The following is a 72,089-nucleotide window of genomic DNA, read 5'->3' as shown; positions in this document are numbered from 1 at the left end:
CTTTACTACAAACTCGGCAGAAAGCTGTGCAGGAGAGACTACCTCAGGTAAGAATCTGGGAGAACTTCTGAACAGTATTTAAACGAGACCTGATAAACGGGCGGACTTTGTGATTCGGGGGCCCACGCATTAAAACTTTAAAACGCTCTCTTCCTCTATAGATATTTTGTCTCTGTAGATTTGTTTTGTAGTTTTGTAAATAAACTGCGTGTTAAAATATATATTTTAAGTGGAATCTTTATTTATTCTCTTCATGCAAAATTAAATGCTATAAATTCACAAATAAAAAAGAAGTTCACAAACTAACCATGCACAGTTAATTAGCCATATTTCTGATTAAATCTAAATATTTGCATTGCAGTACATAAACGTTCCACTATTCATGGGGGCCCCCGGTTTTAAAAAAGAAGTAATAACATTAAAATCTTAATGGTTATAGAGAGATTTTACAACATATGATAGATTAAAATTAGATCAACATATTATAAAGTTATAAAAGAACTATATGATTGATATAGGCCTCTTGGCATTGACTGGCCCCTCCTAATTCCCCGGGGCCCTAAGCAGCTGCTTACCTCGCTTATTGGTTAAGTCCGCCTCTGCTGATAAATAGGGGATCAAGTCGATGAAAGTAAGTGAGTGCATAAAATTATGGAATCATTTACTCCCACAAACCTGTTTCTTTTCATCTATTAAACACAAAAAAGATATTTTGAATCGTGTTGGTATATGCCGAATTCTCAACCATGCAAGATTGTTACTTCCCTCTTAAGACCCTGTATAGACCTTCAAACAAAATTGAAGCATGAGCCAAAATGAGTCACTTCAAACAAATAAAACGGCCAAAACAAAGTCCATTTGGGTTTGTTTTGGCAGTTCAAAACAGTTAATTAAAGCAAACCATTTTGGGGGAGTTTGTTTTGGCTCTTAAACGGTATTGAGCCATTGGCCTGTGACTATTATGCAATCAGTGAGTGTGTTTATGAACTCCACCTTTTTGATGTGTGATTGTTTCGTTTCTCATATCCAATAAGGGATGGATATGCAAAGAGATTTTAAAGACTCAGAGGGGCTCACCCTCCAGACGATTGCTCACCACCACCTTCGCTCCGCATCTTCTAAAATTCTAAACACAGTTCAATTCAGGGTCTATACGCTGCAAATAGGAATCTATGTTTAAGGCCCTGGTATATAGTTACAAACGAATGAAGTTAACAAATTTGAAAAGGCTGAGTGAAGGTATACTGTTTTTCGAATCTTCTGACAGATCCATGCTGCAGTAGGTGGCGGGGCTGTAAATGTGTCCCGCTGCTCACATCAGTGGACAATGGCTTAGGCAGATGAACAGTTGCACGAGAATCGCCACTTCAGTGAATGTTTACATTGTTTTGTTTTTTTTGTCAAGGCACTTCTTGTCTGTTGCGTGACTCCCTCCAAGACTTTAAAATCACTTCTTGAGCAATCATATGGGTGCAGATACATCAGTACCAGTGTATTCATGTGGCTTGTGTTGTTTTGTTGAATGTTGTTCTCCTGTCTGACCTCCATAGACGCAAAGAAGGCAGAGTTTCAGAACACAATCACTGATTGCGTAATCGTCATGAACCAATGGTAGTCCTACAACTCCCACAAAAGTTTGCTTTGGTGAGCAATTTCAAACTGCCCAATCAAACATTTGGCTGGATTTTGTTCAAAATAACGTCATTTCTGTTCATTGTTCGATTTCATTTGAGGTATACCGCAGCCTTTAGGGTTAAGGGTTGTAGCGTGTGAGGGGTTAGGATTAAGAGTGAGGTTGAGTGACAAATGACCCCATGCGACAGTAATGAGTTTATTAGCACAATTACAACAAAACCTGGAAGTGATGTATCAACTAGACAACTAGAGCTTAGGATATTTTTACATACAGCATGGTATCCTGTTTACTCATTACTTTGAAAAAGCACCTCATGCATTCTTCTGTGATATTTAGTGTATTCTGCAGCTCTGTCTGTGCTTGTTTACAGCACCACATTTTTTATCTTTTCATCAAGACACAGACAATTCTTGTGTATGGAGCCAACACTTTTAGAATCTGCAAAAGTAAAATAACAAACAGATCATTGCCTTCTGAATGAGCCTCAAATATGGAAGTAATAGCTTGTTTTGCTACAGTGGATTGTTATTGTTTACCAGCATTCTTCAAAATATCTTGTTTTGCGTTCAATAGTAAAAGAAACTCATAAAGGTTTTGGAGTATATGTGACAGTGAGTACATTTTCATGTTTTAATGGAAAATCCATTATAAACCATTGCTCTTGTGAGCCATTAGATGTTTTTTATGAAGCAGTTTGCTCAAAAATGAACATTTAAAGATTAATTGATTGATTTTCTGGCTATACAAGATGTGACTTTCTTCAGCTCAAGAGAAATAGAGTTTTTAGGATAAAACTTATCACCATGTGATGTGAAAAAAGTTTGCTTTTTAAAGTCCAAAATCAACAGTCATGTAGACATGGGACGATAACCGGTTTCAAGGTATACCATGGTTTGGAAAAGTCAAGGTTTTAAAACCGCTAAAGCTTTCTGCTATACCGTTTCTACAGTACATGTACAAACATTTTTTTTAGGTTTTCATTTTAGTTTTTTAGGACAACAATATCTCCAGCAGATTAGATATCCAATGATGCCATTTAAATTGTAAAGAAATGTGTGTTTTGGAAACTAATGAAGACGGCAGAAGTCAATGATTTATTTGAATTATTTAGCCTGACATGTTTGCTGTTCCAAAATATTTAAATGTTTCAAAAAATAAATATATACTTGCTGCGTCCTAAATCGCCTACTACTTAGTTGGAACGAACGATTAAAAATGCATTCTGTACAGTATGAATGTGAGTAGCATAAATAGAGCTCTGACATAATACGGATACCATTTTTGTCATCATCACTTGATATACCCACTTCACTCCCAATCATGATTTCTCTCGTGGTGCATCATGGGATAGTATAGCATCCATCTGATGTGCACTTCAGAATCTCACCGCCAAGTAGTAGGTCATCTGGGTGCTTCTCACATATTGTTTTTCGAATTTTATGAATTCGTACATACTACTCCCCTTGCATATTGTTATTAGCGTACTATATAATATGGAAGTTTGCGATTTCGGACGCAGCCATTGTGTTCAAAGCAGAAAAAAAGTCCTTGGTTTTTACTTAGACATTTAAAAAATACATATTTTAAAGCAGTAATCACAATACCATGAAACCGTGATATTTTTATGCAAGGTTATCGTACCATTAGAAAGTTATACTGGCCCATCCCTATATTCATGCAGCTTTAATGTGATCAAAATAAGGGGCTTTATATAAAATGATGAACTTTTTAATTACAAATGTTGTAGCTTCACAAAATGTTTGATTGTAGACGTCATTGAATGGTCAGATGTCATGTAGGTGGCAAGAACCAAAATGTTGTTAACAAGGTTCAACTGACATTAAATCGATGTACATTTGTGATAGGGCTTTGTTTGAGCGTTGATATCGCAATGTGTGTATCCCATTTCAGTTTATTATTATTTATTAAAGATTAAAAGATATATATTATAAAGATATATATATATATATATATATATATATATATATATATATATATATATATATATATATATATATATATATATATTTTTTTTTTTTTTTTTTTTTTATTATAAATTTTTCAATGATGACCATGTTATTTTACATTTGATTGTTCAATTTCTGTACTTGCTGTTACAGTTACTGTTAGACTGCCCTGAAGACCATAAAGCACTGTTTATTTATTTTTTACTGCATGGTCAAATACTTGATTAATCCAGTCGATCTAAATTAACAAAATCTTCTATCTTCCAAATAAAGTTATTTAAATCATCTGATGAAATTTTATTCATATCATGATGAATACAATTTTTTGGAACAATTGGAGTGAGAGTAAATGACATAATTTTTATTTTTAATTAAATATCACAGACTGTAAAAAAATGGGTAAATATCCCTTTCATAAATTTAGCTCATAGCTCCCTCTGTTGGTGAAAATAATCACTACATTGTTTCCTTCCTTACAGACTGTTTGGTCAGGACGGACTCTGTGCTTCCTGTGAAAAGAGGATCCGGGCCTTTGAAATGACCATGCGTGTGCGTGACAAAGTCTATCACCTCGAATGCTTCAAATGCGCTGCCTGTCAGAAACACTTCTGTGTCGGAGATCGTTACCTGCTCATCAACTCGGACATTGTGTGTGAGCAGGACATTTTTGAGTGGACCAAACTCAACGGCAGCATAGTATAGTGTTCTGCCAAAATCAGAAACAAAATGTAACCTGTCAGCATTTGCAACAAACCCTTTACTAATAGAACGACAATAACAAAATATATTTGAAAGAAATAATCTTTCTGGCTGTAGTAGCTGTGCTCTGAGTGCTCATCTCTGTTTGTTATTTAAACTTGAGAAAAATGCCACCAGGTTTCCCAGAGATGGGTTGCAGCTGGAAGGGCATCCACTGTGTAAAACATATGCTGGATAAGTTGGCGGTTCATGCCGCTGTGGCGACCCCTGGCTAATAAAGAGACTAAGCTGAAAAGAAAATGAATGAATGAAAATTGCCACCAGCAACATGAACCTTTTTGTTTTTGTTAGAATTGGTGTATTTTTGAAGAACAGCATTATACAGTTTGTAATGTATTGCAATAAAAAACTGATTCCTTTTGCTACTTTCACAGAACTACTTCGATTTGAACTATAGTATTATTTGTTTTGAAGTAACACAATTGCAATAAAATGTCAGACATCTTAGAAAGATGCTTCTTATTCTCTCAAGCTGCAATTTGTTCAATGGACAACTGTTTTCTATGTCAATTTTAAAAATGTATTTTATTTCTGTGATGCAAAGCTGGATTTTCAGCAGTCTTTACTCCCATCTTCAGTGTCATATTAGCTTTAATTGAAGCTCAAGAAAAAATAAATTCACATGATTTTTTTATTGTGCGCTGCTTATTTTTTGTGAGCTATATGTTATCAAAGGGCCAACAGTGCACACCCAATACTCTCCAAAAGAAAATATTGTTTACATTTCAAACATATTCTGTACATATTGTATGTCAATTTCTACCCGATCTGACACCCAAAACTTATTGTTGGTGTAGTTATATTTACTCCTACCAAATTCAGTCATGTTAGATCATTTTTTTCACCTCAGTCCAGATAAATTAGATACTTATCTGCTATGCTCTTCACATGAAGTAAACACAAATATTATAAAGTGAGAAATGAGAAGAATTAAGATACCATCGCATAGCCAGATTAAGGTCTGATGTTATAGAAAGTTCTCATTTACATTTGATCATGTGGCTTGAACTTTAAAAAAGACTGCAACAAAAAACAAGCAGTTGAAATAAAATCCATATAATGTTATATGGCAGTAACTAAATTAGGCAAATGGATACCATTCAAGAAAATGGGCTAGAATGGTAATTTTAATGACTGGCTGAATGTGACATGGATGTCAGTGCCATATGGCTCTTGTAAGTATATTTCAGAAACTTAATTTAATTTATTTTTTATTCACAGTCAACTCAAGTATTTATAGAGAATAGTCTGAAAACAAGAAAATATCCAGTGAGGGGAAGTTTTTAGGGTTAAAAATGCCCAGAATTTGTTGTAAACATCATGAAAGCAAGAATCATCATGTCACCCTGATAGCACACAATACACACATCACTGAAACTTTTAATTGGTGTTAGTGTTTACATCTAGAAGACGTAGAGTTCAAATCAAAATTAAACGTCAATTTTTGGGCGTGAAATTTCAGTTAGATTGTCTAATAACATTAAAATGTTTGTTAAGCAGAATAAAAAAATACGATTACCTGACATATGAACAGAGCAGATGTTTTCCAGACAAAACTATCTCTAAAATAATGCAGACATTCGTATACTGCTGGGTAATCATTCAGGCTGATGGTGGTTTAATGGTGTGTTTGGATTTTCTTTCTATCCTCCCTCTTACATTAAGTAGGAAATTGAGCATTGTTTAAATGCTACGACCTACCTTTTGATGCTGATCATATCCATCCCTTTATGACTGTAGTGGATTCATAGCCATTACCGAGGAGTTAACTTCTGCTTAACCTCATATAATCATCCAGCAGGACAACGCCAAAAACTGGTTTCTTAAACATGATCACGAGTTTGAGTATGCCATCGAAAGGTCACGGCAGAGCTCACAAATACATGGAGGATTAAAGACTACAAATAAAATGGTCCCCCAATTTGAGTTTGAGGAAAACCTGTGTATGAATTAACTGTACTCACAGTGAACATAGATGCTGGGAAGACTTTAAGACAATGAATAAATAATGTAAAATTCTGTCAAATGTGTCGTTTGTGGAGATCTTATAGCCTCTACCAATTATTCAGAGGGGGGCGCCAAATATCCAAACAAATGTGCATTAACACGTAAAATATTCTATACAGCATGTGACTTTTTGATATCTAAGTTATTTATAATTTATTTACAATTATTGGACAATTAACAATTATCGTACACATTCAGATTTTGGTTAATGACACTATTTTAGATGTTATATTTGCTAATGTATACAGTGCCTTAAAAGAAATCTATTGTTTACAGTTTTATTGTTTATTTGTGTAACCATAAAAGAATGAGATTCATCAAAATTAAAACTATTATAATTATGAAATAAATTATATATTTTGTCTGTTTAAGAAATTTCATGTATCATTTTTTTTCATCATATATCATATTATTTATTGAACATAAAACAATTAGATTGTCCCAAAAACCCTTTAAGAACTGTGATGTTTCAAGTCATTTTAAATAAATAGTTTAAAAAAATAGTTTAAACAAGCAGTAAAAGTAATTATTTTGTGTGATTTTCAATCAAATTAATTTAATTTAATGTAATGTGTAATTATGTGTATTGCAATATAATAGCCATATATATATATATATATATATATATATATATATATATATATATATATATATATATATATATATATATATATATATATATATATATATGAGAGAAATGTAATGTAGGCTCCTGTACTGTATTGGTAGTGCGAATATCGGTATTGGTACTGGAATCAACCAAAAATGTTTTGTCAAACTCCTGATTGGCTGAATGTTAAACGGATCCAATCCATATTCAATAAAAAAATTTTAATGCAGAAAAATAGTGTTCTGTTCTGTATTGGTACTGTAATCATCCAAAAGTTTTTGTTGAAATTTAAATTGGCAAAAAATATATAAAAATCCCATCGATTCATCACTTTAAACTTTCATTAAAATACCCACAGATATGAAACCGTATGAGAAAACATCATGCAGAATAGATGCTGACGCAGCTCTATACTGCAGATCATAAATCTTCCTCCATTCCATCAATGGCTTTTACACATGTTTCTGGAGTTGTAAGTTATTCTCCCCATATGTAAGTGTTTCTGGACAGGACTGACCCACAACTGGAGCTTCTTCTGTAAGGCCCTGCCTGATGGTGAAGATTAAAGGTTTTGAAGGCCCGCATGAACATTTGAGCCACAGAAACTCTTTGAAAACCTTTCAGTTCTGCTGGACTTAACCTAAGAATTTGACGCATCATCTAAAAGGCGCACACATTAGTGTGATGGCAGATTTTAAAAAAGAAGAAGAAGAAAAAGAAGTGGTCTGGAGTCCAGCTGTCTAAAGCCTTGAGGCTCTGTAAGATCTCAGCTGCTGATTGAAGATACAGTTCATATATGGGATAATATTAAAACTGAAAACTGAAATAGTTCCAATCTGATGAAGAACTTGAAGCTAAAAGCATGTCTGATCTCATACATGTGAATTCCATTCAGGTTCTGGGGTCAGCGTAAAAATACAGCTGGTGGCAAATTTATGAGCCCTGCTATGAATTGTTAATTATTTTTGAAATACTTAGCAAGTGCTGTATTTTTCAACACATTTTAAACATAATCATTTAATAAATAATTATTTCGTCATGATGATAGTAGATAATATTTTACTAGCTATTTTAAGTACAAGTGCTTTTTAAATTTAAAGGCTAGTTTAATTAGGTTAGGCTAATTTGGCAAGTCATTAAACAACAGTGGATTTTTGTGTAGACATCAAAATAGGTATACAATTTTATATTGATTGTAAAAATGGTTTAATTAATGTAAAAAAAAGGTTTTATTCCTGCCAAATAATAATAATAATAATAATAATAAAGAATTTCTCTAGAAGAAAAAATATATAATAGTAAATATTGTGAAAATGAACATCACTTGGAAAACATTCATTCATTCATTTTCCTTCGATTTAGTCCCTTTATTAATCAGGCATCGCCACAGCAGAATGATCCGCCAACTTATGCAGCATATGTTTTACACAGTGGATGCCCTTTCAGCTGTAACCCAGTATTGGAAAACACCCATACACTCTCACATTCATACTCATACACTTTGGCCAACTTAGTTTATTCAATTCACAATTCATGTCTTTGGGGGAAACTGGAGTACCCAGAGGAAACCCACGCCAACACGGGGAGAGCATGCAAACTCCACACAGAAATGCAAACTGACCCAGGGACTTCTTACTGTAAGGTCACTAATTTTAACAGGAGGGCTAAAAATGTACCTTCAACTATATGTAGCAAACCCCCATCCAAGACAGAATTTATCTTTGTATCACTGTTTTTAACAGAAAATAAACCAAACGCTTTTCATGTGGTAATGTCATAATAGGGTATATGCCGAAGCATGCTAATAGGACTTTGAATTTGCCAGTAACCCAGGTTAAGCGCTTCCGGTCAATTGTATGCCAATGCAAAAATCGGCGCATTTAAGGTCAGTTTTTAAAAAAAATCAGCGATCTCCACTAGCTGAGTGATATCCGATATAAAGTGGGTCTCAGATTGTACACGAAGCACTGCATTAGATAACATTTCCCCTGTCGTGTCTTTATAATATGAGCATTTATTTTACCCCATTATATTCAATGGAGCTTCTGCGCTAGCCTGCCGATTCTGACGGTCGCGTGCAAGTAAACAGCTTTTTATCTCGTTTAACGCTTGAACAATTAAATGAATGCCAAAGTTTATTTAACTGAATGTATTTTACTTACATTACAACATCGATGCTGTAAAAGGAACCGTATAAAATGGAAAAAAACTCACAATAACAGGTCACCGGAAGTTTATCAGTATGGGAAAAATACTAGCTCGGCATATACCCTATTGGAGCCCTGAAAACACAGCCTTTTGAAAAAGATACAAAGAAAAGAAATACCATTACTATGGTGACATCATAGACATGTGCATTACTTGGTCAGTGAGAGAAATTGAAGAGTTTGCCGCTCTACCTTTGGAGATCCCATTGGATAAATCATTGGATAATGACTGATTTTCATGACAATCACATTGCAGCTTTATTATCCAATGATATTCTGATTTGTGTATTTTGAAGAATGTTGATACGTGGTAGCCACTGACTTTGACTTCAGGAAAATAATTCTATGGAAGTCAGTAGCTAGTTCCAACATTCTTCAAAATATATTCTTTCTTCATTCATTCATTTATTTTCCTTTGGCTTAGTCTATTATTTATGCTGCTGTTTATCTGACGTAATACATGATAAACAGACACGCATGTGGGAACGGTGGGCAGAACCAACTCATTTACATTTAAAGACACACATTACAAATACAGCTACACTTTGGTCTGAGCCCAAAATGGGCAGATTCTGGACAGCATAATAAATAACAACCCAGGGTCATTCTGAAACCGTAGTCCCGTGGACATTTCTGGAGACCACGAAATACGTCCAGGGAGGTACGTATTTTTGACAGTGCTTTTTCGTATCTCGAATGTCTCGAGAGCGTTGTTCGCGCCCGTGCTGTTCTCGCGTAAACCCACCAGAGGCTGCTGTTGGCCGACAGTCTGTCTGACTGATTGAGTGATTGAGTTGGCGACCGGCCAATCGACTGATCCACCCTCCTCCTTCCCTGAACCCAACCAATTTTACTGATTGACCGGCCCACCCACTTACTTCCCTAAACCCAGCCGACCAGCCAACGATTTTACAAAAGGCGTCCAGAAAAAGAAAAGCCCTTGTCTGATTTTTACCCCGTTTTCAGATTTTCCACCACATTCTCAACTCTGTTTATTCACTCGTTCATTTTGTTTTTTGGATTCTGTTTCTAGAACCGCTCTTCCACGGACTCGAACCCGGTCGCCATCGTCAACTCCTCTCTGCGTCTCAAGTCCGCTGACGTACACGACGAGCTAACTGGACAAACTGGTTGTGGCGGGAAAGCCCTCCACACGGAGGTAAGCGCTCAGCCAGTAAGCCGCACCACAACGTTCGCTTAAAAAAATATGTACCTCCGGCTACATAATTCGCGGTCTCCAGAAACGTCCGCAGCACTACGTTTTTAGAATGAACCTGTGTTGATAAATAATCTGATGGGTATTTTGAGCTGAAACTTTACTAGCACATACTGGAAACACCAAATAATTTTCTTTAAATATATTTGAAATATTTATAACATTTTATATTTTTAATATAAAACGGACACATTTTTGTTTCTTGAACGGAGCATAAAAGTCATGTCATTTTGTGGCTAGAGGGGGCATATTTACAACAAACAAAGGTGTAGTTTAATGACGGCCTGACTGAGTGTGAAATCGTGGGAGTTGTGATCTTCATTACATCCAATGGGCCTCCTACAGAAACCATGTTCATGGATGAGCTAAAGTATTCAACGCTTATTATCATGGTAGTAAAAGCAATAATAGCAAAAGTAATGTCTCATTCAGACTAGCAGTGACTTTGTAGCTGCCTGTCGCTCCGGGTGGCGATCTGCTGCAAATGCAGGTCTGTGTAAGTCTACAGCACGGAGAATAAAATCGACCTGAGAGAGGATCACGTGAGCTCTACTGATGCTCCTATTGGTTGTCACTCAAGAAAGTTGCTCTTTATTTGCATAAAACTGAAGGATTCTTAACTTTGTCGCGCCACTCGACACGCCCATCTGGTCGCCGGAGGTCGCTGTTGCTCACATAGAGGGAGGTCACCAGAAGTCGCTCAAATTCCATTGAAATGAACGGTCGCTTGTCGCTTTCCCACTGCGAGTTGCTCGTAGTGTGATTAAGGCTGAAGGCTGAAAGCTGTCGAAGTGAAATGTAGAGTTAAAGCGATAGCTGATGAGAGACGAGCACAATGCGGCACAAAAGCAGCGGAGATTTTATTATGCCACATCATTGGTTCTTCCTGTCATGATCATGTTATGAAGAAGCAGCATTTATTTTTATAATTCTAATGCATGTGTTATAATGCTGCTCTGTGTAGTCTACAAAAATGCACAACAATGCTTAAAGTATCTTTGGTATTTCCCTGTTTTCTATAAAACCAAACCACAAATTGAGTGTGTGTGACATCATTAGCACTTTCGACACAGCCTGTGTCACTAAAATCTGTTGGATTTTAACATTCTTCAAAACATCTGGGATAATTTAAGTCAGCAAAATATATTACACTATTTTAGAAGTCTTTTGATACTTTCATGAAAAATATGAAAACTGAAAACAAAAATGAAACTTCTGTCATCATTTACTCATTCTCCACCTGTCACAAACCTGACTTTCTTTCTTCTGTTGATCACAAACACTGAAGAATATTCTGAAGAACCCCCCCCCCCCTCTCCCCAAATTGTTCAGAATATCTTGTTTTGTATTCAACAGAAGTAAGAAATTGATAAAATACTACTTGAGTGTAAGTAAATGGTGAGTCAGCAAATATTTATTTTGGCGGGAACTATTCCTTAAACTAAAGAATATACACTACTGGTCAAAAGTCACCTTTGTTTATTATTCATTTTATTAAATAATTCAAATAAAATCATTCTGTTCATCAAGACAGCATTTATTAAATGTAAAAAAAGTGTTAAACTGTTAAATACTTATTAATTAATTAATTCATTTTCTTTTCGGCTTAGTCCCTTTTATTAATCTGGGGTCGCCACAGCGGAATGAACTGTCAACTTATCCAGCATATGTTTTACACAGCGGATGCCATTCCAGCTGCAACCCATCACTGGGAAACATCCATACACTCTCATTCACACACATCCACCCACACGAACACGGGGAGAACATGCAAAATCCACACAGAAACGCCAACTGACCCAGCCGAGGCTCGAACCAGCGTGCCTGTGAGACCTTCTTGCTGTGAGGCACCACCGTGCAACCTAAAAACTTATTTATTAAACATTTATTTATTACTTATTGTATGTAGTTTCAAATGAAATTATTACTCCAGTCATTATTGCTTTTATTACTATTACCAATAATAATATTAATAATAATAATAATAATAATAATAATAATAATAATAATAATAATAATAATAATAATAATAACAATAATAATAACAATAATAATTAAAATTTCTGAAGGATCATGTGACTCTGAAGACTGGAGAAATGAAGATGAAAATTCATCATAAAAATCACTGGAATAGATGAATAAATTAAATGATAAACTACTTTTAAACAGTTATTTTATAGTGCAATAACATCTCACAATTTTACAATTTGTACTGTACTTTTGATGAAATAAATGAAGCCTTATTAAGCTGGAGAAGCTTATTTCAAAACATTTAAAAATCCCACTTACTCCAAACTTTTGACCGGTAGAGTATGTATAAAGTTTAAACATAAATTGTAAAAAATCCATCATTTTTTAAATAAAAATATTAACTAAATATAAAAAATTGTAAAAAAAAAAAAAAAAAAAACACAATAAAATAACACCAGTCTAAAGTGTCAGCATAAAATAATTTCCAGTGTTGCTATCTTTAAAAAAATTCGTAAATCTGGACATGTAAAAGTAAAAGTATGCTGAATATCCACATGAGCATCTGTAGTTTATTTCAATCTGACTACGCTTTGTTCAAAGGTGCTGTCATACAGTCTTTTGAAACTCTGTATTGATGTGCTCATTGTGTTCCATAGAGTTCTTATTTGCAGCAATTATTTTTAGCCTGCAAACTCTTGGGTATCATTTTTCAAGTTTGGATCAGCACATAAGATGATTCTACGTGACTATTGAACATTCAACCAAGCCTATAATAACAGAGTAAATGTTCTGTGAGAGAACTGGCTCAGGTCAGTTTAAAAAAAACTGGGATAAACAGACGGGTGATAAAACATCACAAAACTAAACCCTCTCCACAGCGGCAAAGAAATGTTTTTCATTATCTTGGGAATTTTCTACAATCTATTATTTGTTCCATCTGCATCTTTCTGACTCCACTTTATCTCCGTAGCTCATTTCTCTGTGATGCAGATTCTTTATGGATCGTGTTTGTCTATATTGTTTTCTAAGCTGCCTCGCTGCATTTTGCATAATTGCGTAATTGTTTACAGAAATCCAACTCTAAACTTTACAGCTTTCAGATTTTCAGTGTTGACTACATTCCAGATCTATAAGTGATCTGTTTTGTGCTGCAGTGCTGCAACGGAGATTGGCAGCAAGAAAGAAAGAAAGACACACACAGATGGATTCATATAACAGACACCCAGTCTCTGTGAAGATATGATACACTGTTTTTTCAGGAAGTTGATTCACGTTGGAGGATCCAACACTTTCATGGCAATTCATAACTTATTGGTTTAGTGGCTAATCCATATGAAATTGTACGATCTCATTCATACAGTTTTGTACAATTTGCTTATCCCCAATGACGATTGGGATAGGGGTGGGGTTGGGTGCCACGCCTCTTTTTAAAAATGATACAATTTTTTTACGACTGAGCTCATATGAATTAGCCACTAAACTAACAAAACATAAAATAGTTATGTTTCCTTGTGAGTTCAGGCAGAAGGATCAGAACATATGCGCATAAAAGAGATTTATACCTGCAAAAGACATTGTTCAGGTGTAACAAGGTTGATTAAAACACTCAAAATTCAATGAAAGAGATGATCATCACTTTTATATGTTCAAGTGCATAGTGTGGAGGATATCATGAGGTCTTGAGGCAATCAGATGTAAAACACAATATTTGTGTGTGATTTAATTTGTAAATCGGTCAGATTTGACCCGAACACTACAGGAAGGTTAAATTATGTCTAAGCTTGCATGCAAGTCTGATTCTATTGAAATGGTCAGCAATATCAGATTTTCTAAATCTGAATCTTGAAAAAAATTAAGAAAGTTGCTTTTATTTAATTTTAGTATTTTGAAATGATATATTATCTATGTGTGGGGGGATGCACGGTGGCGCAGTGGGTAGCACAATCGCCTCACAGCAAGAAGGTCACCGGTACAAGCCCCAGCTGAGTCAATTGGCATTTCTGTGTGGAGTTTGCATGTTCTCCCTGTGTTCGCATGGGTTTCCTCCAGGTGCCCCACAAGTCCAAAGATATGCGCTATAGGTGAATTGAATAAACTAAATTGGCTGTAGTGTATGTGAGAGTTTGCAAAAGTGTGTGGGTGTTTCCCAGTGTTGGGTTGCGGCTGGAAGTACATCCACTGCATAAAACATGTGCTGGAAAAGTTGGCTAAAAAGAAAATGAATGAAAGAATGAATGAAAATATAGGTCTGTTGTGCAAATGAAGGCACAAAAGTGTGGTAATACTTTGGTTTCTTATTGATTATATTCAGGGCTTGACATTAACTTTTTTGATCACCAGCCACAGTGGCTAGTAGTTTTCCAACCTTACTAGCCACTCTGCAAATTTCACTAGCCCCAATTTTGTTGTTGGGAAAATATATTTTATATGCATAAAAAAGACTTTGACATGCTAAAATACTTGATTTAGATTTTGTGTTATGTCCACATGCCTCCTCATTCATTTCACTTTTTGTGTGTCGTGTATGAGCAAATGGGTCATGGTTTCACAGTATAATATTGCAATTAGCCTTTATTTCACATGACTTTTCACAACTCAAAATGAAGGATTTACCAAATTTATCTCTGACCACACCAAACAATAATTATTACTTAGCCACAAATTTTAAATGTGTCAAAACTAGCTAAATATATCTGTATACTATACTTTTTATCTAACAAAACATTTCTTTAAAAAACAAAGAAAAACTATTGACTTTTAAAAATAACTATTGTCATGTATCAAAAATATGCACAGAAATCAGTTAATAGAAACGAGTCATTAAACTCATGTTGAAGAAATCTTCTCTTCGTAGATTATATATATATATATATATATATATATATATATATATATATATATATATATATATATATATATATATATATATATATATATATATATATATATTTACAGTTGAAGTCAGAATTATTAGCTCTCTGTTGTTGTTTTTTTCTATCAGTTTCTGTTAACAGAGAGATTTTTTTCAGCACATTTTTAAACATAATAGTTTTAATAACTCATTTCTAATAACTGATTTATTTTATCTTTGCCATGATGACAGCAAATATCATTTTACTAGATATTTTTCAAGGCACTTCTATACAGCTTAAAGTGACATTTAAAGGCTGAATAAGGTTAATTAGTTTATCTAGGCAGGTTAGGGTAATTAAGCGAGTTATTGTATAACAATGGTTTGTTCTGTAGACTATTGAAAAAATATTTAGCTTAATGGGGCTAATAATTTTGACCTTAAAATGGATTTAAAAAAATTTAAAACTGCTTTTATTCTAGCCGAAATAAAACAAATAAGACTTTTTCCAGAAGTAAAAATATTATCAGACATACTGTGATCAAACATCATTTGGGAAATATTTAAAAAGGAAAAAAAATCCAAAGGGGGGCTAATTATTCTGACTTCAACTGTACAGTATATACAGCATATATATATATTCATCATTATTATTATATGCATTATATCATAGGCCTGTTTCATATTACTTAAATTAATCGTATGGTACTTTTAGGGCAGCACGGTGGCGCAGTGGGTAGCACAATCACCTCACAGCAAGAAGGTTGCTGGTTCGAGCCTCAGCTAGGTCAGTTGGCATTTCTGTGTAAAACATATGCTGAATATGTTCCGCTGAGGCGACCGCAGATTAATAAAAGGACTAAGCCGAAAAGAGAATGAATGAATGAATGAATGAATGAATAGTACTTTTATTCAAACTTTGTATGGAACGGTTAAGTATAAGTCAACCAATTCCACAATGTCACAATGTCATGCCTTCTTGTTCGGGTGATGTGAAACGGCAACAGTTTGGATTCAGTGTTTGAGTTTGATCCAGTTTTTGTAATTGCTCCATTCCATAACATGCCTGCTTTCAATAAAAAAAAAAACATCACTATAGGAGTCCTTGAGAGAGGTTTGCTTGAAGTGAGTGTGATGTATTGAAGAGCTCTAAAAAATGTGAATGACATTTTCAAAAATAATTTATACTAACTCCAAAACAATTGTTACCCATTTAAAATTGTAAATGTGGTCTTATAAAATAGTTTGGGGATCACCGCATTACATTAAAATTATTTAATATGAATGAGACATTTGTTACCAGATTTTTATGTGTAGAATGACTTTGGATATGATGGAAATAGTATTTTACAGCCTATAAATGATATTATGTTCTGTAAATGTTCTCTGGTGAAGACTTTTTTTGTTGTTGCATAAAATATATCATAACGTACTAGAATCAGCAACCAAACAGCACTGTTTTTCACAATACATTATTTTCAAATGCAAATCTTTACAGTTTAAAAGTTTAGGATTAGAAAGAGTTTTTAAAATAGACTAATTCAACATGAGGATTATTTAGATAACAGATTCCATCTCTTTTATTTCTGAAAAATAAAGGCAGAGATGAGTTTGGAGCTGTCAGTATTCATAGCACTAGTTTCTGAGATGATGCTGCCACAAAGAGAGTCAAAAAATTGTCACATAATTCTAACTTTTACTCAGTACATACCAAGCCATTACCAGATGCCCAAAATAAAAATAAATAAATAAATAATTAGTGAACTGCATGTTGTCATTGGTTTTATGGATATTGCTTCTACTGTATATCCTATTTGCTTTGCTTCTGAATATCCTTCTCTGCTTTGTTTAGTGACACAGTGAAAACTGGTCTCCTTAGTTACAATTAGAGATTTTAGACTATATACAGTTGAAGTCAGAATTATTAGCCCTCTTGTTTGTTTTATTTTCATCTTTGCCATGATGACAGTAAATTATATTTGACTAGATATTTTTCAAGACACTTCTATACAGCTTAAAGTGACATTTAAAGGCTTAACTAGGCTAATTCGGTTAACTAGGCAGGTTAGGGTAATTAGGCAAGTTATTGTACAACGATGGTTTGTTCTGTAGACTATCGAGAAAAAATAAATAGCTTAAAGGGGCTAATAATTTTGACCTTAAGATGATTTTGAAAAACTTAAAAACTGCTTTTATTCTAGCCAAAATAAATAAAACTTTCTTCAGAAGAAAAAATATTATCAGACATACTGTGAAAATTTCGTTGCTCTGTTAAACATCATTTGGGAAATATTTAAAAATAATAATAATAAAACAATAATAATTCTGACTTGAACTGTAGTGAAAGTCTACAGTCTACTCCTATAGTGATATTTAATAATTAAATTATTGAACCTGCTTCATAAATACTGAATGTATAGTCATTAAAGTCTGGTCAAGGCCAAGATGAGACTCACAGCAGAACAACTGCATGGGACTCAAGACTTTAGGTTCTTTCTTATCATCTAAACTGAACTGCATTTGAGAGCCAGACAGGCGACTCAAAAAAACCTTTTCTTCCATGTGATATCAATTGAAATATTAGCTGTAATTCAATAAGCCGTTGGTGGGCAGTCCGCGTGAGCCTGAGGCGTAAAGTGAAAAGGTGGATGAGAGGATCTTTTGTTTTCAACACTTAGCTCTTACCAGTACCTAAAAACCTGAGTCATGTGCTTTTATACTATATGTGTGTAATTTTAGAATGGAAGTTACATTTTATGACTTTTTATTTTTCAGAAAAAAATCCTTAATGAAATAGTTTTCAATACTAACACAAATTATATCAAGTCATCTCAAAAAATATTGTTTGTATGTAAGGACATTTTGTCTTGAAAATATTGACCTCCACTTCCTGAATCACACTTTCAGGTTTGATTATCATTAAATAACGGTCTGATTTTCTACTAACTTACTTACTCACTCCCAGGGTCGTTTATATGAAGTTGATATTTAGCTGCACCATGTTGGTGTTTCGTAACATTCAATTTTTTACAAGGTGGATCATTAGTCCAACACTCAACCCCCAACCTGGAGGACATACACACATTCACTACAGACAATTTAGCTTACCCAATTCACCTATAACACATGTCTTTGGGAAAACAGAGAACCCAGAGGAAACCCACATGGACACGGGGAGAGGATGCAAACTCCACAAAGAAATGCCAACTGACGCAGCCGGAGCTCGAACCAGCGATCTTCTTGTTGAAGTAACAATTTGCATGAAACATGAATTCTCTGTAATTGTATTTATAATACATTTTGTGTCTGTGCCTACGTCCTGGTCAACTCTGTTACAATCAGGTATGAAAATCTTTAGGGCACTGCTGGAAAAAGGATGTGAGTTGCTTAAAGTGATGTCACTTCCTCTGTTGGGAAACTCTGCAAGGCATTGAGGCATGTTGTGTTTCCTTTAATTCATTTACATTTAGCCATTTAACAGATGCATTCAGCGATTCAACAATAAGAGGCAATACACATAACAAGTGAAAATTATGCAAAGAAACTGTTTGTGCTCAGAGAATTAAGTGTTAGAGTTAGGAAAGAGTGTTTTTATTTATTTATTTATTTATTTATTTATTTATTTATTTATTTATTTATTTATTTATTTATTTATTTATTTATTTATTTATTATTTCATCGCCTTGGAATTATAAGGTTCTATCAGCCTTCTGAATGATTTTGAGATGTTGAGCTTAAAAGTTTTTTGCATTTCATAGCAAACAGTATGTGTGTAACAGTTGTTTTTTTTTTTAAATAAAAAGTCTTAAAATGTAAACAACTTATAAAAAACATCCCATAATGTAAATAAGCTGTCATTTACTAAGAATATGTCAACAACTCAATTTTGACAAAAATGTCAGATAGAACCTTATAATTCAAAGGTGACGATTTATTCATTTATTTTTTTTTAGAGAAGAGTGTTTCTACAGATGGTTTGTCAAGCCCACTTACCTGTGTAAAGCATGCTTTATAAATTCATAATGTTGTATTTATATTTTTTTTGTATTGAGTAATTGTAAGAACGTATCTGCGGCAAATGTGCAAAACAGGTATGATTGTCACCGTTTTCTACAGGTGGTTTGTCAAGCCTACTCACCTGTGTGAGGCACACTCAGAATTGATAATGTTTTGAAGTTGTCATGTAGTGAGGTGGGGGAAAGAAGATGAGGTCTTGGTTTTGTTCTTCAGACGATCTCTGTCATTTGAATGATGCCAGATACTCCAGCCTTGAAATGACCAAAGCTTGGACTAAAAGTTGTGCAACATGATTAGTTCAGAAGGGTCTGATTTTTCTGATGTTAAAAAGTGCAAACCTGCATGATTGAGCCTTGTTAGAAATGTGCTCTTTGAAGGACAGAGATAGATAGATACTGTAGTTAGATAGATAGATCAGAATCAGAATCAGAAAGAGCTTTATTGCCAGGTATGTTCACACATACGAGGAATTTGTTTTCGTGACAGAGCTTCTACAATGCAACAGGATTACAGAGACAGGACAAAAAACAGATAATAAATATATTAAAAAATAGAAGTAAGTAGTGAGTGCAAATATACAGATTGACAAGTGTATGTACATGTTTATTACTATATACAACGTTATATGTGCAGCTGTTATGTGCAAATTGGCATGTAAAGTGTGTTGTTAAATAAGTGTATATGTGTATAAAAGTGTATGGCAAATAGTGATGTTGGTTCCACAATAGATAGATAGATAGATAGATAGATAGATAGATAGATAGATAGATAGATAGATAGATAGATAGATAGATAGATAGATAGATAGATAGATAGATAGATAGATAGATAGATAGATAGATAGATAGATAGATAGATAGATAGATAGATAGATAGATAGATAGATAGATAGATAGATAGATAGATAGATAGCTTTTGTTTTAATGGAATTGATACCAGATGCTGAATGGAAAGGAAAACCTCAGGATTTTGTGACACGGTGGTCCTTTAAGGTAACGTTAATCAAAAATCGCTGTTTAGATTGTTGACTCTTAATTAAAGTATTATCTTAATCACATAAAAATCGGAGTATTGCTGTCATGTAAATGTACTCTGAAATTGGCACTGGATGTCGCAAGCTGTCAAAGACAGAACATTTCTCGGCTATGATTCCATGAGCCCTTATATGTTTCATAAGTTTGACACGTTTCCTCCCCTAAAGGCAACTTTTGTAAAGCGTCTGCTTCAGGTTGCAATGTCAGAATCCTTGCTTGTACAATATATAGCCATACTTTATGTAAATTTGATGAATGTGATCGTACGTGTTGATGAATCTGAAGTCGTGCGCGTGTGTGTGTGTTTCCTAGCAACAAGAACAAACGCCTAAACATCACCGATGATGTATCCCTCAAAGTTGTTTAGAATTAAATGTTTAGAGATGGTGTGACCAAAGTCCCTGTAAGAATTAGTCTTTGGTGTGACACAACGCGTACCTGTGAGTGCCTTTGATGTACCCCTTGATCCTTCTTACGTCCTTGTCGCAGCACCAGTGGTACCAAAATTAGTCATCGAAATTCATATGCTGATTCTGTGATTCTGCTTGTGAGAGACTGTTCTCACTCTCAGCTCACATCATGCAAAAGAAAAGGGCCACATTGTCCCCTGATAATGTCAACAGACTGGACTGTCTTAACTGGCTGAATATAAAGGAGGACTAAACAAAATTCTTTCTACTTTTTAATTAATGTTCTCAACTCTCAGTAATACACCTTTTCAATGAGTGCAATTGTTTGTATTCATTACTTTATTATTACAATTTTCCAATTTCCATATTTGCAATGCCTGTATTTTGGCATTTTTCTGCAGTTCACTTAGAATCCAACATGGAAATCAATTAATGGAATTTACATGCCTGTGCTTTTATTCATGTAATAAATATGGCTGTCAAGCCAACAGCTTGAGGATCTTGATGGTTTATTGGTATGTTGTTTACATGAAGAAATTTTTGTTTTTTGTCTTGCGTTTACATTAATTTTACGTTTGAATAGCCCAATTTACAAGTTTCAGTCTTTTAAATGTGATTAATCGGGATTAATTGCAGAAAAAAAGTGTGATTAATTTCAAATATGGTTAAACAAAACTGAAATCACGTTGCTTATGCTGAATACTTTTGACCATTTTCTTTTGGCCAGTTATTCTCTTACCTTACACCATTTGTCAAAAAGCTCTTATTCCTCTTGGTCTTTCTTGATTGTATAGTACTTTGGATCAATTGGAAGTTGTGTGAAACTGCTTTAAAGGAATATGGTTTTTGGAAAGTAGCGAGAGATATCTGACATCCTGGTAGAGCTATATAGAGACACTGCACTTGTTTGAAAAGTGTCCTTCCATGTTAAGACAGGGGGTATGATTTTCATTAGAGTATAAAGAGCCTCAGTCTTGTCTCTGTCAGGACATTCCTGATCATTTACAGTCTGAGAAGCTCCTCTGTTTGGCTTCAGTGTGACCTCAGAGCCAGCGGTCAGTCAGTGCTCCTCCACCACCTGAGAGACACTGCAGAAAATAGACCCTCTGTCACAGAAATATGTTCAGAGTTAAACTACATCCAGAAGAAAATCCTACAATAAATGCACTGCTGTTTGAAATGTGATCTACGGCTATGGAGAAAATTGAGAGATCACTTGAAAATTATTATTTTTAATTATTTATAGTTATGTGAATAGTATCGACTTTACATCACTATCAGTGACATCTCTCCTAAACTTAAAGTTCAATTTTTGATTTAGAGCTTTTATTTTTTCTTATACAATTACCAAAAACATTGTATGTATATATTCATTTTTAGACAACCCAATACCAATATTTTAACACCATAAGAGTTAAGAAAGCAATATTTGGTGAATTTTCAAAACAGTTTTCAAATCAGTAATTAACTGTCATTTTCACCAAAGTAAAATACACCAAAGTCTAAAATAATAATGATTTAATATTTATTTCACTCTTACAATCATACTGTTTTCATTGAGTGAAGTTTATTTATAAACTAATTTCGAGAGGATCACATGCTTATGATTGCTTGCAGCCGGTCCCGCTTTATTCAATTTATGATTCACCAATCAGACGATTTTAAGCCACTATAAATACCCTAAGTTCCATATAACAGCCATCTTCGTTTTTAAGAATCCCCCCTTCCACCCCTACTCCTCCTCCTTTCCTAGATGGGTGACATGGTGGCCCAGTGGTTAGCACTGTTGCCTCACAGCAAAAACGTCACTGATTCTAGTCCTTACCAAGCCAGCCGACGTTTCTGTGCAGAGTTCACACGTTCTCTCCGTGCTCACTTGGGTTTCCCCCGGGTTCCCCGGTTTCCTCCCACCGTCAAAAACATGGAACTTAAGTAAACTGACTAATCCAAATCGGCACCATAGACATGCTCATAGTAAGTAGGTATCTCTTAAGAACAATCACTATCTGTTCATTAGCTACTACAGCAGGGGAGTTCTCGAGATCTACCAGAGCTCAAACTCCCCTCTCGCCTTGTAAACAGGAGGGAGCCCCAGGCTCGAAGATCTTATGAGCTCAGGTCTCTCTTGGCACAGCATGCCAAACAAGCTTTATAATCAATCATCAGCTAAGTGTGAACTCTTGAAATGCCTTAAAAGTGTACAAAACAACATTTGAAAAACATTTGACTAAAGTGTTGGACCAGTCCCAAGCGGTGTGTCTTACTGCCAATTGTTTTCAACAGCCAATGCCCTTCCTGCCACAACTCAGTACTGAGAGTATTACCTTACTGCTGGGAAACATCTACTCACTTTATCAACTGCACACTATGGCCAATTTAGTTTATCCAATTCACCTAAAGTGCAATGTCTTTGGACTGGGGTAAACCAGAGCACCCGGAGGAAACCCACGCAGACATGGGGAGAACATGCAAACTCCAGACAGAAAGGCCTCCTGGTCCAGTAACCGTCTTGCTGTGAGGCAACCCTGCAAACCATTTAGCCATCATGACACCCATTAATGTGAAATTGATACTGGTTATATATTGTGCTATATATTGTGCACAGTTTTAGATGCAGAAGTAAACGTTGAGGAATTAAATCTATATCAAGAAGATACAACAGATTCAAAATGCAATTTTCTAAATCTTACTTTGACTGTAATAAATGAAACAGATATTTTTATAAAGCATGGATTAAACACACATCTTTTTGTGTTTCATGTTCCGTATTCAGTGTGTGTGTGTGTGTGAATGAGAGAGTGTTTCACAGTGCTGGGTTGCGGCTGGAATGGCATCTGCCACATAAAACATGCCAGAGTAATATGCCATATACCCTGATAAATCTGAGACTAAAGATATCTGAAGGATAATGAGTGAGTGTTCCTATGTGATGTTTTATAAACAAATTTCAGGAGAAGCTTGTGCAGATGTTTCAACAATTCTAATACATTGTTGACAATCTATTATCCAATCAGCATTAGACCAAACCCCCATAAATACCAAACTCGTCCTACCTTCACTATCTCGACATTAGCATCACTCCACCACCCCGACACCTCACCTTTTAAACACTATCTACCTAGAGGGAGCATTCAGGGGCCGGGCTAGACATTTAATTCGTATCCCAATGTCTCTCACTTTCCAGACAAGGGGAATAACATGAGTTATACCATGGGGTGTCTTTTCCGAGCTCAGAGACCTCTCCCTGGACAGCACGCCAAATATGCTTTATTCTTCTTTTTTTCATTCAAAGGGCTCTTTTGTAATGATGTTGTATTCAGAGTCACTTTTAAGCAGAACTGAGGCTGACATTTTTCTTTTGGCGGCTGACAGGCCTCTCATACCCAACTTAAATGCTAGAGTCATTTTTGGTTTGTTTTCAGAATTCTTATATTCCACTTTTAACCCAAACGAAGCTTCATGTCAACAGAGACTCCACAGAGGAATGAATCTCCTGAAACAGCAAGCGATCCTGGTCTCTCAAACAGACATCCTGATGTCATCACACCCACTTCAGCCTGAAGATAAAGTTAACTAAGCATTTCTTGCTGACAGAGCCAGTCAGCACTATGTCTGAGTCCACATTTCTTGTCTGTAGCTTAGTAATTCAGATCTCCATTATCCTGTGATCTGTAAAACTAAAAGTGAAACCACGCAGTGTACAAAATCAGTTTACTTTATCTGCTTGTCTGCCTGTCTGTCGTTCTGTTTACTATACATTCATGTGTCTAATTGTCTGTTGTTTTCCTTCATTATCATTGTAGGGTGATGTTCTTGTTATATAGAGAACGCTTTACTTCTACTTTCTGTATTTTGGCGGTCTGTAAAGTAATAGCTCCTAGTTCTTGTTGAATCCGTTGATTCATTTTTGTTGCGTTATTATCACGTTTTTAGGAATTTTATGCCATTAAAAAAAAAAAAAAACATTATATTCAGAAACCATCAGCACTCAATTGGAAGGGTCTGGTTGCAGACTCAGTGCAGTGCAATCTGAGTTGCATGCAATGCTTTTTAATGGGCTCACCTAACCCCACCCCTAACCCTACCCCTCACAGTAACACCAGCTCCATCAGAGTGCATTGCAGCTCTGAGAGGCTGCATCCAGAAACTATTGGACAATTTAAGCCTAAAGAGTCATATTTTAGGTAAAGCAATGCAGTATCACATTAATAATTCATAATTAAAGATTTTTAAAGAATAGCATGAAACAAAGCAAAGTTGTAAAATAGTTATTTTCTTAATTGTGGTGTCATTTTGATTAAAAAGCTGTTTTCCACTATGCATAATGGCAAATTTATGATTTCTCCTGCACTAGTATTAGAGATGCATTGAGTGCATTGATATAAACCGACCTTCTCTTGTCCCGGGTCTCACTGAATAAATTTATAATCTGTATATCCTGCATTTTGGGTTCTGGCTAGCAGTGAACAATCACAAAATGCTCCTTTACTCTTTCTTAAATCCTGTCCCATTCTAAAATAAGAGTCCCACATACATAGTAAGTATATTACAAGCTTTGATAAACTTAAAAATAAGGGATACAATTATAACTGTTGTAATCTCACTCGAAAACGTTGCAGCCAATCAAATGCCTGATGTGTGTTTTTCATTTCATACTCACAGGATTTTCACAACAATGAGAAAACAATGGTTTCACGATGGTATGGTCACAATGGTGTTATTACCAAGTACTGATTGGAGCTATTCGTGGGTGTATATTTAGATTTTTATTGTATGGCTCCTTTAAAACATTCAAAGCAAAATCTAATGACTGCCTACATAAACACTAAATTTTCCAAGAGATTCTGAAAAAGCGTCACTGTTTTTAAAAACGGACAAAGAGTGTGCTCTTGTGGCTCTTTTCACTCGATTATTCAATTAGAGATCAGTAGAACTAGGCCTATAGTACTTAATTCAATCAACCATCAGATGACAGAGTCTGCACCCAACTCATGTGAAGTCTATTAAAGATCTCTCTGAGACCGCCATACCCCTGCACAAGATTAGCTTTTTTTGTAATGTGACCTTTTGTTTTTGTCATCATTATATTTTAGATATTTTGTATATGCAAATAACAACTGAGAATTGTTTGCAAAAACCTTTGTCACTTTTATAGCTCAGGCATGCCATTAGTGATATCAGCACAGAAGTGAGCTGTTTTTGTTGCTTTTTTCAAATTCCCATCAAGCAGTCTTGCAATTCAATTTAGGCTATTGACCTTATTTTTCAATGCTGAAGTGCGCTCGTTTTTGCGATTGTTTTAGAACTTCCGATTCAGCTGCCTATGTGAGAAATGACTAGGAATAATAAACGTCAAAAAACGGTCAAACTACTTACTCTACAAACAAGTGTTTGCATGATTATACAGACAAAGCAGAATAATATAAAAAGAAAATATCAGTTTGCAACATCAAGCAGCAAAACGAGCTGTTTTAACGTCTAAAAATGAATGTAAGTGAATGAGACCAAAAGTCTTGAGCCAAAATGATCAAATGGCTGTGCCCACTCGTACGCGGAGAATAAGGTGAATAGGCTTGGATTGAAGAGTTACAGGTCTAAATTTGATCTATCCTTTTTTTAAATCCTGCTGCCATTTCTGGAGTTAGATAGGAAGGTCAATGATGTAATTAGATAGACAGAACAAACAATTGTTGATGGAAATTAGGTCATCAGACTGTGACACTAACAATGTAATATTTTTTTTTTCTTTTTTCAAATATTTCCCAAATTATGTTTAACAGAACAATGAAGGTCTCACAGTTTTTCCTATATTATTTTCTTCTGGAGAAAGTCTTATTTATTTTATTTTGGCTGGAATAAAAGCAGTTTAACATTTTTGGAAAAACATTTTAGTCAATATTATTATTGCCTCTTTTCTTTCCCATTTTTTCAGGATTGTTTTCAATTGACTACAGACAAAATCATTGTTATACAATGACTTGCCTAATTATACCCTAATGTGCCTAGTTAGCCTAATTAACCTACTTAAGCCTTTAAATTGCACTTTAAGCTAAATACTAGCATCTTGAAAAACATGTAATAAAATATTCCACACAATCTCACTGCAATTCGTAACTTTTTGTTTGGTGGCTAATTCGTACGAATTCGTACTATCTAATTTGTACAATTTAGTACGATTTGCTCGTCCCCCAATGACGGTTGGGTTTAGGGGTGGGGTTAGGTGCCTTCTTTTTTAAATCGTACAATTTCATAGGACTGAATTATTTCATTCGTACGAATTAGCCACTAAACTGACAAAACGTAAAATACTTACGTTTTCTTGTGAGATCAGGCTGAAATATTACATACTGTCATCATGGCAAAGATAAAAGAAGTCAGTTATTAGAAATTCTTTATTAAATTTTATTTATTAGTTAATGAATTTATTGTTTAAAAATGTATTGGAAAAATATTCTCAACATTAAATAGAAATTAGGGAAAAAAATAAAAGCTAATATTTTTGAAGGCTAATAATTCTGACTTCAACTGTATATTAATTCAGTATATTTCAAGTCTATTCCAGCAAATTTTGACTGTGTATATAAAGTTAAAGTTGAGTGTGCTCCATGCATGTGAGTGGGCTTGACAAACCACCTGTAGGACACGCTCCTCTCCTGTCTTATTGCACCAGGCATTTTGTTAGAAATACTTAAATGCTTTATCTGATTGCTTCTGTGTTTGTTTATATACAGTAACTCTTTATTTCAGCATCACGGTGGCGCAGTGGGTAGCACGATCGCCTCACAGCAAGGTCGCTGGTTTGAGCCTCGGCTGGGTCAGTTGGCATTTCTGTGTGGAGTTTGCATGTTATCCCCATGTTGGCGTGGGTTTCCTTCAGGTGCTCCGGTTTCCCCCACAGTCCAAAGACATGTGTTATAGGTGAATTGGGTAAGCTAAAAAATGTCCGTAGTGTATGTGTGCGACCACAGAATAATAAAGGGACTAAGCCGTAAAGAAAATGAATGACTCCTAACTTCATTAATAGCACCTGATTTTCACATTGACATTTAATATCTCTTGTTCAAATACATTACGAACAGCAGCTATACTAATTAATTTTTTGTTCTCTGTTGCAACATGGGGATACTCTTCCCGAGGCCTCTAGATTGTGCAGTGCCATTGATGGCCATCAAGACTTTTGAAGAGATGATGCTAGCGTGATGACAACCAACGAGGACTTTAAAGGACAACATATACACCTAATACACAAACACATTTCACTAAACATGTACAAATAGACACCACCTATATTCTATAAAACAACAGGTTAACTTTGTCTGTATATATTAACTTATATTTGATTGTAACAGTAGCTTAATTTGAGTGTAATGCAATAATGCGCATATTTTGTAAAGCTGCTTTGAAACAATAATTATTGTTAAAAGCTCTAGACAAATAAACTTGAATAGATGATTGATTAATTATTCATTAATTTTCCTTCGGTTTAGTTTCTTATTTATCAGGGGTCACAACATGCAAACTTTACACAGAAATTTCAGCTGGCCCCGGGACTCGAACCAGCAACCTTCTTGCTGTGAGGCAAAAGAGCTAACCATTGAGCCACTGTGCCAGCCTATTGATTGAATAGAAATAGGAATTATGAATTAAGAACAGTGACAGATAAAATTCCCCAATTTATAAAACATATGGAATTTCTGAAGTAGACAATTTTTTTTATTTTGATGTGTAAATTAAGAGGTCTTACAGACGCAACACATTAAACTAGAACTTCTCATTGTCTAAAATGTTTACTTATGTGCTTCACCATTAAAATGATATGCAACTACTATATGCTTGAAATGTTCATGGAGCTGCTGCGAGTGTTGGTGATTTGCACATGGAAGCCATTAAATAGTCAATTAAAGCTGTCAACACATCAGACACTTGAAAAATTATTAAAACAGAGAAGAAAATGACTTGATTACAGCAATAATTGTAAAAAGAACTTGTTTCGTTAAACTGAGGGTGTTGACACTCACCCCTACCTCCACATATTTGTCCTAAGTGAATACTATGACAGCCTATAGTGAGACTCATACTGTAAGTATTTTTGTTTTTAGCAAATATTATTTTGCCTGAACACAGACTTTAATACTTTACCTATTTTATTTATTTATTTTTATTTTATTATTATTTTTATTATTATTTATTTATAAAGAAAACAAAAAACCTTATCCATAATAGCTGGCTGAAATCTCATACTTCCCTACTATATATGTAAAAAAAACTGTAGGCTATGTGACAAAAGTAGTCCTCTCTGAATTAAAAAGACAGATATAAAGTACCAGGGTGACACAACGACAACAAGGAATGAATAAATTCACATTGAATTTATTCACAGGATGTATAATTGTGGTGGTGGTAGCAAAGAAAATATTAAAACAAGTAGGCTTTTTGATACAGTATGAAATTTCAAATGCAGCCTCTTTGTAGGCCAAAGGGGGGTTATTGACATTGGTTTCATAATAAAGCTTTAACATTCAAACTTCAGAAAAGGGTCTTCATAGCGAAAGTTATTTATGAAAATGTCCTACCAAGAACATTTTTGATTTGAGATTTAATCACTGAAAGAATCATTGGGGGCTCAAAAATGATTCGCCTATACCATACAAAAACAGCTTTTTAGAACCTTTATTTTTAAGAGTGTATTCTCTAAAACAGGTTGCATCACTTCCAGATTAGGTCTTTTGTTTGTGTTTGTTTTTCTCAAGATGTCTTCAACCTTCTAACCATCAATAGGCTACTATATGATGTCCATATTTGATATCAGAACGTTAGGATTAGGAAGATTAGGATTTTAATATAAAAGCAACAGCGTATAAAATTAGGAAACAAATACATTTTGCTTCTTATCTTGACAAACTTGTTAGTTGGACCTTTGCCATAAAACAAAGGCCTACCCAAAATATTTTCGTGTAAAAAATGATTTTGTCGAGCTTATCCACGTCGCATGACGCTTGTTGGTTTCATTTGTCCGCATATTCTGTCAGTTGTGACTCTAACTGAATTAATGTCACGCGTTGTGTTTCTCACGAGTTGTTGAGGCCGAAAAGTTCCTGTGCTGACCTCTTATCATGACAGGACCACCGACTCCAGTGGACATCAGGACAGCATCCTCCTCCTACTCTCTCTCTCTTCTTAACCTTAAAGACGCTTTCTAGCTTTTGCCTAGTCTCCGGAAAACATCTGAATCATTTTAACCAACTCCAGCTGTCGCCCTGGTGTGGGTGTGTGAGAAAGTGCATGGCCGTCTCTGAATGAGTGGAGACTCGAGCGAGTGTGACGTTTAGATTTACGATAAAAATCAGGATATTTTTGCTTCTTGTGTTGTCGGTATGAACGCAGATACGTGCGTCTCATACTGCGACATGACCTCCATGGACTCATATTATTCGCCTACAGCATCAGGGCAAGGGAGAATCCAGCAGGCCAATCCTTACAGGACTTTCCAGTCGAGCGACTCCAAATACAGTCCCACTTTCTTGCCCGCCAAAGGTCAAACTTATGGGGAGAAGCCGCGGAGTCCATTCCACCAGGACTGTCCGACACTGGATGATAGCACAGCCGAGGGCGCTTATAGCAAATATCACCTTTTTATGCAGAGATCCGCGTGCAAAACGCCTCCTGAAGACAGCAAACTGGAGGACGGCGCGCTCATCTCATGCTTCGGTGAGTGGCATCTACAGTGGATGTGCATTTATTGTTATGTGTTCTGAAATTAATTTATCTAATTAAATTTCAGCCTGAAGTTTTGGATATGAGTAATTTGGTAGCCTAATTGATGCGCATCAAAATAGGTTGAGGACCAAATGCCTTTAATAGTCTGAGCTAGTCAAATTTGTTCACACATTTGTCCAAGTTATGTTTTTATATATTTAGGCAATTGTCATTTTCAGCAGTGCCATAGAAAGACAATTTTGACTCCCACAATTTAAAAAAAAAGTGAAGAATAGTAATTGAACGTTTTCCCACTATAAGGGAATGCATATCGAGGGTTTCATCAATGCTCATAAAGAAAAGCCTATTGCACCTTTAATTCGCAAAAATAACCTTTTTGCTTTATATTTTTGCTTTATATTTTTGGCCTACATCTTGACAACTTTGAGTTGAATAATGTTTAAAACAAGGCTGATAGTAATTATTTCTTTTGGAAGTTAAATAACACGCAGTTCTAATAGCCCATTTAATCACAATCCGTAGAATTATATAGCATAATTCTTTCTAATATTTTTTACAAATTAGATATAATAAAACTTTTGCATTTTAAACTGCTAAACTCGGGTTAAATGTAACAATTTTTGTTGTTTAATAAATTACAATTGACCTCACGAAATACATTTCACAACCACAAATATCTCTTAATAAATAGATGTGGCTTAGGAATAGAAGTTTTCTTATTATATGAACACAGTGATTTATTGGATTTCTGAAGGCTGTAATGATCAAAATCCATCATTCTCGACTGCTTATTCTACCACATTTACCACATTCACAGACGTTCGCGTTGTACATGTAGGCCTATTTTTTCATATTCATAACAAATGAAAAAACGTTCGTATGGTGATCTCAGTCAAGCAAATGACTATATACAATAATTAAATATCATGATTTTCTGATCCATAACAGTGAATGCATGAAAATGCATCTCTTTGGTTGTAAATTACGCAAGACTATTTACGACGCTTGTCCGCAGGCCAGTGAAAATAGACACCGACTGTATCTTCAATTTACTATCAGGATTACTCATCAGTAATTTATTAGATTCGATTTCGGTTTGATTTTTTAACAGGTCGTGTATTTTTCCTGAGTTTAAACTTTATATGGGACAAATAATATTGTTCATGAGTTTTTTTTACGCGAATTATAAACGGATGTTTAAATGTACAATTAATTGGTTCATGTTAAAAAAATTGCTGTGATTCATTCAGTAGAAAACAGTTTTAACATGAGTTGTTAAGAAATTAGCAACTTTCTTAATTATTATTGTAAATCCTCCCACCATAAGCAAATAAACAAACAATTTTGAAAGAAAACAAATCTATTTTCAATGTTCCTTAATTGCTATTTAAATAAACAATAAAATAAGATAAACTTGTAATACATTTATTTAAAAATTATTATTAAAGAATACTTTTTATATGTACATTATCTTTGTCTTCTGTGATTATAATCAAGATAGAAAAGCAAATAGGACAGGCAACACACAGTTAACAAATCTTTAAAATATTTTAAACAGCATTGCGATAACATTATGAATTTCCATTCATGTAAAAGATATATATATATATATATATATATATACAGTTGAAGTCAGAATGATTAGCCCCCCTGAATTATTAGCCGCCCTGTTTATTTTCCCCCCCAATTTTTTGTTTAACTAAGAGAATATTGTTTCAACACATTTCCAAACATAATAGTTTAATATCTCGTTTCTAATAACTGAATTATTTTATCTTTGCCATGATGACAGTAAATAATATTTTACTAGATATTTTTAAGATACTTCTATACAGCTTAAAGTTTCATTTAAAGGTTTAACTAGGTTAATTAGGTTAACTAGGCAGAGTTAGGGTAATTAGGCAAGTTATTGTATAACAATAGTTTGTTCTATAGACAGTCAAAAAAGAATTAGCTAAAAGGGGCTAATAATTTTGACCTTAAATTGGTTAATAAAAAAATTAACTCTGCTTTTATTCTAGCCGAAATAAAACAAACAAGACTTTCTCCAGAAGAAAAAATATTATCAGACATACTGTGAAAATTTCCTTTCTCTGTTAAGCATCATTTGAGAAATAATTAAAAAAGAAAAAAATTCAAAGGGGGGGCTAATAATTCTGACTTCAACTGTATATATGGTAGCACGGTGGCTCAGTGGTTAGCACTGTTGCTTCACAGCAAGAAGGTCGCTAGTTCAAGTCCTGGCTGAGCCAGTTGGCATTTCTGTGGAGTTTGCATGTTCTCTCTGTGTGCTCCGGTTTCCTCCACAGTCCAAAGACATGCACTATAAGTAAACTGAATAAACTAAATTGTCTGTAGTGTGTGTGTGTGTGTGTGTGTGTGTGTGTGTGTGTGTGTGTGTTTATGAGTGTTTCCCAATCCCAACCGGCATCCACTGCATAAAACATATGCTGGAATAGTTGGTGGTTCATTCCGCTGTGGTGACCTCTGAAACAAAGATTAAGTAAGCTGAAGGAAAATGAATGAATGTATATGAATGACATTCGAGTCTATTGTGAAAAGCAGCCTGGACATATATATTGTCCATATTTAATATATTCAGAAACAAAATTCCTGCGCGTATCTGGCATGTATGTGATAATCACTAAGGATACTTTTCATAGAAATATTATTGTTAGATGATGCACAGACAGGGCTGTACTTATAGAGCATTTTCCTGTCTGTGGTTTGAAGAGAATGAATACTGTGCGGTTCCACACCATTCTTCAGCCTATTTGTGGTCTAGAAACAAGATACAAGGGAAGGATCAGATCCAGCCTCAAACACAGCCTGACTGACCAATCAGAGAGCATGGAGAAGTTAAAAAGGCAATACACAGAGAGAAAGAGAGATGAGGATGGGCGTGGAGGTGGTGGGGTTTTAAGTCAACATAACACTTTATAAAATGTGGGTTATAAACATGTCAGGTGATTGTGCCACCTAATTCAAAGTATAAAAGTGTGATTCACCTGTAACCTGTAATAGCGTTAGTAACACAGGGAGTAATTCTGCTTTAAAAACAATAAACTCTGACGAACAAGAAAAGTCAAGTATTCTAATAACGCAATTAAAAGCTTTTAAAAGCAGAATTTTCTTTTTTTGTGTGAACTATCCCTTTAATACATTATAAATACATTATCCTGATGAATGTTTGCAATTCATAGATGCTTTGAAAAGTAGACCTATAAGGCTGATTCTTAAAAAGATAATTTAGCAGATTATGGTTTTAAAAAGTGTAAATTTACTCGATGTACTGAATGAAGCATTTTATATTTAATATATATATATATATATTTTACAAAATAATTTAGACTTTTACATTTCTTGAAAATCAAAGTCATAATTGAGTTAAGGTTTATATGAGATGCTTTTTATAGGCACTGTTGCAAAAAAATATCACAAAATTAATACATGTTTGTTCAAATATGACATTTGAACACAGAACAATGTCAAAATATACAACTTTTCTGGACTTTCTGACCCGTCCAGTGTTTTGTGAAGATATAAATGTGAAATATGACACCACCCACTTGGGGAGAGGTCTGCCTAAAGCTTTAAAGAGCCCATATTATGTGTTTTTGAAAATGCCCTTCCATGTAGTGTGTCACACAGCTCTAAGTGAAGTAAAATATCCAGCTAAGGCTTAAATCTGTAAGTGTACAGTGTTTAAAACTATTGATTCATCTATAAAAGAGTCGACTCATAGTGCTTCAAACGAGTCGTCTTGATAACGAGTCATTAGGTGTTTCGTGATTACGCAGCTACGAAACACAAGTAGTTGCATGCGCAAGCCCGGGAGATTTGAAACCTGCGGCCCCGCCCACTAACAGAAAAAAATTGGGGTTGTAATCGCGGATGTAACTGAGGACGCGGAGGGTGCGGGAGGTGTCGCCGCCGCGCCGTCTCTATTGTGGACGCGCCGGCCCTGTGTGTGTGTGCGTTTGTGTGTGTGAAAAGAGCAAGTAGACTGCTAGATCTCCTCGCCAGTTCTTGGACTTTTTACTTGATAAAATAGTTAGTCGTCAGTATTTTCTAGTACATCGTCTGTATTTACATTCACCCACTGGCAGCCAAAATCCACTATGAAGCGTGTGTGCACTGTGACTACTTTTATATTGTAGATTAGCTGCTGGGCATTTCACTCTGTCTCGCCCTGAAGCCTGTCAGTGTCCTCGACCAATCGCAGCAGGCTGTCACCGGTCCAATCAGCGCATATTAGCTTCGCGCTGAGGAGGGGTTTGGGTACAAATGAATCGCTGAACGATTCATATGGGAGTCGCTGGGATAATTAGGTAAAAATAAATGCAGATTATAAGACCATCAAAGTGTTTTTTTGACCTTGCATGCATATTAGACTGTTGTTGGAGACCCTTACAACCTAAATATGACCCTATTTCATGTATAATATGGGCTCTTTAAGTACAGTTAGGGCTTTTTTTGAGGGATATTTAATTTATATATGATTACTGAAATATGTGAAATGGGAAAAATTCAAATATTAAAACCTATCAGAATTCCTGGTATTTTTGTTATGATTGATCTGATCATTTGAAAATGTATAAACTCTGCTTACTGAACCTCTCTATAACCCTAACCCTAACCCTGACCCTGACCCTGACCCTGACCCTAACCCTAACCCTAACCCTAACCCTAACTCCTGAAAGATGGCTCAAGCATACCTTATCACAATGTACAGTTCAGTTCAGTCATCTGAAAAGACATCTATTGTAATCACTATGCACAAATGAAAATAGACAAATTACTTCATCCCTTGTTTAGTGTATAAAATACCGTCAAAATGTTTCTAACCATGCAAAACATTGTATAATTATTGTAAGTATACTTGCAATATAGTATAAATATTATTATATAATTTATAATACACAGCATGACATTTAATTATGTTTTTAGGGAGGATACAACCTTTAGATGGGGTTCCTGACCTTCCGACCCCCGAGATCTTCTCCCTCACTAGTTTCACGAAAATAATTCCCAAAACAATGCAATATAGGGTTAATCCAAAATGAATGCTGTACTCTTTACAGTGCATTTAGAATCAGTTCAAATGTGAATGCATTATTGGAGGTATTAATGAAGCACAACAGCAAAGCGTGAAGCCTCTCCAAATCCCTGAGTGATTCATGACTTGCGGCAGCAGGGAGTCGGGCATTATTCAGAGACAGATGTGTGGTATGAGCTCCCAGAGATATCATTCATGCTTTTATGTTCAGAATGATCATTTCCACTGGGAGACCTAAAACGACAGACCTTGACTGGTTTACATAACCTTTCCTTACTAAATGACATGTGCAAATAAACCAGCATTCAGCAATTGATGGGCTATTAAGCCATGCAGCTATTAAAACACTGGCTAACCAGTCTCTGAAGAAGTATATATGATTAACTGTTTCATGATATACTGCTTAATTGTGTGTTACAGTTTAAGAGGAATGATATCCAGCACAAAATATTGAAATTAAATTAAGGAGAATGAAATTCCTGCTTTCTGTAATTTTGAATAAACCTGAAAACCTCTAAACTTTGACTTCCATAGTAGGAAAAACACATGGATGTCAATGGTTACAGGTTTCTACCCATTTTCAGAATATATTCTTTTGTGTTCAACAGAACAAAGAACCTGTTAAAGGTTAGGAACAATTGAAGAGTGAGTAAATGATGACAGAATTAATCTTTTAAAGCAGGTTACATGAATTTACATTCTTAACTGGTGTTTCACATACAAAATTTGTGCATTTATAATATTTGTCTCGATAAGTAAATGCACACATAATAATAAACGAACATAAATTGAGTCTATTTTCCACGAAATCCTCTTTAACAGACATTACTCCATAGTGTAGCTCTGTTAGAATGATCAAATAAACAAATACAATTTAAATAAATGAAGTAAACACTTAAAATAAATTAATAAACTACATCAATATATATATCAAATTATATAACGTTCTATTTAAGTACTCAAATACACAAGTGTTCCAGTCAGTTCTTCCGCAGCCATGTGCACTATGCTTTACTCTTCAACGCACAGACTGAAGAGAATATTTACATCCTCTTCATGAGCTATTTTAAGTTATAGTGAGCATCTGGGAGTGAAGTCTTGGAGACAGAAAGCTGGCTCAGTTGTGCGGTATATGGGAGTCATGTGTGAGGTCATTTATCAGGAGCTCAGATTTAACGGAAACACTGTCCTGATTTCCCACAAAACCCACATTCCTGTGCTGCTTACAGGCATTGATCTTCTCGCAGGAACATCTGGAAGTTTTGTTTCTGCTCAGATACCTGTATAGTAGTGCAAATGAATCACAAATGGTATAGGTTGCTGATTGAAGGCTCAGCGAATTGCTTAAAGGTATAGTTCACTTAAAAAAGATATATTCTGTTAACATTTACTGACCCTTTGACTTGTTCTGAACACAATTGAGTGTCTTTCTTCTGATAAACAGCAGGTCATATAATTAGAATATCTCCAAATAATTGATTTATTTCACTAATTCCATTCAAGAAGTCAAACTTGTATAATGTATACATACATTATACAACACATCCACACAGACTGATATATTACAAGTGTTTATTTCAGTTTATTTTGATGATTTTGATACCAACAAATGAAAACCTTAAATTCAGTATCTCAGACCATTACAATATTACTTAGGGCCAATGCAAAGAAAGGATTTTATTGCCAACTGAAAATTATAAACATGAAAAGGATGAGTATACACAGCACCAGGGGCGTGGCTAGACATAAATCTCTACTTGGGCACGCACCCCCTTTCCCCCACCCCCTACATGCTATATATAGTATGGCGCTCGGGTTCTCTGCGCACACGCGGAGATGCGTCAGTTTGCTTTTTGATTAAACTACTTCGCTTTCACCAGCGTTGGTCCGGTTACACATAGCGAATAACGTCTTTATTCCGGAATTACCACTCTTAATAATAATAAATACACTTGCGTATGAAGTAAATCATATCTCAAAGCATTTACTGGGGCATAGGTGATTTTTACTGGGGGACGTGCCCCAGTAAATTGGCTCTAGCGACGCCCCTGCACAGCACACAACACTTAGTTAGGGTTCCTTTTTAAGTATTCTTTTTTAAGGGGTTTTTCACCTTTTATTGCAATAGGATAGTGGAGGACAGACAGGAAAGTATTGGAAGCAGAGAGAGTAGACGGGTCAGCATAGAACCTAAAGCCAGGAATTGAACTCAGGTCACCATGAGCACCATGGTGCTATGTCAGCGCACTTAACCACTAGGCTATTGGCACCAACGTTGGGGTTCCTTTTGCCTGAATTACTGTAACAAAGCGGTGTGGCATGGAGTCGATCAGTCTGTGGCACTTCTCAGGTGTTATGAGAGCCCAGGTTGCTCTGATAGTGGCCTTCAACTCTTCTGCATTGTTGGGTCTGACATATCGCATTCCTCACAATACCCTATAGATTTTCAATTGGGTTAAGGTCAGGTGAGATAAGAACAGGGATACCATGGTGCTTAAACCTGGTACTGGTAGCTTTGGCACTGTGTGGTAGTGCCAAGTTCTGTTGGAAAATGAAATCTGCAGGAAAATGAGTGTATACAACCTAAATGTTTAGTTTTATTTCTAAGAAATTTATCATCATAATAATTTTGGAACCCTAAATTTTAAGTTTGATGTGAGCTGTATGCTCACTTGCCTATAATAATGTTAACTTTAAGTGAATGCTATCAGTGTGATAGTGTGACTATCTTGTGATTTACTGTGTGTCTTAAAGCTGTAGCTGTTCTATAAAAGCTAACGAGTACCCTGCCGCTTTACAGGTAGTTAAACGAAACTTTGATGTTTTCTTCTTGTTTCTAGCAGGGATTAAATAGCTGTGCCTAGTAAACATCTGACCTCTGCTAATTCAGAGTTGCTGTCGACTCCTTCAGGACTGGGAAAATGTTCCCAGGGGAGCAACTGGCACAAGCATGGACTCCATTTATCAAAATATACCTTGTTGTGAATTGATTCTCAAAGGAGAAAGGAAAATTACAAAGGATGTTGTTTATAAAGAGATTTTGCAATATCAACATTAGCACCTAATTACACTTGTAAATAGTTACACCTGTAAGAGATGTGATTATTACGGTATTTAGTTTGTTTCAAAAGAAACACGTGTTAGTATGTCAACAGAAAAATTGCTTACTTCTATAATATTAAAGATTGTTCTATATTCACTTAAAAATAAAGCTGTTTTATTGGCATCAGTGTTTGCTTGTAGAACCCCTAACATCCATGAAAACATGTAATTACATAGCAGTTTGTTTGTTGTGGAAAATATTAAAGAGCCCCTATCATGCGTTATAAAAGATCATAATTTGGTTTTTGGGATCTCCAACAACAGGCTGATATGCATGCAATGTCAAAAACGTTCATTGGCTTGTAATATGCATTTATGGTTATCTAATTGTCTCAACGACTTCTGTATGATTCATTTCTCCAAACCTCCTTTTCGTGACGCTAATTTGTCTCATGACCCAGTCTGTTGTGATTGGTCTACTGCATGCAGTGTGAGTCGGAAATGAAATGCTCACCACTGCTCAAAGACAGTGTTGAAGCAACAAGCAGCAATGGTACAAAGTAGCCTGTATGTGTGAGCCCAATGCATGAACTTAATAAAGAAATGCAGTTAAACACAAGTATATAGCACTATTCTTAACCATAACACAATAAAAACAACAACATACAGTTAGTACTGTCAACTAATTATTAATTGACACAGCTGCAAAAGTTGAACTATTTTGAACATTGACTGCGGTGTGCACAAGCTCGTTGGAGGTGCGTTCTGAAATGAAAGCTCAGACGAAACACCTAAGGATCTGAATTCATGACGAATTGTTCAACTGACTCAGAGGTCCTGTCCCTGTCCCCTGCACTTTTTCTACATGGATCTGCTGTTTGTCCTCTCAGAAACACAGTATCAGGTCACTGAAACACTTTCTGAAAACTCTGGCCAGGGTGAAGATTTTCTGAAACACAGTGTTGAACAGTGTTGTCGAGTGGCCACTACAACCGAATTTTTCGGCTCATTGGCCAACACGGCTGGAGTCACACCAATTGCTGAAATTATGCAAATTCCATACATTCAGAGCAAATTGCATTGCACATTGCATTGACTTGTATCCAGTTTACTTGTGAAACATATTTATTTTCTCTTTGGTTTCAACTCAGCACTGTCATTATCTATTGGAGGGTTCATTCATTCATTTTCTTTTCGGCTTAGTCCCTATATTAATCCGGGGTCACCACAGCGGAATAAACCGCCAACTCATCCAGCATTTGTTTTACGCAGCGGATGCCCTTCCAGCCGCAACCCATCACTGGGAAACACATACACACATACTACAGACAATTTAGCCTACCCAATTCACCTGTACATGTCTTTGGACTGTGGGGGAAACCAGAGCACCCGGAGGAAACCCACACGAACGCAGGGAGAACATGCAAACTCCACACAGAAACGCTAACTGAGCCGAGGCTCGAACCAGTGACCCAGCGACCTTCTTGCTGTGAGGCGACAGCACTACCTACTGCACCACTGCTTCGCCCGTTGGAGGGTTCAGCTTGCCCTTAACATCATTACAGTAAAGCGTTGAAAATTGTTTATAAAAAAACTTGTGTACGTGTGGATATGGTTAGATACTCTTTTCTTTTTGAGAAACAGTAATTTTATACACAATGCACATTCATATTTAAACCCTTGCTGGCTTTTTTTATTTTCAAAAACCCATAATAGGGGCTCGTTAAAATATTGTTTAAGAAAAAAAAGAGAAAGATTGGAAAAGTGGGCCTCTACTAACATTGATTGATTGATTCATTCATTCATTTTCCTTCGGCTTAGTCCCTTATTTACCAGGGGTCACCACAGTCGATGCCTTTCCAGCCAAAACCCAGTACTGGGAAACACCCATACACTCTAGCCATCCACACATGCACTCATACACGATGGCCAATTTAGTTTATGCAATTCACCAATAGCACATGTCTTTGGACTGTGGGGGAAACCGGAGCACCCAGAAGAAACCCACGCAAACATGGGGAGAACGTGCAAACTCCACACAGAAATGCCAACTGTCCTAGCCGGGACTTGACCCAGTGACCTTCTTGCTGTGAAGTGACAGTGCTACCCACTGGCGCTCTCTACTAACATGTTTTTTTTTTTTACAAATCTCCAAAATCATGCATAAACTTTACTTGAATTCTGAGCTGAAATGAAAAGACAGAAAAACCTCAGCAATGCTTATTCCTGTTGTTCCATGTAAATTGAGATCAATTAATGAGTTCCTTGCACATTTTTCTTTGCTTATAAACGTTACTTTATGGACAAACACAATCTTAATTTACTTTTTTCTAAGTATTAGTCAGGGCAAAGAGCATAGAATCACCAAGAGGCGACACTCAAGTGAGATTTGGGAAACAGCCACTAGATGGTGTGGCGGCCATTTTGGAATGAAAGTTCCAATAGAGCAACAGCATATTATAAGACTGTAAAATAAACTATTAAAAGTGCTGATGATTGTGATAGTAAGTGTTGTATTGTCGTCTTTCAGGTTGTATCTCAGCTTTAAGGCACTTTTTAAATAAATAAATAAAAAACAAAGCACCTACTTGCCATCGCGACAGCAATAAGATCCAATCTGGGGCTGAATTGCTGGGCGCTGCTGTTGCAATGGAACGTTCTATTGAGTGTCGCCTCTTGGTCAATCTAAGCTATTTGGTCACGGTGAGGTTTGATGTATGGTTATTTTTCAAAAATAAAAACATTAACCTATTAACTACCATATAATTTCTAAACTTAAAAGTGCACAATATTATCAAATATTAAAGTCACGCTTGTCTGTTTCTATGAGAACACTCGATTTTTTGTACCACTACTCACTTGACATTTCAGTTCTAAACTGTTGTGAAATGTGCAAGCAGTGATGTATTTGTTTTTGCGAAAACCACAGACGCTTGTTTTTATGAGCCTAGGTTGCGACAATAGTTATGAAAGAACTGTTCAAAGAACTGCATTGCTATGAAAAACATGCTCACAGAATCCTTGTTTTGAGTGTTTACTTTAAAGGTGAACATGTAGGAATTTATTAATAGTCATGCACTGTAGTTCCTGTAGCTCAAATAAGTAGAGCATACTGCAACCAAAGCCAAGTTCAGTAGTAAGGCAGTGCATGAACTTTATAAAATGGAAACCCTTAAAGCAATGCAAGTGAAGTCACTATGGATAACAGCATCTGCCAAAAGCATTAATGTAATATAATGTTAAGTGGATCTGGGCTGGCTGCCTAAAGGTAACAGGTTGAATCCTCATAGGAGAGGATCATGAACTTTATGTCTACTCGCATCCCTCTGAGCAGGATTTGAACCAGCATCTCCAGGGTTGTATGCCTCTTCAGGCCAGAAAAGTGAAGTTTAAGCACACAACTCCTACTAGCCTGCATTTGTTACAGTTATAGTGCACTTTTGAGTAAACCATTTCACCTCAGGCTGCTACAAGGAGATTGTCTCTCACTGTAAGTCATTGTGGCAAAAGGCATCTGTTAAATGATGAGTAACCGTTGCACAATGTAGTAAAGCTGAGGCGTTGTTCAATTCCAAAAAGATGGGGTATTGTGTCAAACAGTACTATGATTTATCAAGTGGAAATAGCCAGCCAGACAAAGCGGTAAACTATGTAGGCTGTCTGTTTCGCCGATTTCTTCATCAAAGCTGCAAGAAAACTGATAAATGGAAATATATATGCAAATTACGTTGGAATTACAAATATGTAGGCTACATATATGTCCAAATATATTACATAGAATTGCAGGTGTGTGTTCATATAAACCCAATGGTTGAACAACATATATATATATACTGTAAATGGAAATGTTTTGCAATATTTTGAAATATATGTTTCTTATGACACATATTTTATATATGTGAACTCCAAATATGAGCTTGTCATAAATGTTATTTGCAGATATTTCCATGTATCAGATTCTTATATAGCTAAAAGGAACATCTCTATGTCATTACTTAGATTATTCGTTCTATATGACAAAAACCCAGCACAGAGCATCACTTAAATCCTCAAACATTTGGAGAGTTCTCAAACCCAGACTATTGCTGTCAATGTGAAAATGGCTGCCAAAACCAAGGAACTTTGGCTCGAAAATGCAAAACATGCAATGGCACTGTTTAGAAACTCTGGTAGTACGCAGATTCAGCATAACATGGGCTACAAAGCCAAGGAAAGACAGCAGGGCGGGACTGAAATGCTCACCACAGCAATTATGATGATTTCACCACCAAACACAGAGACAGAGCAACTGTGTTATCACAAAATATCAGTACATTTAAAACCGAACTTAGTTTAAACTCTGAACAAGAACATGAAAATAACTGATTGTCTACATATTTATAATGTAAAAATTATTTATCTGTGTTCGTATAAAAATGATTGTACACAACCAGATAGCATATGTACTGTACGTCTGCATTTTAAAGATTATTTGGTCTGTAAAAACACCGCTTGTGTGTAAAGGTCTGATGAATGTCTTAAAAAGGTCTGCTGAATGAACCTTCTTAAAGACTTATTCTAAACATCTATTTAACATCCGAATATTGCCGTCCAATAGACAGTTCGCAGATGAGCAAAAGCTCTAATAAAAGTCTTCCAGATGGAAACATGAACAAATAAATGTGATTTACTGTATCATCTATCATTACCCAATTAATTATAGATGTCATTACGTTGAAGTATGTAAATGCACATTAGGTGTATTGCACTGAATTTTTTATTTGAATGGTTATATACAAGATAAAATGTGTATCAGCATTTGTTTCCAATAAAACAGTAACTATGTCAAATTCTGCATAGAACGTGTGAAAATATTGATTAACTGTGTTTTGAAAAATAAAATGCTACCAATTAGTTTTAGCAATAAAAAGGTGTGATATTTGATTATAATTTGTTTTCAGCTACATCATATAATACTATTAAACGTTACTTGACATCTGAATTAACTCCATCAAGTTCAAAGTAAGTACATAAAGAAATCAAATGAGCTAAAAACAAACAAAAAATGATAAAAACTTGGTCCTGCATGCCAAAAATAATCAAAAAACCTCGACACTGTTAAACTTACTGTAGAACTGAGAACCTCAGAGAAGTTTGCTTGGAACAGGCAAGTTTTGATTATTTATTTTCAATCTGGGCATGTTTGTACTTTAATCAAGATACAGATTCAGGCTTCCAACATGGAAACATGTTTTCAAGGAAGATAAAGAAAAGCTTGTTATTCATTAGAGGCCCTTCAAATCGAAGGTGACAACAGAACACTCTTTACCTTCAAATAAGCTTTATTTTTATAGGAGTAGTTGAGAGTGTTTTTATGAATATGCCAGTCTCTGTCTACATTTTCTTCTACGCATCAGAAATGTGATCAGCGTACTTTTCTGTAGACTGTACTGGAGAGAGAAATAAGACACTGTTAATTGTGATTTCTCTTCTAAATACTGTGAAAAGACAAACTCCATTTCTACAGGATAAAAACTTGTAGAAAAGGTATAGAAAAATGGTAACTGTGACTTTTTAATTTCACAAACTAAACCTAACCCTAACTTTTTTGTAGCTCTGTAAGATAATATCACAATTAAGAGTTTATATTTGCAGTTCTGAATTTATACATTTCACAATTCTTTTTTCTTTTCAGAATTTTGACTTTATTGCAGTTGTATGTTTATAGGTTGTCTAGAAATTTCTCACAGTTCAAAATTTACTGTACAGTTTCAGAGAGAGTGTAATGATGAAAACACATGCAAACAGACAAAACTGAGAAAAAAATTTGAGAAAACGACAACATTGGTGTGTTAAATTGCACCATGTTAAGCTCTCTCAGCCACCGCAGAATACTATGATATAAACTCAGAATTTAGAGTTTACAGGCTCTATTTTAACGATCTAGGTGAAAAGTCTTAAACAAATGGTGCAAAAAAACTAAGGGCCCTATCATACACCCGGCGCAATAAAGCGCAAGATGTGTTTGCCCCGACATGTTGCTATTTTCAGACCAACGCAACCCTAGTTTTCCCGTTTTCCCGTTTTCCGCAATGTTGTTTAAATAGCGAATCCATGAAATTTTTCAGTTTATTCACAACTTGCTTTTGTATAATGTTATTATTATTATTAATATTATTTATTCTATGCATATTTATATATGTTTTAATAAAAACAAGCTTAGATTTGTCCACCTGTCAGGTTTTGTACAACACTGTTTACTTATCCACAAAGAGAGAAGTTTTATTTATTGTAAATAAAACTCTTCCAGACATTTATTTACAAAACTGTGATTTCTGGAAAACTTTTTTTTCTCATAGTATTGCAACTCTAGTATTTATTTTTTTAATCAAAATTTTGACTTTTTTCTCAGAATTGCAATTTTATTCCACACAATAAATGTTATATATTTTTAAATATTTAGCCATTTTAACTTTTCATTCATTCATTTTCTTCTTAGACCATTCATTTATCAGGGACGGAATGAACTGTTAACTTATCCAGCATTATGTTTTACGCAGCGGATGCCCTTCCAGCTGCAAGCCAGCACTGGGAAACACACATACACTACGTGAAGTTTATTTATAAACTAATTTCGAGAGGATCACGTGCTTATGATTAAACACGGCTGGTTCTGCATTAGCCATGTATGATCCACCAATCAGACCATTCCTAACCCACTATAAAGAGCCAGGGTTTCTTACTACAGTCATCTTCGATTTGAAGAATCCCCCCTTCCACCCCTACTTCTCCACCATTCCCTTCATAGGGCGGCACGGTGGCCCAGTGGTTAACACTGTTGAAGTTTGCATGTTTTTCCCGTGCTCGCGTGGGTTTTCCCCGGGTTCTCCGGTTTCCTCCCACATACCAAAAAACATGCTCTACAAGTGAATTGATCAATCTAAATTTAGCACTACAGTCAAACTCTCATCCAGCAGCATATCTCTGCATAGCAATCATTTTAGTCATCAGCTCTTATCAAAAAAGGGGGAGTTGTCGAGATTTACCTGAGCTCAAGGCTCCCCTCTCGCCCTGCAAACGGGAGGGAGCCAGGGCTCAAGGACCTTGTGAGCTCAGAGCTCTGTCCCGGGACAGCATGCCATACTTGCTAATAATCAATCATCAGCTAAGTGTGAACTCTTGAAGGACAAATTAGCTTACCCAATTCACCTATACTGCATGTCTTTGAAGAGTGGGGAAAACCAGAGCTCCCAGAAACCAATGCCAATGTGGGGAGAACATGCAAACTCCACACAGAAATGCGAACTGACCCAGCTGAGGCTTGAACCAGCAACCTTCTTGTTGTGTGGCAACAGCACTACCCACTGCGCCACCGCTTTGCTCATTTTAACTTCATTTCTTGCAATTGTACATTTTGAAAGAAAAAAACAGAATTACAAATATAAACTCTTACAAATTTAAATACTATTTACAGTTCATCAATGTTGTCCTAAAACTATTGAACCCTTGTCTAAGGACATTTTTGATAAACCTGTTTGATCCACTTTAAATGTTGCTCACTATATATACCTCAAAACTATCTGATGTATATACATATCCATATACAAATACAAAAATGAGAGAGAACCTAGTTTTCACACTGAATCCACAAATAAGATCTAAAAACTGAACCGTTGTGTTTTCAGGTAAAGATGGCACTGGACTGACAGACACAGACATGCCTCAATCTGCAGATCCCACAGCACTGGATGGCAGTTTCATCAGTGTGAAAGATGCCGGGGTGAAAGGTCAATCAGATCGTCCCATCTCTGACCTCAGCAGTGCTCTGGACAAGAGTGAAGCTGAGAGCAACAAAGGCAAAAAGAGGCGAAACCGCACCACTTTCACCAGTTATCAGCTGGAGGAGCTGGAGAAGGTTTTCCAGAAGACGCATTATCCAGACGTGTACGCTCGAGAGCAGCTGGCACTCAGAACAGACCTCACTGAAGCCAGGGTGCAGGTAGGCCTGGATATAGTAAATATTACAGTGAAATATGTGTTCAAGATACACTCTCAGAAAAAAGGTACACTGTGGTACAAAGAATGTTCCTTAAGGAACAGTTTTGTACCTTTGTAAAATGTGATAAGACCTCTTATGACCTTTTATGGTACAATTGAAATGAAGGTACTCATAAAAAAGGTATAAAAGTGTTGAACAACTCCTTTATTACAATATCTATGAAAATAAATATTACTGGAAAGGCAAAGTGATTTTATGAATAATTTCCATATTAAAACATGAATCATCATTTAAAAGCATATGTTTAAAGAAACTCATAAACGTTAATTATTAAGTTCTATAAAACAGAACAACTGGTAAAACAAAACTGTAGGTATTGTAAACTAAACATTTTAAGGCATTTTTAATAAACATTTGGTAAGCATTTTCTGATTAATACAGTTTCATTATTGATATCCACACCTTTTGGCGTTTGCTTTCCAATACACACACGTGAGCTGGAAAAAGTGTTCACGCAGACATTTAGTATTGTAAAACTTAAAATGTCTATTTTAAAATTAACTTTTAAGTGATTATAAAGGTGTAAAAATTGGAGGAAAAAAATGTTTATATTGTACATGAAATAATGTATTTCTTTAACATTTTTGTGAAAAGTCTTGAGAAATGTTGAGCAAAAATTCTTTGATTTCTTTTGATTTATGTTGAAGTATTTTTATTCTTTTTTGTAAATGGAAAAGATGCATTTACACAAAAATAAACCTGTTTAAAAATGTATTTGATGTTTTATATTTGCTGAAAATAAATTGACGCATTTGGATATAGTAAAATGCCTTTAAATAGTTTTTGAAGGAACACATTTGACACTGTTAAGGTACAAAATGTCTTGTCACTGTAGTGGTACCTTCATGAATCAGATTTGTACCTTTGATGAAGGTACAAAATTGTATCTGCAGGTTTTATAAACCAAAGGTACACTTTGGTTTCCCGTGGTACAAATCATGTCCTTAAAGGTACAAACTGCAATGGTACACATTTGTTTCTTTGTCTTAAGGTACAGTTCTGTTCCATAAAAAGGTACTGCTCCAGTGACAAGGGTTTGTACCTTCTTTGGTACAACATTGTACTATTTTTTTTTTCTGAGAGTGTACAGTACAATTGTTGATCATTTGCTTTTCTGGTCTCTACTGCAAGAACCTGCACACAGTTTAGTTTAGACAATAATGTTTGGCTAATTAAGTTTCATCGGTAAATTTAAAGTATACCTCAGATCCTACAAAAAGAAGTTTGATGAAGTTTTATTTGGTAGTAGTAGTAGTAGTAGTATAGTATTTCCTAGTCTTTAAAGTAAAATAACTCAACATAAACAAGGGAGGCTGAGAAAAATTTTCATTTTCGATAGAAATTTCAGACGGCACTTAAAGGTTTTTGCATCTGAACTCTTCATATGATGATGATGATAATAATAATAATACTAATAATAATAATACTAATTCTACTAATAATAATAATAATTATTATTATTATTATTATTTATTTATTTTTTATTTTGTGACAATGAACGTTTATTATTATTATTATTATTGTTGTTATTATTATTAATAAAGAAGTAGTAGTAGCAACAATAGTAATAGTAATAGTAGTAGTAGTAAGTTTTAGTAGTATATTCAAATATGTGATACGTGTAATATAATTTTATAATTATACAAAAATATAATTATTTCATTTTTTAGTGATATTTAATAGTAATGTTACTTTTTGCCACTATTATTACTGTAAGGTATTATGCAATATTAAATTATAGACAATTGTTTGAAAATAATATTATAAAAATTCAATAATAATAAGTAAAGTAAAAATGTTATAGTTTTAATAACATTGAATCATGGCTACTACATTTAATATAATGTTATATTACTATAATGTAACTATTTTATAGATTTATTATTATTACTTTAGACTTGTACTCAGATTTATATTTTATTATTAATATTTTGTATAGTACTTCTTTTAATTGTAGTAATTAATAGTAAGAAATCATTCAAAGTATCATTATTTTATTTTACATTTGACCATTTCTTAATCTGTCCTCAATAATCTATAGGTTTGTCTCTGATCATCTTTAAAAAGTGAAAAAAAAAAGTTTTTAAAGATTTTGCTTTTAAAAAAAATAAAAAATTGACAGAACATCCTGACAGAAGTTGGACCTGATATTTATCTCCAAATTTCTATCTCATGTTTAATGTACTTCTCTACACACCACATTTTTAAGGACGTTACGATGAGTTAGAAAAAGCACACATTCTCTGGCAGGGGAAGAAAACACAGTTTAACGTGCCATAATCAATTTCCATGCAGGGAAACCTGGAGATACAGTGCAGTAACTGAGGCCAAACAGAACCAACCATCACACACACACACATGAGTCTCATTACCCCTGCAGGCTGACAACACACTGCACACGCTGTTGAGTGACTGCAGGGTTTGACCCGCGTTTCACAAACATACCTAGAGGAATACGCAATCTAGACGAACCCCTCCTCTGTGCTGTTGTTCACTGTTTTCTCTGTCAGACAGCACTTTCCCTCAAAACACAAGGATGTTTAGATGATATCATAGACCTACAGTAAATTCCTTTTTGAAAATAATATGGTATCGTTTGCATGCATGTTGAAATGCAAGTTTAACCTTTTAGTTAGGATTAATGACCCTTTAAGATTAAAATCTTAGCATTTTTTTAACAACTGACATACATATTTAAGGGAATAAAATGTACCCTGTTGAAAAATGGAGCCTTTAGTTATAAATGTTTGCATTTTTGAAGTTCCAATATGCACATTTTTGGTATACAAATTTGTGTTTTGTGGGACCTTTAGTTACAGTCTTTAGTACGTTTGCACTCGTATGTATACTAATATGCACACTTTAGATACTAAAATGCATTTTAGTAAATAGTATTGAACCTTAAGATACTTTTTAACTACTAATGTGCACACTTTTATATTTTTAAGCACTTATATTTATAATTTAGGTACTAAAGTGTACTAAACCTTTTATTATAAATATGGACCCTGTAAGTAAAATAATTGGTTAAATGAATTAATTCAATTGTACAACCCCAAATCAGAAAAAGTTGGGACAGTATGTGAAACGCAAATAAAAAAAGAAAGTAGTGATTCACAATTTTATTTCATTGCAGACAATATGAACACAAAATAGTTCATGTTTTTTTCTGGACAACTTCATTTCATTTGTAAATAAACATCCTTTCCTGTCATTCAGACTTGCGACACATTCCAAAAAAGTTGGGACAGGAGCAATTTAGGACTAGTAATCAGGTAAATTATTTAAATAATGATGTGATTTGAAACAGGTGATATCAACAGGTGATATCAACAGGTGATTGTAATTATAATTATGATTTGGTACAAAAGCAGCATCCCAAACAAGGTCTAGTCCTTTGGGAACAAAGATGGGCTGAGGATCGCCAGTTTGCCAACAAATACATAGGGAAATTGTTGAAATGCTTAAGTTTAAAGGACAGCAGCACAAGCCTAAGCTGAACTACTATGATCTCCAATCCCTCAGGCGTTACTGCATCAAGAATCATCATTCATCTATAAGCGATGTCACCACATGGGCTCAGGACTACTTTGGCAAAGCTTTGTCAAGTATCCCAATACGTAGTTACGTCCACAAATGCCAGTTAAAACTGTACTGTGCCAAAAGAAAGCCCTATGTTAACACTGTCCAGAAGCACCGACTTCTATGACCTAAGAGGCATCTGGGATGGACCATCACACAGTGGAAATGTGTACTGTGGTCAGATGAATCAGTATTTATGTGTTTTTGGACCAAAGAAGTAAAGGATCAACCAAACTGTTACAAGCAACAAGTCCAAAAGCCAGGGTCTGTCATGGTATGGGGTTGTGTCAGTGTCCTTGGCAAAGGTAACTTGCAATTCTGTGATGGCACTATTAATGCTTAAAAAGTACATTACATTAGATTTTGGAGCACAATATGCTGCCTTCTTTCCAGGGACACCCATGCATATTTCAACAAGACAATGCAGAACCACATTCTGAACAGATTACAACAGAACAGTTCTGAAGTGGATACAGGGACTTAACTGGCTTGCCTGCAGTCCCGACCTGTTTCCTATAGAGAATGTGTGGTGCATTTTGAAGTGCAAAATGTGACAATGAAGACCCCATTCTGTTGCCCACCTTAAGACATGTTTGCAGGAAGAATGGGAAAAAATTACACCTGAAACACCTCATCTCTTGGTGTCAATTTTTTCAGTCCCTGAATGTCTTTTAAGTGTTGTTAAAAGGAATAGCAACATTAAAAAGTGATAAATGTATTACTGTTACAACTTTTTTCTAAATGTGCTGCATAAACCAAAATTGGAATACCTGTTTTTTTTTTATTTATAAAACCACGAGGAACACAATAAATAATGTGCTGTTGTAATGTCTGCAATGTAATACAAGTCAAAGTAAATTTAGAAATCACTTTCTTTTTTTGTTTGCATTTTCCATACTGTTTGTAGGTATTATTCATCAGAATTAAGCCTTTGGTTACAAACTTTTACATTTTTGATGTACCACTACCAGGTACCTAGAATACCTTTAATACCTCTTACCAATTTCTTATTAAACAGAAATTGTAACCATTTCCCAAGTACCAAGTAGTACCTCTCATGAGTACAGCCATATTCACCATTGGGAGGTGGCATAATCACTTACCTGAATACATTGAATACATCCATCATCTGGGAATTTTAAGTGAAGTTGTTCTGTTTAGAATAAAAGAATATTTCAGTGTGAATGTACTCACACTATTTATACTACAAAATGACACAGAATAGTGCACAAGTATGCAATTTGGAATGGACACATACAGGTACATCTGAAGGTACATAAATGAATAGTGCATAAGTATTCTCAATTTGGGCACACTACACTATACACTTAAAAAGTGCATAGTTTTGTAACTAAAATGTCCATGTTGTTGAATGCACTACTTATGCTATTTATGCTGCAAAATGGCATAGAATAGTGTACAGAACACCTGAAACTTGTCTATAGCACTTATTTACTGCTGCTCTTATAATTGAATTGAATTGAATTTTATTTGACAGATTTTAGACAAGCTGTACAAGTATCCCATACATTTTGAAATAAAAACTGTCGAGGATAAAAACACAATAAAGCCCTGGGCTTGTTTCCATTGTGGTCCTCGCTGTTAAATGAAACAAAGTATGGCTTCAAAATACCGATGATGCATAAAACAGACAGTATCTCATACATTTTTAAAACGGGAACAAAATAATTCACAAATACATTCCTTCATTCATTCATTTTTCTTTTCGGCTTAGTCCCTCTATCAATCAGGGATCGCCACAGAGGAACGAACCATCAACTTATCCAACATACATCCCACGCAGCGAGTGGCCTTCCAGCTTCAACCCTATACACAATCCAGTAACATATAAAATAAAAACATCCTTGTCCACCATGCAAACTAATTATCCTCATCAAACAACCATCTTTTGATTACTTTTTTGAACCTCCTTAAATCTTTTATTTACTTGATCGATTTTGGTAATTTGTTCCACAGGATTGCACTTGTATATAAAAACAGTTGTGTAAATTGCTTCCTTGTCCTCATTTGTAAGTCGCTTTGGATAAAAGCGTCTGCTAAATGACTAAATGTAAATGTAAATATGCAATTCACAATATAGGTACTAAAATGTAACTTTTAGTTAGCAAGTTTCTTTATGTAAAACTTCAGTATTTTTGTACTTATTTAGTAATCAAAAAGAAGCCTTTAGTCACAAACCTCTGCACTTTTGAGGTACCAATATTAACACATAAGTACTAAAATGTGCTTTTTGGTTACCTTTTGAAAAGGTACTGCCCCGGTGACAGCTTTTTATCTGGATGCATGCATGTGCGTGTGTGTGTGTGTGCATGTGTCTGTGGTCCACGGCTCTAGTCTGGGAGGTCAGAGAGGGCAGCTCTGGAAAGCCGCAGGCTTAGGCGTCAGGAAATTAAACATGAAATGTAAACAAACTCCAGCCTGAAACATTCTCCCCTTTCACTTTCTAACATCCTTATTTCCCTTTAGAATTTGAGACTGAAGAGAAGAGAAGGTCGAAGAAGAAAAACTGCATCAGAAAATGATGAAAAAACCTGCTGAGAAATGCTGTAGCAGATATAAACTAAAGAATTTGGAGAAAACAAAATGTCTGTTATCGAGATGTTAACTTGCATTTCTGTGGGAAAAATACATAATTGGGTTAGACACCCATGACTGTGATTTTAAAAAGCTGAATTAGCAAACTAACACTTGTGGAATATAAATCGTCAAATGCATGAAATATGTTTCATTTGTCTTAAACTAATCTAAAAATAGTGAATTGTGAGCTATAACCTCTCACTGCTTCATTGTGAGAAACAATTGCACAAAAATAGGTATGAAAAATAACAAGTTGTTAACTCAAGAACAGGATATAAACATATAATTACACAAAATAAATTTATAATTATATTATGAACTCGCAATTAAAAATGCAACATATAAAGTCTCAATTCTGTGATATTACAATCACTCAGCAATTTGTAACTTGAGATTTAGAGGATAACTTGTATGAATTTCTATGATATTAATCATACATTTTACAAGAATTTGCTCTTCCCCAATGACAGTTCGTTTTAGGGGTGGGTTTTGGGGCAAAGCCTTGTTTTAAAAATTATACGTTTCCAATGAAATTGTATGAATTAGACACTTTTTTTGTTAAGTTTTCTCAAGATCAGGATGAATATATTGTACTTTTTTTTTTACAATAAAAGAATGAAGTCAAATATATACCTGATATAAACTCTAAATTGTGTTATAAACTTATAAAGCAGTTTTGACATACAAAAAAATTGGAATAGTAGGACTTGCAGTTGTGAGAAAAAAAGATATGATTCTCAAGTTTAGTGAAAAATGAGTAAATTATAACTTCAGATCTTAACTTTGAATTTTGTATAAACTTGCAGTTGTTGTAAACATAAGCTAAATAAAATAGAAAATGAACTGCGAGATGTTACCTTATATTAGCAGTTTTATTTAAATCAAATTCTAAACAGAAATATATAAACTAAATTTTGAGTTATACAGTAATTGCAATATAATCTGCAGAGAAAATGTTTTAATTGCAATAAATACACTTAAAATTGAGATAATTTAATTGCAATATTATACAATTATAATTCAAAAAAATGCTTGAATTGCAAGAAATAGTCAAAATTGTGAGAAAAAAAAATGTTGCTCACTTTTTTATACTTCTTTCAAGCTAAATTCTTTTAAAAGGAACAACATAACACAACATAAAGGGTTATCTATTATTGCTCATTATCTCTGATTAATCTAAATTTCATAGACTAAAGAAAAACATTATAAATACCCAGCGACACGAGGATTAAATTGCAGAGATTCTCAAAACAGATGACATGATCTTAAAGGCACTTGAATGTCAAGAGCAGGTCATGACATCGACCCGAAATATTTCTTAATATAGTGTTGTCCACATATAGCGTAGTTTAAAGCTAATTCAAGCGATATATTTTGAAAGTCAAATAAAGAGAACTGGCAGTGCTTTGTATCTTTTGTACCTTTTATGGTTTCCTGTTCTTGTGACCTCAACATGCCCATATTTTGTTACCCTGTCATAGTATGTCTGGGGCTCTTGGGGTTTAAGGAAACTCTAATGTGATTGGACGGAGATTCATCCCACAATGCAAGTTTAATCCCAGTGGTTTGAAGAGACTGACATTGCACTTTAAAACAGGCAATGGAAGCATAAGCATGAATAAATGAATGCGTGAACATGGAAATCATCTTCCACTCTTAAATTACCAAATAGGATTTGGCATGTAAAGTGTTGACTGAGACCAATAATTATAAAATTAACAACATTTCCTTTGGGAAGAAAATAAAAAGGTTCTCTGTTATACTGTTAAGTGATACTGTTCAGAGAGAAACAAATTTTCAAAATATGAATTGAGTGGAATCTGAAAATGTGAATGTTGGCAGACTTCACTTTTCCAGTTATGTCAACAATGAGCAAGTTAAAAAAGAATGAGATGATGTAAATGTCAGACTTTGTTTCACTGATACTGAGCAAAACACTGCCCTCTGACCATTTGTATTTGTCCTGTTTTATTATCAATGTTAAATTAAAAAGAAAGGTCTCTACTGCAATATTTCAAATGAACATTTGCGAACTTTAAATGTCACACTATTGATGAAATAATGTTATCAACTCAATTCATGTTTATTTCTATTGCGCTTTTACAATGTAGATTTTGTCAAAGCAGTTTAACATGGAAATTCTAATAAACAGAAACTCTATCAGTCCAGTTTTCAGAATTGAAGTTCAGTTCAGTTCAGTTCAATGTGGTTTAAATTTCACTGCTGAAAGTCCAAACACTGAAGAGCAAATCCATTGATGAGCAGCACAAGTCTACGTTCATTTGTCATTTAGTGTAACAGATGTCATTCATTCATTCATTTTCCTTCAGCTTGGTCCCTTAGTTTTGCAGGGGTCACCACAGTGGAATGAACCACCAACTATTCCAGCATATATTTTTACGCAGCGGATGCCTTTCCAGGCACAACATAGTACTGGGAAACACCCAAACATTCTCACATTCACACACACAAACACACACGCACACACACACACACACACACACACACACACGCACACACACACACACACACACACTCAGGGAGAACATACAAACTCCACACAGGAATGCCAACTGGCCCAGCCGGGACTTGAACCAGCAACCTTCTTGCTGTGAGGCGAGAGTGCAAACCACCCCTTTAACAGATGCTAACTTGCCCCTTAGATGTATTTTTGTCAAATTAAACAACTTTCTTATTCTGACCTACACTTAAAGGTGCAGTAGGTGATCTGCCAAAATGCTAACCCCTGCCGTCCAAAGCCATGCCTCCTGAAATCACAAACGTGTGCATGAAAGATGACAGAGACCCACTAGATCCTGTCATTCACCAGTTAGAAAACTTTACAGTATTTTATATCACTACAATTCCCAATGAAAAACTATTATATCTGGCACGTTTTCAGTTGTGTAGCAAGCAAAACTTGTTATAATGTGCAATATTTCATGCATGCAAGATTAGCTGGTCTCACTCTCTCACGTGCTTTGTCCTAAAGCGACTACTGTAAGCTTAGCTGTTGACCAGTGGCGTGCAGGAATTACACTTATTACTAAACAACACTTACATGCTATTTCAGACCGAATATTCAGATTAGCATGGGTCAGTAAAGCAGGCTATGCTGCAAATAGAGCTACTTACTCATGTGTTGTTGTTAAACTAAATAAAAAACTACATTGTCGATGGTGTAAAAGGAATCTTTTGAGACTGAAAATAGTCACATCAATCTTTTGCTGGAAGATTTCAGTGGCTGAACAACACTTCTGTGTATGTACCCCATTCATAAAACAACAAAACCTACATAAGCATTGAGTGACTTAAATAGTTTTAAAACAGAACATCACCTGTCTAAAAGAAATACTTCAGCCATGGTGTCTTCCTTCCTCCAGCGTGCAAAAGTAGCTCCAATATTGATTCGGGATTTAAAAAAAGTTTTGATTCAGCATTTGTTTTCACCACTGTGACTGTCTCATGTGCACATGAACATGCGGCGCATGTGCACTCGCAAACGGCAGATCTGCGTGAATGGCTGCAGATGTACAAATCTACATCTATTGACAGACAGTTTGGGCTACTTATCAGAATTATGGGAGTTGTCGGCACAACAAATTTTAACTGGATGAACATTTTTCAGTCTTATGCTTTACCCAGAATATAAAAATACATATAAACACATTTAGATAATTTACTTTAATCATTACTATTGGAATGGGAAGAGACTTTCAACCAGCACAACAAAAAATGTTTCTGAAGACGATCACCTACTGCACCTTTAAAACAATAAGCAGTCAACATGATTTTAAAACTATTGCTGACAAATTGTATAACACACTTATAGTTTAAAAAAAAAAAGAAATCCCAGTTGAAATCTTGACTTCTGAGATGTGAACTCACAAATCTAATATACGAGCTCACAAATGTGATAAAAAATATGTATGAATTGTGCGATTTTGTAACTGAGAAATAAAGCCAGACTTACAGGAATTAAAATATCAGGATATACAATTGCAATTAAGTTTGTAATGTTTTAAGTTGTGTGAAGAAAGTGACTTAACTCGAAATTGCCAGATACAAACACAGAAATCTGAATTGTGAGATAGAAAGTCAAAATTCTCATGACATAAACTCTGTTGTTGTGTTCTGTGATATAAACTGAAGTTGGACGGTTGAAAAATTCTAGCTGTTCATGTAAAATTCTAAAACTCACTCAATATCCTTCGGCTTGGGGTGTACTCACACTAGGCGATCCAAACCGTGCCTGGGCGCATTTTCCAGTTCGTTCGACTAGTGTGAGTGCTCTGAATCACCTGGGTGTGGTTCATTTGGCCAGCCCTGGCCCGTTTGGAAGCGGTGTGCCAAAGTGCAGTTCAGTTGGGCTTTGGCGCAGTACGCTAGTGTGAGTGTAAAGTGTGCCTGAGAGCGAAACTGTAGACGTGACGTCACTTTTAAGGGACTGTTTGATATGGATTTTTTATTCATTACTACTTCTCAGTTAACGCAAACTGTCATAGTTTATTAAGCATGCAAACCCCTCAGCAAACCCCGAGCAGCACGGTAATTTTATGAGAGTTTACGAGTGTCAAAAGTGGAGGATCTGTTCAGCTAAATATTTGACTGTGTGTCATCGCATCACAATGAATTAAAATAATACAAAACGCTATAACTAAAGCCGTGTCCTTTGTACTGAGTGAGAGCGCTTCTCTTCAAAACTGAACAGTCGCATCATCGATGACGTAAGCGTGCTTGGGCTCAGAAGGTAAAAGTGCAGGGCGAAGGGGAGAGGGGAGGGCGGGACTATCACCCCTGGGTACAGTTCAAGACAACTGTGCCTAGTGTGCGTGCACCCTTAATCACTGGTTTATTAGGGGTCGTCACACCGGAATGAACCGCCTAAAACTCATTTACTTAATTTGAGTAAATTTACTTGATTCTTTCCCTAAATATACCTGATCAGATTTTTTTGTATAAAGTATACACTGAACGACATGCTCAGAAAAAATAAAAAAATAAATAAACATGGCATATTCAAATGTTCAAACTCTCATAGTAGATGTATTTCTCCTCAGGAACTAATCCACCCAAAAACAAACATGAACATAATTTACTCATCTAAACCTATTTGACTTTCATTCTTCTGTGAAACATGAAAGAAGATATTTTAACAGTGTTGGAAAACAAATAATTTCCATAACACTTAGGTATCAATTCTATAGTGACATTGCCTGCCTGCTATTATTGGCTGTTTATTAGTACATATATAGTGCTGTATGATCTTATTCTACATCACTAACCCCTAATTTAATACCTAAACCTAACAATTACCTTGATAAGTATTAATAAGCAGCAAATTAGGCAAAAGTCATAGTTAATGGTTTATTAATAGTGAGAACTGTACCTTAAAATAAAATGAGAACCATAGTTTCAGTTCCCATTGACTTCAATTGTAATTTGTGGCCATAAATTGGTAGTCAGTGGGAACCGAAACTGTTTGGTTGCCAACATTTCTTCTTTTAAGTTTCAAAGAAAGAAAATCATACAGAAGTTAATATCTATACAGTTTAAAAACTCCAACCAATGCTAATGCAACCAATTAAGACCAAAATACAACATTGTGTTTGGTTAAAAATTGGGAAACCGATAAAAAAAAATGACCTTTATTTACCAAATGATGAAATTTGAAAACATTTGTTGAGGTCTGCAGGCTGTCTGCTGTGGTTTTAGGGTTGTTGGTTTGTGTCACGGTGCACTAACAGCGGATCATTATGATTGATGAGGTGGACCTGCTCCAGACATGAGCTGAGAGGAGACACAGGAACAGCTATCAAACCTGTGCTGGCAGGAGAAAGTTCAGATCTCTACATAAATAGTGCAGTGCGGACAGCACATTAAAGTCGTCAGATGAGGAGCCGTGGCAGGGCTTTCATGTGCCTCACGATTTATGACTTTCCATGTGCTTGCTTTTTCACTACAAGTCACTACAGGGAGAATCCAGTCCTCTGTGGAGAGATTTTAGTAATAGCCTTTTTGATGGCAATATAGAAACAGCATGAAGCTTTTACAGTAGAATATACTGTATGTGTTCACGCCAGATCTTGGGCTTTTTTAAATGATCAGATATTTGGTTTATTTTTTCTGCAGGTGTGGTTTCAGAATCGCCGGGCCAAATGGAGAAAAAGAGAGCGATTTGGTCAAATGCAGCAGGTTCGGACACACTTCACAACAGCCTATGAGCTTCCTCTTCTTACACGACCTGAAAACTATGCACAGGTAAAGTGGAGCTCACATGTGTTTTACCTGATCAGTCTACTGGCATGAGTACTTGACATTTAAAACAACAGGGGTAGACTGGCAACAGGATTACCAGGTTTTCACAACAAATCTGGCCCAAAAATACAAAGATTTTGTTTTCATTTAATATAATCTTAATTTCTTTTTTCTTTTGAACAAAATAAGCTATTCTAAAGAAAAACAAATACTATGGAATACTATTACCAGTTTCCAACATTTTTAAAATATCTTTTTTTTGTGTGTGTGTAGTTAGAAGAGGTGTTTTTTGTATATGTTTTTTTTAACATAAACACTGATGTATGTTATATTTGACCAAACGAACTGCTAAACTTGGAAGCTGATTTGTAGCAGGAATACATGTAGGTTTAGGTTTTATTGTGAGTTTATATGTAAATTTGATGTGTTTTGTCTATTTTTAAGAGTAATATATGAACATTTTTTACATTTATTTTCTCCAGGTTTTTGATTTTTTTCCTGCCTTCTGCTTTCATCATATCAATTTACATTCATAAACCCATTTCTTATATTTAAAAGTAGTGCTGTGTCTCAATCTGTGCATTAAAACGTATCCTTTAAAGACATCAGTTAAAGTTTTTTTTAGATAGGGTATTCATTCATTCATTTTCTTTTTAGCTTAGTCCCTTTATTAATCTGGGGTCACCACAGCGGAATGAACCGCCAACTTTTCCAGCACATGTTTTATGCAGTGGATGCCCTTCCAGTCGCAACCCATCATTGGGAAACATCAACACACACTCATTCACTACAGACAATTTAGCTCACCCAATTCACCTATACCACATGTCTTTGGACTTTGGGGGAAACTGGAGCACCCGGAGGAAACCCATGCAAACACGGGGAGAACATGCAAACTCTACACAGAAACGCCAACTGACCCAGGTGAGCCTCAAACCAGCGACCTTCTTGTTGTGAGGCGAACGTGCTACCCACTGCGCCACCGCATCGCCTAGATGGAGTATTATGAAAGCATAAACTTTAAAAAAAGACCAATAACCTTGATTTATTAACTTATTAACACATTATTGCCTAATGTCCCATGTCCCATGTACTTACAAGGTATTTGCCCACCGGCAACCGTAGTTGCCACTTGTACTTTTGACAAAGTCTCTTGAAAGATTTGTTTTGATTAGATGAATCTAGAGACCTTCATGATTATGTTGATTTACATTTCTGAACAATTTTTTTAAGTAACATGAAATTTGCCTTTATTTGGGAGGGTTTGCCTCCATTTTGAATCCTAGAATTAGGGGTAGGAAGTTGAAAGCCTCACATGACAGGAAGGAAATCAATTCCTTTTTTGTTTCTTGAAATCTTTTATTTTGTTTTCTGCTTGCATGTCATTAAGAAATTAAACACGAATAACATGTAGAAAATTACTTATAAAAGGAAAATGGCAGCTATAAACTATAGGTGCTGGTGGGCTTAAATGGGTTAAAATAAAACCCATACAGTTACAGGACTGACTTTTCCTAAATATGTTTTATTCTATCATTGTTATTTTATTAAAATTGCGTAACACAATATAGTTCAGAATAGTTTTAATTTGAAAGGTCACAACAGTGAAATTGATCTCATGCGTTTCACTAGTGCACTATACTTTCTCTTGTGCCTTTGAATAAGTGTGTTCTGTTGTCTATCAACTTTCTGCTGAAAAAATAAATTCACAACATTTGACATAATTATGCACTCCTACTTGCTGGACGAAGTTATGTACACAGCTTTAGGGGCTATCTAGTAACTCATTTATTATATTACAATAAATATAATAGTTTTAGTCTAATGACTTATATAATATGGGAGGTGGCATGGTGGATAAGCGGATAAGCAATGGAGGCCTTTCTATGAGGAGTTTGTCCGGTTTCCCCCACAGTCCAATTGGATAAACTAAAATGGCCATAGTTTGTGAATGGGAGAGTGTGTGTGAGTGTTTCCCAGCACTGAGGGTTGCACAGCAGGAAGGGCATCCCTTGTGTAAGACTTTCCAGAATAATTGGTGGTTTGTTCTGCAGTGGCGATCTCTGATAAATCGAGGAAAAAGCTGAAGGAAAATGAGTGACTTCTCAATGATTAAATGAATCAGCTGAGGGGATATGACAGTTACCAATGAGACCTGGTCACTCAAGTGGCCACGCCCTAAATTATGCAGACTTAAATATATATAGAACTTAAACTAAATGGATTTATACACCAAAATCCTTTTTTGTTCCAGACTGTAAATTCCTATTTTTCTGCTGTAAAGTTGGCCATTTTAACATTGGGCTCAGTAGAAATGTGCTCTTTTATAGAGCCAGTCCTTGTGTAAATTTCATGAATTGCAGTTTCATTTACTTCCTTATTAGCTTCACGAGGGAGAGCGGGTTGTTGCCGCTTGGTTTCAGCTCAGCGCACGTATCAGGTTCATGTCCTTTTTGTGCCACGTTGTTTAAATAGCATTTATTCATTTGTGTGCCCATGGGTGTTCTGGTCTAAAAAGGAGGTGTGTTGAGGTGCATTGTTGCCACGTTGCTAACTGAAATAGCCAGTGTCCTTGACCAACTAAAAGCTGCTCTAAAGTAAATACCACATTATTATTATTTAGATTTTTTAAAAGAGTGCATATGTGATATGTACTTATAGGCAGTTTCACACCTGCACACTTTGCTTATTACACACACAGGGATTCAAAGTAGCACAGAAATATCTTAAAATTAAGAATTAAATTGTAAAAGGTTGCTGGTTCAAGCCTCGGGCTGGGTCAGTTGGCATTTCTGTGTGGAGTTTGCATGTTCTCCCTACGTTCACATGGGTTTCCTCCAGGTGCTGCAGTTTCCCCCACAGTCCAAAAGACATGTGATATAGGTGAATTGGGTAGGCTAAAACTGTCCGTAGTGTATGTGTGAATGAGTGTGTATGGATGTTGCAGCTGGATGGGCATCCGCTGCATGAAACATATACTAGATAAGTTGGCAGTTTATTCCGCTGTGGCGACCCTATATTAATAAAGGGACTAAGCTGAAAAGAAAATGAGTGAATGAATGAAAATGTGAAAGATTTTATATATCTAATGCCACAAACCTTCTTCACCTTAGGGGGCTCATTCTGTAGATCACAGGGCCGCAGCTCTGCACAGTTTTGTTCCATCCCTAATTAACCACACCTGATTAAACTAATTAAGTCTTTCAGGGTTGTTTGAAACCTACAGGTAAAGCTGCAGTCTTTAGAGTTCACCAAACTTGAACTTTCCAATGCAGCGGACTGCAAAACTTGTCGCACTGGTCTGCCTCATTTGCATGCGTATGACTGGAAGTCTATGGGGAAAAAAAGTCCAGTGTGACCACAGCTTAAGTGTGTTGCAGCAGGGTTGGAACTAAACTATGCATGGCTGCGGCCCTCCAGGAATTGAGTTTGACACCCCTGCTGTAGATGGTCTGCTCATGCACTTTAACCTTGCACACAAGCAGATCCTTGTCCACAATATAGTGAAGTATATTTCCTGTTTTTCCACTTACAAAATCCACCATCTAAATAGTGACCACCACTTACTCTCAATGCATTGGTTCAATGCATGTTACACCCAAAACACACTCATAACTCATTAATAGATTAAGAACAACTCTCTTAAACCATGCGCCAGGAGCGCAGAACATTTTTGCTGTATTTCAAATAACTAAATTTAATTCAGTGATACCCTAAGTGCAGCTGCCCTGTGAGTTTGTTAAAATAGCCCAGTGAGTCAAACAGCTTACTCATAAATATAGCCATTTGTCACCATCTACTGACATCAAGTTGCAGCTGCAGAAAGAGTCACCCCTAACAAACAGTGGAGTGATGTGATAGAAGTATTCTTAATCCTCTACTGCGCGGTTTTACCATATAGCAACATGCTACTTATGTTGATTTCCCTGTTACTGTTTCTTTAAGACCAACATAAAAAAAAAATGTTGGACAGAGAAGACCTTAGTGTAGCCAATGATGTGCTTTGGTTAAGTCACATGACATGCAGTGTTTTTCTGTTCCGCAATTTCTCACAGACTTGTGTTTATTGTGAGTAGTTGCTGAATACAAATGTAAACATCAATAAAAACAAAGGATCTAATCATGTCAGATCCACAAACAAATCTGAAACATCACCTCCAGTAAGTTATGATGACATATTCACAATTCAAATTTATTTTAATCAAATTAGTTTTTTGTAAATCGATCAAATGTGTGTGTTGCCAAATGGCAACACTGTCCAATAGTGGAACGTGCAATATTGCAATGGGTTAGCTAGCTAGCAAGGTCAGCTGTGAACTTTTAAGTTGTAACAACAACATGAATGCTAGTGATATAATGTTGATTACTTGTATGCTAATGACGTTTGCATTATGGATAAAATCTAGTTTTAATGGCAATACTACTTTTGAATATATATATGTACATATGTATACATACAGGGAACAGTGTATTAGTGAGCACCACCATGTTCTATGGTAAGTGAAACAAGAAAAGGACAGAACTGGCTCTTCCTGCAAATGAAAGTGAGGATGAGATGGGTTTTAGTGACCATGAGAATGCTGCAGATTAGACATTTAATGGAGACAGTTCAGGTAAGTTAGATCAGAGGCAGATAAGACAGGCGTAGTATAGTATATGGCAGTGGTTCTCAAACTTTTAAACCAGCGACCCCCAATGTAAGATCGTCAAGAACTCGCGACCCCCCACTACCAAAGCATATACAAACAATAAAAATAACATTTTTAAGCTGTTCACAATATTTTAACTATATTTACTTTACATTACAGGGCTCGAAATTAACATTTTTGCTTGGTAGTACTGGTGATCCTATCTTTAAAAATGTAGGCGCACCAGCCAAAATTTAGTGTCTTCCACCAAGTATCACACCGTTACTACAAGTTTTATAAACAGATTTATTGCATTTGAAACCAACAATAATCAAAACTAACAAGCAAAAAATATATATGCATGCGTGAGGAAAATATGTCTCTATGAAATCCCGTTATCACAAGAAAATACATTTTGAGTGACCAAAAGATACATGGACGGACCGCTCACCGGCCCTGCACACACTGCTTGACATGAATTCATTAATGAATCTGTTAACGATAACTGTGCTGTGTTCTCACGGGTGGTGTCTGATATTGCACAGATGCTTTTGACATATACCTTATCATTTGCTTACGTCATCTTAATAGCAATACCGGTCTTTTCGTGAGCTGCAATATTAGTTTAATCTTAGTCAGTGCAAGCCCTTTTGCGATGGTGTACGTGGTGTTAAATTTTACATATAGCTGCCACTTGTACGGCTGACAGCGTCTGGCGATTAAATGATGGAATAAACAGAAATTCTCGTGCTTAATATGTGTAGATGTGGCAAACAGTTACCTGAAAATTCGTTATTTCGTAAATTATTTCGAAAATTCGTTAAAATTAGTTATTTTCATAATGGACTTGAAGCCAATGGAAGTCTTTTATCCACTCTTCGAAAAATGTAGATGATGGACTAACATTCACCACATGATCAGTAATCAGATGTGCCATTATTTGAAGCTTTAGGTGTTTCTAAAACTAAATCTGTCAGTGTTGTTTTCATTCTCATCTTCAGCGCTTTACATTTTCGCGGTTGTCGCTCCTGTCATCTGCAGACAAGAGGCGTTGACTGAGTGATTGACAGCTGATTTTAGCCAATCCATTTGTGTTCAGTTCTTAGAGCAGCAGGCCAATAAGAAGAGCGCGAAGGCGGGGCAAGCGTTGCAGGCTTTGTTTACTGCGGCAAGTTGACATGACAAGTTTTAAACTGTTTCTGAGCGCTGCGTTTCAAGTACAAAGATGCATTCTGCCTGAATGTGTCCTAAATACTTTATGAATTTATCAGTAATATGTTTTTAAAAATCTGAAAATATTAGCTTTCACTTGTAATACTGAAAAATATTTATTATAATCACTGAAAATTACACAATTTTTAAATCACTCTTGCGACCCCTTGAAATTATTCTTTGACCCCCGCAGGGGTCGCGACCCTCAGTTTGAAAACCACTGGTATATAGTATAATATATAAACATTGTTAGCTAGTAGCTACATTATTCTGATGCATCTGGATATATTAGACTTGTTATTTATTTGTTATAATATTTATATTTACTGTATGTTGTATACATGACAATACAATATTAGGTTTGTTTTTAATTATATTCAGCAAAAAAGAATGGAATACATGAAAGCTGTTGGAATATGAGTATAAGGAGTATAAGGTGTCATTCAAGTTCTGTGTTAAAGCTTGTAATAATGCAACACCAATTAAATAATTTCAAACAAAATTATTAATTATAAGGAATTGTTTTAATTTAAAATTTCAAAGTTGGATCCACTGTTGGACGTTGTTGCCATATGGCAACATATCATAAAGTATCTTAAAAAATTCAAAATTTTTTCAGAATAAGCCATTTTAAGAAAAGAAAAAGTCAAATATTTTTTAATAGATTTATCATAATGCGTGCGGTAGAGGGTTAAAAATAACTGTGACAAAATTGTTTTTTAAATTGATCATTTATATGTGGATTATGTTTTTGTATATTCATCAGATTCAGAACCCATCTTGGCTAAGCGGCAGCAGTGCGGCCTCTCCAGTGCCAGGCTGTGTGGTACCTTGTGATTCTGTTTCCTCCTGCATGACTCCTCATCCTCACTCTGCCAGTGGCGTGTCTGATTTCCTCGGTATGCCAAGTCCAGGTGGCAGCATGGGGCAGACACACATGGGCAGCCTTTTTGGGAGCTCGGGAGTAGGTGGAACCATTAACGGTTTTGATCTCAGCGTCGAGCCGGATCGCAAATCCTCCAGCATCGCCAGCCTGCGCATGAAGGCGAAGGAGCACAGCGCCGCCATCACATGGGCAACATGATGCCTTCATCTGGGAAACAGAAAACCAGACAACCTCAGCCCCAAGCTGTCAGCACTAATGAGGTGAAAGTTTATGGCATCTGGAGCCAATATGAACATGAGAAATGGAGGCTGGAAGCTTTAAAACACTTGTTGGAGATCTAATTTTAAGGTTCTCTGAGGAAGTGGATTGTGCAGTGGGACATTGTGCTAGAATGAGTGGAAACTGATGGGCCAGTTTGAACAGAGAGATGTTTGGTTTAAATAACTTTTTATGTAACATTGAAAAAAAAAATCTATATGCACTATTTTCCCCTATTACTTAATAGACATGTGCACTGCCATTTAAAGAAAATCAAGGTTGCATTTATTCAATCAAAAGAATACAAAGATTTAAGCATTATAAATATATCTAATGGATCCTTGGTTAATACCAAAGAGCATAGAATCACCAAGAGGCGACACTGTAGTGCGATTTGGGAAACAGCCACTAGATGGCCTGGCAGCCATTTTGGAATGAAAGTTCCAATAGAGCAACAGCATATTATAAGTCTGTAAAATAAACTATTAAAAGTGCTGATTATTGTGATAGTAAGTGTTGTATTGTCATCTTTCAGGTTGTATCTCAGCTTTAAGGCACTTTCTAAATAAATGAATCAAAAATAAAGCAGCTGCTTGCCATCGCAGCAACAATAAGATCCAATGTACAGCAGATCGCTTTCACTCTAAAATGGCGGAATCTGGGGCTGTTGCTGGGCGCTGCTGTTGCAATGGAACGTTCCATTGAGTGTCGCCTCTTGGTCATTCTAAGCTCTTGGTTGATACCGATCTTGACCTGTATTAGTGACCTTTACTGACCTCAAATGATGGATATTCTGAAGAACAATATATTCTAGGGCTGCACGATATTGGAAAAATCTGATATTGCGATATTTTATTTTTCTGCGATAAAAATTGCGATATGAAAATCTGATGTTTCAGAAGATAGTTTGAATAGCACTATTTAACAGCTTTCTGGGGAGCCTAACAGTATTCAGAGCAATTGAATGATCACAGCGCAAAAATAAATGCGTGTCTTACTTTGCTTTGTCTTGTTTCTAGTTCAAACATCCAAAAAAATATCTTAGACCAAGTAAAAATATTGTTTAGCTTCCACCGTCAGAAGAAATAAGTAAAAATTAAAAGTTTTCTTAGCTTGTTTTAAGGAAATGATCTGCCAGTGAGGTAAGTGAGATAATCTTGTTGAAATGTAGATAGTAACAAGACAAAAATTCTACATAAGAAATGTTTTTTTGCATACATCATATAATCATAATATTGTGTGGCTCCTGGTCAACTATAATTCGGACTGGACATTGCGAATGTGCACATTGCAATATCATTGCTGAAATTATATATTGTGCAGCCCTAATATATAGTATAAAAGTTAACAGATTTAAAATGACATTAAGTTATGACAGATATTTTAAGTGTTTTTAATAGTGCCTCTCTAGTGCTGTTTGGGCAGATTTGGCCATTATTTTTCCATCGTATCGAAGTATCATGAAACTCTGTATTGGGTTTAAGATTTAAATGATCTTGAAAAAAATGTTAGAACAGCTTAAGAAGTACAACTCTTTTTTTTGCAGTCTTAGAGAGAAACATATTCTGGAAAATATACAGTTGAAGTCAGAATTATTAGCCCCCCTTTGAATTTTTTTTTCCTTTTTTAAATATTTTCTAAATGATGTTTAACATAGCAAGGAAATTTTCACAGTATGTCTGATAATATTTTTTCTTCTGCAAAAAGTCTTATTTGTTTTATTTCGGCTAGAATAAAAGCAGTTTTAAATTTTTTTTAAACAATTTTAAGGTCAAAATTATTAGCCCCTTTAAGCTATATTTTTTTTCGATAGTCTACAGAACAAACCATCATTATACAGTAACTTGCCTAATTACCCTAACCTGCCTAGTTAACCTAATTAACCTTGTTAAGCCTTTAAAAGTCACTTTCAGCTGTATAGAAGTGTCTTGAAAATTATCTAGTAAAATTTTATTTACTGTCATCATGGCAAAGATAAAATAAATCAGTTATTATAAATGAGTTATTACAACAATTATGTTTAGAAATGTGTAGATAAAATCTTCTTTCTGTTAAACAGAAATTCGGGGGAAAAATAAACAGGGGGGCTAATAATTTTGACTGCAACTGTATATTTTAAATCAAAATGTCTATGTTTTTAATTATACTTATTTCAGAAATAATTCTTGTTTAAATTCAAGTTGAAAAGTTTGTTTTGACATCGTTGTCTAAAAACATTATTTGTCCAGCACACAAACAGCACCAGATGATAGTATCCAAACATGGTGTATAATCAAAGTCACAAAATTGGACATTATTCGATAAAAAAGCGAATTTGCACTTATCTGAAAGTGAAAGAGTTATCAGAATGAAATACCTGTGCGGCACTGGTCAGTTCTTGACTTAGCTCAGGCATAAAGAGTTAATTCACCTAAAAATGAAATCATTTACTTACCCTCCACTTGTTCCAAACCTGTTTGAGTTTTATTCTTCTGTTGGACACAAAAATGTTGGAAACCAGTAGCAATTGATTCCAATAACATTAGTTTTTCCTATTATAGATGGCATTGGTTACAGGTTTCCAACATTCTTCAAAATATCTTATTTTGTGTCCAACAGAAAAAAAGAAAACCATAAGTCTTTGAACAAATCTGAGGTAAAGTAAATGTCGAGAACTTTTTCTTTCAAAGTGAACTATCACTCTAAGAAGGCATCTTTAGCATCACTTCTTAAGCAGGAGGAGCAGAACATGGAGTCATAAAACATAAGAACTTGCTCTCCTACCAAAGTGGGACATTGAAAGCACACCTAATAGATTCAGATAGGGTGACGGCTACAATATTAGCCAGTGAAGCTCCAGGTTTGGTTCACACAGACTCTGTCCAGCTCAAGCTCCAGAAATACTGCCTTTAATCAGCCACATTCTCGAAATCAGAGCTAATAGGACATTGTTTCCAGATAAATGCTGGAATGCTGTGTTTGTTTAGTGTTAGTGGGACACAGCTATATCAGCTGGAACATAAGACTAACTTCATTAATTTCCTGGCTTTTTTTGCAGCAGCAGCATTAGGGCCATATCATGAAGTGTGAGAAAACGCCGTTTGTTTGGAGTTTCATAGCAAATAAAGTGCTACAAACTGTTTCTTTTTTCGTCATTGTTTTATTAGATGTCGAGAAAGGTTCTAACTTTTTGACTAAATTGATTTGTGTCCTATTTTTGGAGGTGCCTTTTAAAGAGGGTAAACAGTATATATTATGGTTAACTGAGTTAGTAAAATCAAGCTTCTTAATTGAGATTAACTTTGTTCACTGTTCAAAAACAAACATGGCAAGTTGTTTTATCATGTCAAAATTAATTTGTATATTTTCATGCTACTCATTTTTAGATACTAGAGTGTTTTATATTAAATGCTTTATTTATTAAATAGTTAATTATCATTATTATTGTTATTATTATTATTAAAAGACTACCTGTACTCATTTAGTAGATACTAGTTCTTATTTACTAGTACTTATACATATACACTATTATTCATTATATACAATAGCCTATTTACTAGTACTTATTAATTAGTTAATATAGTACTTACAATTAGATTACAATTAATAGGTACAAGTATCTAAAAATAAACGTTTAATGAATAAATACTAATATGAACAAGTACTAGTATAAACAAAATCATATGAACAGTAATGAATAAGAAAGTAAGTTCTATTAAGTAGTTGAACGAGTAATATAATGTAATAATATTGTATGTAGTAATAATATAAAGTTCTGGTATCTAATTATAAATAATGATAATTACTAATGTCTATTAAGAAGGTACTATTATGTGATGAATGAGTAGTATGTAAAAAAAAAAAAAAACTAAATCGAAAAAAGATAAACTCTTAGGGGGGAAATTGTTCTGAACAACAACAGCAGAACTTTTTTCATAAGATTTCAAAGGGAATCTTGAACCTTGAAATACGATTCAGGACATTAAAATGTTTTTAGAATTTAATGTTGTAATTTCTTATTACTATAAAGAAATATATTTCATTAATATTAATATTTTTACCATTAATTTTATGCATTATTCATTAATATATGTCATTTATTATATGTAACTGTTTGTCGGGACATCATGGGCAGGCTTTGTTGGGTTTTTTATTTTAACATGAAAAAATAAGGCCAAAATGAACAAAAATGGACAGAATGTGACACCTTTACTGTGTTCATGGTATATATTTTATTAATGTCATTTGTTTTACATAAACCTAAGTAAAAATTAAGAGGACAAATATTGCCATGGATCATAAAATCAGTATCTCTATTGCTTAACCTATGTAGAAGGGGCATCTTCAACTGAACAGAGCTGTTCAACATGCTATTAAACTAAAAATACAATATTTAAAGAAATAAATAATTTACCTGTTGAGAGTTTGTTGATCGTTTGTTTGAGCTTCAGACAACCAGCTGAGTTATCAATTTGAAAAACAAAATGGCGGGAAATAAAGTCAGAAATAAACTCACACAAATAACCATTTAGGCATAAAATTCTTCCAGACATTATGGTTAAAAATAAAAGTGTTACTAAATGCAAAACAAAAATTGAAGAACCATCTGTTTGACTAGTGTCTAGGTTTAAATAAACATGTGCTAACACTTCAAGGAACACATTTTACAAACACCTGGAGTTTTATCATATTTGAATCCATTTCTTCTGTAGTTACGTTGTGTACTAAGACTGATGGAAAATGAAAAGTTGCTATTTCCCAATTAAGGTATTTATGCTAAGCTAAAGGAGCTCCCGCCAGACCCAGGGATCAGTTGAATGGATTTAAAAATGGTAAAACTTAACTGTTTAACTCTAGAGTTGTACAATGAACAAAAAATATGTGCAGTATCAATAGAAAATATAGTTTCTAAAAACAAGTAGTAGCATGAAATAGAAAGAATCTTTTATTAAAATGTTAAAACTACTTGCCAACATTAGTTTTGTTGGAGACAATGCAACAAGAAAGGTCCATAATTGTTTGTTGTCTGCTGCATAGCTCCACTGTTTCTCTATGAATTCCTCAGTTTAAAAACTACTGAGACCTGCAGTTAAAATGTACATTTTCATCCATTCTTTGTGTTTGTACAGCATGCACTTTGGGTATTGCAGTGATTTGCTTATATGCATCTAAGTTTAATAAATGATATTGGTTTGGTTGTTTTTCCTCATTACAGAACTCATTTTCTTTTGTAAATTTTTCATTACATTTAATTTGGAAAAGACTTTAGTTTTGTACCTTGTTATGAAAATGAGATATTAGTTGATGTAAAATACATGAGCAATTTATAGTACACGGAATATCTTGTTAGTTCATATAATATTAACAGATACAAAATTTGATTTATATAATGCAATAATAAATTGCTATTGAAAAATTCACATTAATTTATTCACTGTCGGTCCCACTTTTGGGTATAGATGAGAAAATGTCCAAATTAAATTAAATCTAATTATTTTTCGCCTGATTGTTGGTGATAAATTCAATATGTTCAATTAGAAAATAAAATGTTTTGCAAGTTTCATTCATTCATTCAATCATTCATTTATTCGTTTTCTTTTCACTTTAGTCCCTAATCTGGGGTCGCCACAGCAGATTGAACCGCCAATTTATCCAGCATATGTTTTACAACACTAGGAAAAACCCATACACTCTCATTCCCACACATACACTATGGACAATTTAGCTTATTCTATTCACCTATAGCACATGTCTTTAGACTTGTAGGGAAACCGGAGCACCTGGAGGAAACCCTCGCGAACACAGGGAGAACATGCAAACTCCACACAGAAATGCCAACTGGCCCAATCAGGGCTCGAACCAGCGACCTTCTTGCTGAGAGGCAATCGTCCAACTGCGCCACTGTGACACCCATGCAGGTTTCAATTTATGAAAATAAATCTATATTCAGCTAATCCTGTTTTTGCTCTAAAAGTGACAGAACATCATTCAAATATCTGAGCAAATCATATATCCAAATTTTAAGTTGATATCTGAATTTTATTGTTATTTTTTGCTTTAGTCAGAATTTGTTTAAAACTTTACAAAACTTTAGATAACAACCAGACCCCAGTGATGACTATATGGCTTCCCCTGTTTCTTTTCCTT

General features: G+C 35.1%; 2 protein-coding genes across 2 annotated transcripts in view; both read left to right on the top strand.

The window, feature by feature from the left end:
• Nucleotides 1-4,978, top strand: part of lmo2 (LIM domain only 2 (rhombotin-like 1)) — a 7,486-nt gene extending 2,508 nt beyond the window's left edge. The window contains exons 2-3 of the mRNA XM_056478329.1: nt 1-47; nt 4,083-4,978. The exon at nt 1-47 is cut by the window's left edge and continues 169 nt beyond it. Coding sequence (XP_056334304.1) covers nt 1-47; nt 4,083-4,305 — 270 coding nt within the window. The 3' untranslated portion in view covers nt 4,306-4,978. The remainder of the gene's footprint in view (nt 48-4,082) is intronic.
• Nucleotides 4,979-29,689: 24,711 nt separating this feature from the next.
• Nucleotides 29,690-66,586, top strand: alx4b (ALX homeobox 4b). Its single transcript, XM_056479042.1, has 4 exons — nt 29,690-30,393; nt 46,168-46,481; nt 58,854-58,982; nt 65,586-66,586. The coding sequence occupies exons 1-4, from the start codon at nt 30,060-30,062 to the stop codon at nt 65,901-65,903; spliced, it is 1,095 nt and encodes a 364-aa protein (XP_056335017.1). The 5' UTR covers nt 29,690-30,059; the 3' UTR covers nt 65,904-66,586.
• The last annotated feature ends 5,503 nt before the right edge of the window (nt 66,587-72,089 follow it).

Source organism: Danio aesculapii, chromosome 18 (assembly GCF_903798145.1).
Source record: "Danio aesculapii chromosome 18, fDanAes4.1, whole genome shotgun sequence".
Taxonomy (NCBI): Eukaryota; Metazoa; Chordata; class Actinopteri; order Cypriniformes; family Danionidae; genus Danio; species Danio aesculapii.
Note: the sequence above shows the minus strand (reverse complement) of the source record. Positions and strands in the feature narration are given on the sequence as shown.

Coding starts and splice junctions, on each gene's coding strand:
- alx4b (XM_056479042.1), top strand. CDS start 30,060: ATGAACGCAGATACGTGCGTCTCATACTGCGACATGACCTCCATGGAC. Junction 30,394..46,167: donor CGCGCTCATCTCATGCTTCG/GTGAGTGGCATC, acceptor TTGTGTTTTCAG/GTAAAGATGGCACTGGACTG. Junction 58,983..65,585: donor GACCTGAAAACTATGCACAG/GTAAAGTGGAGC, acceptor TATATTCATCAG/ATTCAGAACCCATCTTGGCT.